This window comes from Dipodomys merriami, unplaced genomic scaffold (genome assembly GCF_024711535.1).
Source record: "Dipodomys merriami isolate MVZ:Mamm:240054 unplaced genomic scaffold, mDipMer1.0.p SCAF_8, whole genome shotgun sequence".
NCBI lineage: Eukaryota > Metazoa > Chordata > Mammalia > Rodentia > Heteromyidae > Dipodomys > Dipodomys merriami.
Genome location: NW_027206401.1, coordinates 27,580,538 through 27,643,750, shown reverse-complemented (window position 1 = coordinate 27,643,750; position 63,213 = coordinate 27,580,538). Strand labels below are relative to the sequence as shown.

Genomic DNA, 63,213 nt, shown 5'->3' with positions numbered 1-63,213 from the left:
ACTAACACAGATAAGAATATAGCATCAGGCAAAAGATATCAACAGACAGCCTGGTGCTGGTGGCTCACTCCTGTAATCCTAGCTGCTCAGGTGGCTGAGATGAGATTGGAGGATTGTTGTTCAAAGCTAGCCTAGGCAAGAACTTCTGTGAAATTCTTAAGTCCAATTAACTACCAAAAAAGCTGAAAGTAGAGCTGTAGCTCTAGTGGTAGAGTGCTAGCCTTGAGCAATTGAGTTCAAGCCCCAGAACTGACATGTGCACGTGAGAGTGTGTGTGCACACATGTGTATGTGCACACACACACATATACACACACACAGAAGATATCAACAGAAGAAGCACATATACCTCCCCTGAGGTAATAAAACACCTGTAACAAGAATATAGAGAGAAATGCACATACAGGAAAGAACAGGCATCTTTATGAAGACACACCACAGACAGTGAGTGGAGCTAGCCCCAGACAAAGGCCACGTGTGCTATGCTAGACAGTCATGGGGCAGAAGCCCCAGTTCCTTTGGCACTCACATCCTGCTATCATGAGACCCAGAGGCTAAACATGGAATTATGGGAGTTACTCTTTGCCCTGCTGCATTATGATGTTTTCTGTTGAACCAATCCCTCCTTTCTATTTCCCCATTCCTTCCCTTTTGGAATAGGAATGTGTACTTACTTGTGTGTCTGTACCACAGAAATATATAAGGTTTTCATTGCTTTGATTTTCTTTTCAAACAGAGGCTCAGAGGCAAGAGTTTGTCTTGAGTCTCAAAAGAGACTTTGTACTTGGACCTCAGAGTCAGGTTGGAACTATTAAGACTGAGGACTTTAAAAACTGAACTAAATGTAACTGTGTTCTATGAAAAGATCTAGTGTGATGGTTCAGATGTGGATTTTCTTCCAAAAGCATCATGTATTGATGCCTTGTTCCTTAGCTGTCATTGCTATTAAAATGTGATTGGATCATGGGAGTGACAATTTTATTAATGAATTAATCCATAAGGAGTTTATGTGAATGTGTTATGAAGGATACAGGGTTGAGTTAGAAGTAGTTCTTAGTGACAAGACTTAAGTATATATCTTGTCTTCAGACCCTTTGTGTTATCTCTCTGCTTCTTGTCCATCATGAAGTGAGCAGGTTTTCTCTATCATGGCCTTCTGCCATCATACACAACCTCACCCTAGGCCCAAAGGAAAAAAAAAACAAGTGACCATGGACTGAAATTATAGAATGCATGGGCAAAAACAAGTGCATAGTGCTCTACCACGAAGCTAAATCCCCAACTGCTTTTCTACTTTTGCATTTATTAAGTTTTTGTCACAGGGATGGGACACTGAGTAATATAGTATGTGTGTGTGTGTGTGTGTGTGTGTGTGTGTGTGTGTGTGTGTGTGTGTGTTTTCTAGTCTCTCTTTTTATAAAATCTCCAGTTTTCAATCACACAAGCCAGCTTAACTGTTTATCTAATTCTAATATTCTAATCACCATCCAAAAGTCTCCCCTCTAATCACTATAATCAGATTAAGTTTCTCCCTTAAAATGTCACAATGGAGAGTAAATTTCAATACATAAACTTCTGGAGGATGCACTCAAACCATATTCAAAAGATAGCAATGAGTATGTATTAAAGATTCTAAAGCCTGGAATATTTCAAGCCCTCCATATTTCTCAACTATCTTCAGTCTATAAATATATCTAAGTATAAACAATACACAACTATAGATCCAGTCAGGATAATAACCCCATAATCTCATTATAAATAAGTGATGTACACAAAAATAGAAGTGGATTCATGCCTAGAACAATAGAATGACTATTAAGTAATTAAAAATCTAGTAATTCCCCATCCTAGGCCAAAACAGAATAGTTCAAAGCAAAATATGTAGGGTGGGCAAAATAGGAGACTGCAGGGTTAGTATAAATCCACCATTCCATTTGTAGAGTTCATGGAGTATTTAAGCAATAATTAATAACTTCCATTTTTGTTTGGGTTGTTTAAGAAAATAAATATCATGTACATAGTACCTAAGGCATTCAACAAATCTTAGTTGTGAATGTCATACAACTACAATATTACTATACAGACAGAATACAAAAATGAAATAATAAAACCCATGGATGCATACAATAAATCTTAATATGTCCCCAAGCCATATGAAGTTCAAATTCTAAAACAAATAATGACTGCATGTAAGGAATATGATTATGTATTTTGCCATTAACTCTAAAAAATTATACAACAATATAGTTTTTAACAAATTTATTTTTGGAAATATTTATTCTGTATTATTTCAGTCCATTTTGCAACAACGTGTTAGAGGCTGGGTAACATAAAGAAACAAAGGTTGAAAGTTCATGTAACACAGTTCTGGCTTCTGTAAAGGCCTCATGGCCAATGGAATCACAAGAGGGTGCAATCACATGGTAAGCAAGGCTTGTTAGAGCAAGAAGGGGTATACTTTCTTTTATTAACAAACTTCTAGTTAAGAGCTAACCAAAGCCCAAAATAAATATGTGAATTTCCTTAGAGACCAGCTTCTCCATTAACCTAATAAAATTCCAATTCTTACAGGTCCATGCTGAGAGCCAATCTTCCCACAGAGGACATGCTTAACACAAATCCAAATCTTAGTAACTATGGATCTGATGACCAGTGTATGATCAGAATTGTTTCCTTGGGTATAGTTTTTACATAGAAATTTAGAATGCATTCTTGTTCCTAAAAATAGATGTAACTGTGCCTAGAGTTTCAAAGTTAACAGAGTACATTTAAATTGAAATTTAACGGTTATGACTGCCTTTCTGATGAGCATATTCTTTAACAATTATTGATTAACTATGTTTTGCTTGTTTGTTTGTTTGTTTTTTGCTGGTCCTGGGGCTTGAACTCAGGGCCTGGGTGCTGTCCTTGAGCTTGTTCGTGCTCAAGGCTAGTACTCCACCACTTCAGCACAGTGCTACTTCTGACTTTTTTTGAGTAGTTTATTGGAGATAAGAGTCTCATGGAGGCCTTTCTGCCTTGACTGGCTTTGAACATGGATCCTCAGATCTCAGCCTCCTGAGTAGCTAGGATTACAGGCGTGAGCCATCAGCACCTGGCATTTTTCAATGTTCTTAAAGGTAATATACCTAAACATTCTTATACTATCTCAAAAGAAAGTTCTCAATAGGTTAGTATTCTTCTGAAATTATATATATAATATAATATAATATATATATATATATTAAACTTAGATTTTTCTGCCGGACCCTGGGTGGTTCATGCCTGCAATCCTAGCTACTCAGGAGGCTGAGATCTGAGGATCATGGTTCAAAGCCAGCCCAGGCAGGAAAGTCCATGAAACTTTGATCTCCAATTATCCACCAGAAAACCAGAAGTGGCTCTGTGGCTCAAATGATAGAGTGCTCACACTGAGCTGAAGAGCTAAGGGACAGTGCCCAGGCCCAGGCCCACGACCAAAAAAACAAAAACAAATAAAATTAGATTTTCCATTGGACTCTGTGGTATTCACAGGGAGTATGTGATGTGATGTTCATGTACAAGTTTTGTGCTTTTAAGCTTGTCTCTTTCACTTGATATTAGCTCTGAAAGGTTAAAAAAGAAATAGGCCTGAGCCTATCATCCCAAAATATCCCAAAATACAAGCCATAGGCTTTATATTTTAAGGATTATGTTTATTAATCTGCACTACTAATCACACAATGCTTCCATAGCAAAGAAAACACAGTGGATAATACAAAGTAATACACTAGTTTTTCTGTGAAAATATTTCCACACACATTTTTATGTTAGACTATTTAAAACATTTAGCATTACTAAAGTATTCCTGTCCAGTTTTCACCCCCAAATACATCATGTAGTATCTTAAAACAGAACTGCAACTAGAAAATCACTTGATTTTAAAACAGATGGGTTTTAAGTGTAGTCTAAGGACAGCCACCCAAAGCAAGACATAGGAACTTGCTAGGAATGTGAACTATCTGGCTCCACATCAGGATGCACTAAATGAGAATCTCTAAGAGGTGGCAATCAAGAGTCTGTTTCACAGATGTTGGCAAGGATATGGCCAGAAGGGAACCCTGAAACACTGCTGATGAGAAAGTAAACTTGTTCAACCATACTGGAAAGCAGTACGGAGTTTCCTCAAAAACCTAAACACATAACCATCCTGTGATCCAGCAATCCCACTCCTTGGCATTCATCCATAAGATTACAAAGAAGGTTACAGTAAAGCCACCAGCACAACAATGCTCATTGCCAGCTAAGCTATGGAATCAGCTCAGATGTCCATCGATGGAGCAACAGATCAAGAAAATGTGGTGTATGTACACAATGGAATTTTACTCATTCATTAGAAAGAACAACATCGTACCATTTGTAAAGAAATAGGAAAACCTGGAAAAATATTTAAAGTGAAATAAGTCAGGCCCAGGGAGACACTAGCTTACAAACTAATAAGTAAATGAATTAGGTGGTATACACGTGTATGTAAATGTGTTAGCTGAAATATGGTAGATTCAAGGGCGATCTCAGTGTAATTGCTTAGAAAGGCAAAGTCAAAGTTCAACAAAATAAACACTAGGAAGTGGGTCTTTGAAGGGGGTGGGATTGGTTCAAGGGGGAAAGGGGAAGATGAACAAAGAGGAGACAAGGGGAATAGTGCAATCAAGATCCAATATATCTCCTCCAAAATGAAGAACAAGGAAGGAAGGCATGGATTAGAAGGAATGGGTGAGAATGTTGAAAGGGGTGACATTGACCAAGACCATTTGTATTCATAAACTGCTTTGTTAAATGGCCACTCCTTTGTACAACTGCTTAAAAATAAAATATTTTTAAAGACTCTGTTTAAATAAAAAAAAAAAAGACTCTGTTTTAACAAATTCTTCAGGTAATTCTGATCCAAAGTTTGAGATAGGAGTCGTGGTGTTTAGAAAGTCTCCAAATAAGAAGGGAATAGGTGGCTCATTGAATCTAGTCCTTTGGTCACTGAATGAGAAAGCAAGGCTATAAGAAAGAAAGGGCAGGTTTGATTACAGAAACTAATAAAGTATATTCTAAATAAAAAAAGAAAGGGCATGAGTACAAAATACCGAGAGAACCAAGATTACAACAAGAACTTTTGTATTCAGTATTATTCTTATGTTAATAGTCCTAAGGAGAATGTCTTCTTAAACTAAAAATGGCTTTGAATAAATACCAGGTGAAATTTGGAATCCAAAAGGGATCACTCTTTGCACCCTGTCAAGTTAATTAAAAGGCATAGATCATGAAAGGAAGCATGGGAAGGTTGCATCATTTGCTGTTGAGACAGAACATTGTGCTGTGTGACTTCTTATTGATCCCATCACTCAGCTGCATGCCTGTAAGTGTTCAAAGTATATACATCCTATATACAGGGGAAATTTAACTGAAGACTTTCAACTCTAGTGATAAAACCGCTCAATAGGAAATGTACTCATTACCTTTCTCATGTAACTGTAACCCCTCTGTACAGCATTTTTACAATAAAAAGTACAAAAAAAAAAAAACTTGTATGCCAACTGAGAACACATATCTATGCCTTGTTCCTGACCTTAGACAGAAGGGCTAGAGGCACAGCTCATGTTCATTTCAGCATCACTAATAGCATTAAAATATGTCATCACTTTTAAAACGAAATATATTTAGCCATAGGCTTTTACAGAGACTTTGTATCAAGAGTTATTATTCTTGCATTCTTTCTTTGCCAAAATTGTTTTTATCAGGACTGGATATAGATTGTGCCTTTTCCATGCTTACTGAGGTAAATTTGACAATGGTTTTCCTTTTTTTCTACCTGCTATCTAGACTTGTTTTCTGCTGACTCTGAATCTGTATTTCTGGGATAAAATCCACTTGTTTATAATACATTTCTTTTTTTATTTATATGGGTTCAGTTTTCTAAAATGTATTTAGAATTTTTACAGATAGTTATGAGGCTAATAGTGAGTAGTTTTACTTGTTTGAATTAGTTTTTATTCTTGTTATAACTTTGCTTTATTTGGGTAGCTGCTTAACAATGGTCTCATACATCAAGTTCAGAAGTATTTCTTAGTCATTAACTTTTGAAATAATTTATAAGAAATGGTTATTTTCTCTTAAATATTTGTTAGCATTTAATAGGTAAGTACTATGAACCTAGAATTAACTTTGTGGCAAATATTATGACTAATTGAAATTTCTTTGACAGCAGGATGCTCAGTTATCTATTCTTGAGTGAAGTTTGACAATTCATTCCTTTCAAGAAACCTCAGTTCTGTACTTTTGAGGAGGTTTGTGGGGCACATTTCTATATCTTTTCCTTTTTCTCATCATCATCATCATCCTTTTGAACTACCTTCTTGAATATGTGGGTCTTATTTGTAACAGCTCTGTTTATATTAGTGATAGATACATCATTACTCTGTCTGGATAAATGCCTATTAATATATTTTCTCCTAGTAATGAATCATATTCTTCTATACTTTCGCAGACATTTTTTCAGTTTTAATTAGTAATGAGCATCATGGGTTTTTATACTAGCAGTTGCTCAATTCTTTTATATTTTAAAATGGTGTTGAATTTTGTTCTGGAATATAACATAATATACAAGTTATAAAATGGGTACATTATTATTTTATCAACTGGATAATTTTGTGTTTCTTTGTAAGCTTCACTACAATGTATCTCTTATACAAAAACTAAAATTTTAAGTTCTGACTTATCTTTGAAACTCACAACTCCGAACACCTAGCAGTGTGTTCCAATATTCTTTCCTCCCACTGATAATGGCTTATCACTTTCTCTTTCAGCTGGACCAGCTTTACCACCTGGTCCTCAATGTAATGTGTATTTCATAACAGCCCATTAAAATTATTCAAATAAGCCTATGACAACCTACTATGGAAACTAATTTGTCAACATCTTATTATTGCAAAACCTGTCTCACACTATCTTCTTGCATTCATGTATTCAAATTGCAAACTTTATAGCCACTTCTGAGCTATGCATAGATGTAACCAGTGTCCAATAGCAAGCATTCTGTGTCCTATTCAGGATGAAGGATTCCTTCCTCACAAACTAAGTGACTAGAAGGATAGCAAAATAGTGTTCAAAGCAACCTTCAGTGTGAGTTCAGTGGACTCCTATGGAATATTTTATTGTGTCTAGGAATGTAAGTAACTCCCAATCCTGTATAATTTGTGGAAGTGGTTGTGCCAATTCTTTTGTGGTGGTTCTTTCTGTGATCCTTGGGTAGTATCCCTGTCACTCAAAATGTAGATTGATTTCTCAGCTAATGGCTCATCAAGAGATGAGCCTTCTAAAAATCTCTACAACTCACTGTTTGTGAAGTTCTTTCTTCTCAGTAATCTCATTATAAAATTCTTAGTCTCACTAAACTCTAATTGTTTCTGCTTTCAACACAACAAAACCATGGGGCTCCTTTAGCATTACCTGTACTCAGAAAAAAATTGACTCCAAGCAGTAAATGATAAAGCATAAGGCTCTACTCTAGTATTTCCCTTCTCTGCAGGATGAAAGACCTCTTGCCCTTCAATGCCAAATACATTGTTCTTTTCCATCAACACCACCATAATATTATCCTGATTAAAACTAAACCATATGCTTCTAATGCTTATTACATAATTAAATCAAATATTTTGGACTATCTAATAATCTACATGTTATTAATAAATAGCATTTTACTTTGCCTACATTTCAAAAACCTACAGAGTTTGCTTCTAACTTATTTTCCAGTAATAGCATAAGCCACAGATTCAATGTTATCAAACTATGTTTAGCTTATTCCTTTCTGCTTTAAAGGATAATTCTCTAACTTTTTAATCTGTCATTCAATTATTGACAACCACTATTTTACAAAATCTATATAAACATGTTACGAATGGTTAATGAGATTAAAATTTTCAAACATCTAATTGATAATCTAATTATTGAAAATACTTAATGCCATGTATTGGCCAAATTTTACAGCAATGATACTGATTTGTAATTTTTTTTAATTCTTGTAACATGAAAGTTCAGGCCCATGACCAATCAAAAAAAAAAAAAAGAAAAAAAAAGTTTTGAATGAATGGGTTTATCAACAGATTTTTTTTTAATCGGATAAAGAACAAAATGACAGATGGAATCTAAAAATATTATATTCAAAGTATAAAGTCCTCCTAAAAGATTCTTCATAGGAAAATCAAAGTTTTAAGTGCTTTTATAAAATTAAGTAAAAAATAACAAGAAAATAAGTTTTCCAACATACTAAGTTAGAAAAAGAGAATAGCAAATAAAAATCAGAAAGACACAGATAAAAGGAGTTAGCAATGTTAAAAGGTAGAATTTACATATTAGTGAAAAGACGTTAATGTTGGAACTGGAAATTTAAGAGGGGCATGAGCAGGAAGCGTGGAAGCTGAGCTGGCTTCTTTCACTCTCAATATACAGAAGACCCTAGATGAAATACTTCTAAAACAAGTAATACAATTCTTAGCTTGAAAATCAAAAAGAAAACTCCAGGATCTATAAACAAAGAAGTAAGGCAGTAATAAAGAAAGAAGGTAAAGCTGAAGTATTCAATTAATTACAGTCAGAGGTGGGATTTTTGTTTGTTTGTTTTTTGTTATTTTTTTTTGTCAGTTGTAGGGCTTGAACTCCGGGCTTGGGCGCTGTCCCTGTGTTTATCAGCTCAAGGCAAGCGCTCTACGGCTTAAGCCACAATGCCATTCCTGGTTTTCTAGTGGTTTAGTGAAGATAAGAGTCTCATGGACTTTCCTGCCCAGGTTGGCTTTGAACCGTGATCCTCAGATCTCAGCCTCCTGAGTAGCTAGGATTACAGGCGTGAGCGTCCTGCACTGGGCAGGGTTGGGTTTGATAGCAAATAAGAGGACCAAAGAATGACAAAGTATTTAAATAATACATTTTTAACACAGTTCTCTAGGAAAGAGTTAAAGCAAGAAATTTTTCAAGCAGGCAAATTTTGAGTAAAATATTAATAATTTAAAGAAAACAATTACAGAAGGCATATTGTTTTCAAGTTCATACAAGACATCTTTGAAAGTTAGTACATTTCTGGACCATAAATAATTTCCACAAATGCTGAAATAGACCACATATATACACTGCTATAAGAAAATTAACAATGAAGAGTTAACCTTATATTAAGTAAATCAATATATTAAGAATATCTAGATATTAAAATGGTAAACCAAATCATACAGAGAGTGTTTATTGTTGTGTATCAAGTCACAAATTACAACTGAATTATAATGAATGTTTTGAAATATAATTAAGGCAGATTTTAGTGGATGTATATTGCAAAAATGAAAGCAAGTAAGAATTAATGAAGTAAAAAAAATAGGGTAAGTCTAAGAAAGAGAGCAAAGAAAATAATAAAACTAAGACCAAATATAAATACAAAAAGCAAAAACACAACAAAATAGACCAAAATATTTTTTAAATAATAAGATAGAAAATATACAACAAATCTGATGGAGAGAAAGATAAAAAGAAAAGAAGAAGGAGGGGGGAGGAAGGAAACAGTAGGAGACATACATACAAAGAAAAAAAAGGAAGTTGTATCATACAGGTAAGCTGTCTGGGGGCACAAGATACATCCTTAATTTGTAGAGGATGCTAATTAATACTTTGTAGTTATTCCTTCCAATGATAATGCTAATCTATCAAAGGGTGATAGCACTGACTGCAAGTTGAGAAGTGTATAGACACTTGGCTCTGGGCAGCTAGAGAAGAGAACTCCAGATTTACTACTAAAGAAGTAAGAATATGAATATTAAAACTGAAAAATGGCACATGATATGTTAAAATTTTTAAATAAGAACACATTCTGAATAACTGTAAGTTTAAATGAAAAGTTAGACAAGAACCTAAGTCACTTATAAAGTCAGATAGGCCTGTGAGGAAGTTTTAAGGAATTTAACTTACCCAAATAGACTATGATCATTAAAAGAGTGAATAGTTAAAAATCTACCCATTATTTAACAAAACATAGCACATGGGCCTACCTGATTATAAATAAGCTTTACCAAATTTTAAGGTGGGTCTTGAAGACTAGTAATCAGAGCAAAGCATCAGAATCACCTTGAAACTTGTTAAAAATGCAAATTCTCAAGTTTCATTTCATACCTCCCAAATTAGAAACCCTGAGCTTGAGGCTTATGAATATTTATAAGGATTCATGCAGAAGTTTAAGAATTACTATTTCAAGGAAAGGATCAACCCAAAAGTATAGAAACTATTTTCAAAGATATAAAAGGAAGAAAATCCCATTTAGTAATGTCTTTTTGTGAGGCCAATCTACTTAGTCATCACTCCAAAACCTCACATAAATACTATAAAGAAAACAGAAGCTGATATCACCTAGGATATAAAATGCTAGCAAGCGGAACCCACCACTAAACCTGTGTGAGGTGGTGGGACGTGTAGGGGTGGTTGTGTGTCTGCATAAGTGTACCATAGCTAAATTGGGTATACAGTATACCATGGTTCATATATCATCATTAAATTAGGAACATTTACACCAAAAGACATTTTCTGTCAGGAAATCTGTTACTGCAATTTTCCACATTAACAAAAGATAAAACAAAAACTACAAGAAAAATTCTATGAATGTATAAAGTATTTTTGTTATCTTAATGGTCATTCATATCTTAGAAAAGAAAATCAAAGCCATCTACTAAAGCTAGGCACCGATGGCTCATGCCTGTCATCCTAGCTACTCAAAAGGCTGAGATCTGAGGGTCACAGTTCGAAGCCACCCTAGGCAAGAAAATCTGTGGGACTCTAATTTCCAATAAACTCAGAAAATGCTGGAAGTGACACTGTGGCTCAAGCTGGTAGAGCGCTGGTCTTGATCACAAAAAGGCTCAGGGAAGGCACCCAGACCCTGAGTTCAAGCCCCAGAACAGGCAAAAAAAAATCTATTTATAAAACTCCAATAAGTACAATATTTTAAACTAAAATTATAGATATATTCCTCTTAAGTTAGAGATAAGAATATCTGCCATTCATACTAGCATGTGCGGCAAAGTGATATTTGTAAACAAAATGACTATGGATTAGAGAAGAAGAAAACCAAGCTTGTTCTTATCTGATAAAACCGAGAATACAAAAATCTATTATTCTGCACCAATTAATAAAGTTTAATATGGTTAACTTGCTATAAGATCATTACACAAAAACAATAGCATTTAATAGCTCTCATTCAGAATAAATTTTTAAGTCACTTGGGAATAAATCTAACAGGTTAAATATTATTTACCTCTCCAATCATTTAGTGATACAAATCCTAAAAAGTTTATGATCCTATCACATTTGTGAAAATAATAGTTAATATTTCAAAGTTGTCATTTATACTAAATTATAGTTGTTTAATGTAGTAAATAAAAAACAGAATACCTAAATTTGAATTTCAAGTAAATAAAGAATAGCTTTTTGGAATACATGTGACCCAATTATTACATGAGACATACTTATTCTAAAAAATGCTTTACACATGGTTATTGCTATCAAGCTGCCTATCCATCAAAATATGTCTTACAGATTTTGGACAGAGATAGATAGATGTGTGCTTATATTAAATTTAAAGGGGTCTGCTTAAAATAAGTTGTTCCATAAAATATAAATTTATATATCTACATCCACATCTGTATATAATTAGCTACCTTCTATAGATAAAGGTGTCAGCCCTCCACATCCCCTGCTGCTGTACACAAAGCTTCAACCACCAACAAGTCAAAACTGTTACCAGCTTCATGTTTCCATCTCAACTGAACATGTCAGACTTTTTGTCTTGCTGTTATTTCCTACACAAAACAGTACAGCAACTATTTACATACCATTTTTCATTGTAATGGGTAATATAGGTACTCTACAGATGATATAAAGTACATAGGAAATGGGCACCGATCAGATGTAAATACTATGCCAGTTTATGGGATTTGAAAGTTCAGAGTTTGGGTCCATAAGAAGGTTGCCGTCTAAGATTCAATCTGTAACAGATACCAAGGGATAATTTTTCTCCTTGAACTTCTTATTTACTGAGAAACTCTATACAAGTTATTCTTTGGATCTAACATAAATCTAATAACATTCTTACAGAATTTCAAGGGAATTTTTTTAAAAACTAAGAGTAAAACGTGTCATTGTTGATCCTAAAATAGCTTTTTGAAAAATAATGAATATGCTTTTGCATTAGATAAGTATGATTCAAGAGATATTTCTAAGAAAGCTAACTTAAAAGAGTGCCATCCCAAATATAAATTCATTTTGTCATTCCCAAACTCAAAACCTCATCCCTGATTAGGTTGGTTTGCTGATCATTTTTTACATAGGGCCCCATAACTGTATCTTACATTTATGCACATTCCTTTCCATTTCTATTAGAAGTCAGGTGCTTTGAGATAGGCCCAGTATCTCATGAGAAAAGTAGACCAAATAGTGTTCATATGATAGCAGAGCCAAGTTCTATCCTGGCAGGCATGTGAAATCTAGTAACCGGAAGTTTGGTTAAAAAATAAAGTTATGTAAAAACTCAATCATGCACAGAAATTGCATTGGTCAAAATTCCTAAGCTATTAACGTCTAGCAAGCACAAGAAAATGCATAGGAGGTCTGAGTTGTACAATCATAGAGTTAGTCTTGGAAGTAAGGGGCCAAAGTAATTCAGGAAAGAATAGAAGTGAATATAGCCAGATGGGATTAATCAGCAGCAATTGTTTTTAATACCCTTTTCTGCATTTTACATGAGCTCCAAAATTCCAAGAAGAAAGAATCTTATGAGTAGAACTTGGGTCACATGTCCATTCCTTGGCTAGAGAAAATGAGGACATCTTGATTATCAATTTCATGGCTGTATACCATAGTAAAGGAGTCACTTTCCCAATGTAAGTTCAGGGCACCATTTCAAAAGAAAGGAAAATGGAATTTTGGCAGATAGAAACAACAGATGTCCACTGTGTGACTGAATAACACAGATTTTGGGAAATGGGCCAATGTAGAAATGTACAGCAAAATTGTGATTGCAAATTTAACCTTGGTACAAGACTTTTCTTCTTAAATGTAAGAATTTTCTCAAGATGAACCATTCTGGAAATGGTGAGTTGATCTCAATCTTAGCGAGATAGAGGAAAACCGTGTCCTACTAGAGCTGCCTTTGTCTGTGGTAACTGCTGAGAACCATTGTTTACTGTGCATGTGCAGCAGCACCTCCCGTGAAAAAACCCAAATTATGTTCTGAAGCTTACAGTATTTATGGCATAGAGGTTGTAGACTGCTCCCAATGCAGGAAAGCACTTTTGAGTTTGTTGTAGGTAGAGGGTATATGCCTAATTAACCCCTACAAGGAAGCGTCACCTCCATATCATGAAAGGAAAAAGGAAAAGAAACCAGTAAAACATGATTTAGACTGTAGGTGAAAGAGTTTCTTTGCCCCAGATGAAGACAGGGTTTCGCTAGCAATCATCAGAAAGGCCAACCAAGTAACTCTCAAAAAAATCAACAGCAACGACGGCATAGCATCTAAATAAGATGAGAATGCTGAGCACTCATTTCAGAAAAATGTGTGTACCCTAAACATTCAGAGAAAAACAAATTTATTCACTTTTGTTTATGGTACTAAGGTTTTCAATTCAGGGCTTCATGTTTGCTAGGAAGGCTCTTTGTCACCTGGGCCATACCTCTTCCTCTTTTTGCCTGGTTATTTTTGAGATGCATTCTCGTTTTAGTCTGGGCCATTCTAAATCATGATCCTCTTATTTTAGGTATTGCATAGCTGAGGTGGCAGACTTATGCTACTATCTCCAGATCTTCTGAGCTGATTTGGAACTATCATCCTCTCATCTTTGACTCTCAAGTTGCTTAGATTACAGATAACATTGCCATTCTTGAGCAATAAGTTAACATATTAAAAATAGCAGATGCTGGGTTCTAGTGGTTCATGCCTTTATTCCCAGCTACTCAGGAGGCTGAGATCTGAGGATCTTGGTTCAAAGGAAGCCCAGACACAAAGTTCATTAGATGCTTATTTAAAATTAACCAGCAAAAAGAAATATAAGTGGCTCAAATGGCAGCCTGAGTCTGAGACTCTTTTTTAAAAATACATTTATTTTTTATTATTTCTTTAAGTAGTTGCACAAAGCAATTTAATAAAGAAGTTTATAAATACAATGAATCTTGAACAATGTATCTTTCAACATTCTGACTCATCCTTCCTCTACTACCCCTTTCCTCACTATTCTTAATATAAGATATACACTGTTTTTATTTTTGTTTTTTACTGTATTCTCCACCTCTTCTCTTCATGCCTCTACCCTTTTTCCTTAACCCCATCACCCTTTTAAGTACCCACTCTCTGGTGTTTGTTTTGTTGAACTTTGGTTTTGATTTCTAAGGAATTACACTACTTGAGTTCCCCCTTGAATCTACCGTATTTTAGTTAAAACATTTGTATACACTTAGATACCACCCAATATATTTACTATTACGTTTGAATGCTAATTCTAGCTTCCGCTTATGTAGGAAAACCTGAAACCTCTGTCTCTCTGGAACTGACCTGCTTCACTTAACATAGTTTTTTTCCAGGTCTTTCCATGTCATTTCTTTATAAATGGTATAATATCATTCATTAAATGGATGAAAAAAATTCCATTGTGTGTATATACACACACACACACACACACACACACACACACACACACACACACACACACACACACACACACACACACACACACACACACACACACACACACACACACACACACACCCCACATTTTCTTGGTCCATTCATCCATGGAGGGGTATTTGGGCTAACTTCATACATTGGCTATGGTGAATAGTACTGCAATAGACATGGGTGTTCTGGTGGCTTTCCTGTATTCTTGTCTGTGTGACTCTTAGCTCCAATTAAGCACCAAAAAACTGGAAGCAGAGCTGTGGCTCAAATGGTAGAGTCTTAGCCTTGAGCACACCAATTCAGGAGCAGTGCTCAAGCCCTGAGTTCAAGTCACACAACTGACATACACATGCAAAAAAGTAACAGGCAATAGAAAAATATATTATTATTACTGTATATTATATAGTATATGCATGTATATATAATATATATGGCACAATGTACCTTTTACTCTGAAATATTTCCTACTAATATTCCCAAGTTTTCCATACCCTTTTTGTTTGTGTAATTTTGCTACGAATTATCTGCAATCTTTTTGCTCAAATCAGAAATTCACATATAAAGGGTAATCAGTTAGCCTTTAGCCAGAATACCATATTCCATAGACTTTAAGTACTGTAGCTAATCTATCTTTGATCAACACTAGAAAATAGAAAGAGTTTTGGTGGATCAAATGGACTTTTATTGGTGCACTTGAAAAAATATTTACATTGCATAAAACATTAGATAAAAAGATACTTCGACATTTGAATGAATAATATTCAAGGATTAAAAACTGTATATCTTACTCACTTGCAGATGGCACCAAGACTTGATCTTAATGAAATTTCTAATATGTGTGTGACTAGTAAAGAGATTGTGCAAAGTAGTCTTCACTCATCTCTAAACTTTAGGGATGTTACTATAAATTAATTAATATAAATACACTAAGCTGTAGAAAATCAAATCATCTTTAGCTGGTTCACAAGCATCAGTTCTATATCCACTTGCATATTCTTCTACTTTATTCATGGTTTTGTTTTCTAACTCTTGACCTGCCTGCAATTTTTAATTGCAAATGGCAACAGGGATTCAGACACTTATATAAATTTATGAGGCAGATTGGCATATAACAGGAGGTGGGGGAGAATTGTGCCAAATTGCCAAGTACCAGGGGTGCTGTCACTCCTGTGTTTGTGCCAAATACTGCCATCTGGGAATGTGGGTCTGGAATTGCTATATCTTCTGATTTACTTGTTCTTTCAGGATATTTTTTAAACATTGGTATTTTGTGTAAAATGTTCTGATTTTTCAAATACAAAGCAACCAAGAATATACATTTGTAATCCAGTATACTAGAACACTAACCAGTTTGTAACCTTTGGTTTGTAATTCAAGTAGTGAGTGTAATATATATTTTTCTCCTAGGTAGGAAAAGTGCTCCCTAAAATGCTGAAAACCAGTCTTTCCTGCTAAAGCCTTATTCCTGCCTTCATCAAACACTATACATGTATATACTAGCGGGTATCTCATTGATTAAAATGTTCTATCTCTATCATTTTCATAATAAATTTCATAGAACAGTATATCTATTAATTTGATTGTAGTTTAATAAGACAAAATATTCTCATAACAATTTCATAATTTTGACACCAGAAACCTACACTGATTTTTTTTGAAATATTGTCTTGCTTATTATTGTAGACTGCAGAATATTGAGACTTCTACGGGAAAGAGACAAAAAAGAATCACCAAAGACACAAGGAAACAGACTTGATAGAGAATATATAATTAATTCAAGTATATACAAATAAGATTGGCATCTACCAAGTTACTCATGGGACTGAGATTTTCAAATATATTTGGGTAGTATTTTCTTGTAATGTTAGCTTACTCCAGAGCTGTGGTTGTTTTTCTTCACATTCCTAACACACTTTACATCATTTTCTTAAACAATTTTGCACCAATTTCTTAATAAAATTTTTTAAATTTTTATTTCTTATTTTTGTCTTTTATTTTTAAATCAAAATTAGATGGTTAGAATATCAATTTTATATTTTATTGGGTGTTATCTTTCCTTATTGATGATTTTATTATGTTGGGCAAGATGAAAATCTACCTGTTATTTTAAGAAAATGCACAGTATTAAGTCTGCTGTAATTTGAAATAAAGCTTGGCCCACCCAAGTGTCTTAACACTTTAAAAGGTAATGTAAGACACTGAAGCTTCACAGTAGCCCTGTTAGTATCTAACTACAAACCATTCTTTCCCCTTCAATATATGGGAAGTTTGTCCTTTAGTTGCAACCAGGTTCTATTTTTGGAGTCACTCATTTCAAAAATAATGTAATTTCCCAGAGTTGGGAGTAGGAAAAGATTCCAGAATTGCTATAGTACAAATTCAACCTGAAAATCTTTAAAGAGAGTCAATATATTAAAGACAATTATTTTCTTAATTCTGTCACAATAGTTAATATTGTCTAAAGAATAATGATGCCCAAGTTTAAGGGTGCATATCCATGATAATTTATGAACACTCCATTTTATGCTATATTAAGTTCACTTTTAGTATTGGTTATTGGCTTTGGTGTTTTGTTTTGTTTACTGTAGAGAACATTTAACTGCTCCACAAAAAAATCTCTCCTAGCCCATTTATTAATTGGGTTATTGTTTCTTTGAGGAATTCTTTGGGGGAGAGGTTAATTTTTTTTTAACTCTAAGTGTATTTTCGATGTAAGTCCCTTGTCTGATGCATAGCTGGTAAGAACAAAAAAAAATCTTTCATTCTGTGGACTTTCTATTTATCTTATTAGCTATGTCCTTTGCCATATAGAAAATCTCCAGTGGTATGCAGTCCCATTTATCCAGACTTTCTTTGATTTGCTGTGATTATGGATCTTTCTTAGGAAGTTTCAACCCATACCTAGGAGCCCTAGTGTCTCCCCTTACCCTTCCTGTAATATATTCATGGTATCTGGTCTTATATTGAGGTCTTTGACCCATTTTGAATTGGTTCTGTGCAGGGTGATATATTGGTTCTAGCTTCAGTTTTCTGAATGCAACTAGACAATTTTGCAAGCACCATTTGTTGAAGAAGTTCTTTCTTCTAACCTGTGTTTTTGGCTCCTTTATCAAATATTAGGTGTCTAGGTCTGTGGGTTCATTTCTGGTATGAATAGCCAATAGATACAAGAGTAAATGTTCAACATCTCTGTCTATGAAAAAAATGTAAATCAAACCCCAAATGGCCAAAATCAAGAAAACTAACAATAACAAATGCTGGTGGGGATGTGGTCAAAAAGAAACTCTGTTGTTAGGAATGTACTCTGGAAAGCAGTATGGAGGTTCTTCAAAAGAATAAACATAGGGCTGGGAAGGTGGCTCAGTGGTAGAGTGCTTGCCTTGCATGCCTGAGGCCCTGGGTTTGATTCCTCAGCACCACAAAAGAAAAAAGAAAAAAGCCAGAAGTGGTGCTGTGGCTCAAGTGGTAGAGCACTAGCCTTGAGCTGAAGAGCTGAGGGACAGCGCCCAGGCCCAGAGTTCAGGCCCCACGACCAGACCCAAAAAAAAAAAAAAAAAAAAAAAAAGAACAAACACAGTGCTTCCCTGTGATGCATCAGTTTCACTCCTGGGCATTTATACAACTGACCACAAACAAGGCCTATAACTACCAGCACAACCATGTTTATGCAGCATTGTTTACCACAGTCAAGATATGGAATCAACCCAGATGACCCGCAAGTGGACAAATGGATCTAGAAAATGTGGTATATATACACAATGGGATTCTACTCATTCATCAGAAATAATTTCCTTCCATTTATAAAGAAATAAAAATACTTGGAAAAATTATATTAAGCGAAGAAAGCCAGACCCAAAGAAACACTTATATGGTTACTAGAATGCCTATACATCTACAAATATATACACTGGACAGCAAAAAAAATATACCTCACCATGATATATTATACAGGTCTCTAGGCATTCACATAGAGTGAGATCAAAAGATGATATTCTTAGGAGAGGAATACAAAGGCACAATAGATAAGTGCATCTGATCATATAAAATAATATTTATTGAAATGAACTCCCACTGAAAAGAAGAGGATATTTTTGTTGTTGCTGTTTTAGTTTTCTTTTCCTTTTGTCTTTTCTGTTCATTTATCTGTTTGGGGGAGGGTAAGGCATGGAGACCCAGAAAAGATGGACAAAAGGTGAACAAATACAGCAATGGTATTCACTAGACATTGTGTTAAAAATCAACTATACAACTTGGTGGGAACAAGAAGGACAAACAGGGGGAGACGAAGGGGAAGGGATGGCATTGTTTAAGAAATGTTCTATTTATGTGACTGTGTAATTGTAATCCCTTTGTACATCACCTTTACAATAATAATAAATACTTTTAAAATCTTTTCTAAAGTAGAATTAACAAAAAAAACAAGTTTCATATTAACTCTGAATCATAAGCAATGTTACATATTAATTAATGTTACATATTAATTAATTCTTATGAATAAATGCTGTACACCTACAATGTCAAAAATCATATTTGGATTTTTTTATTTGCATTCTTTGAGAAATTATTTCAGTTTAGACCTTTTTCTGAAGGCAGCAGAATCAAAAACATTACAAATTACAGGTACTTATTCATATACCTTTCTAGCAAACTAAATGAGAGGCTCTAGTAAAACATATGGAATTTCTGGTGGGCCAAATAATAGAATTGTCACAGGTAAAAATTTTCAACCCTGGATCAGTACTTTATCTGAAACATCATCTCAAGTATGTATAGGGGTCACAGCTTACCTCGCTTTCATGGCTACATGTTAGAACACTAGTTTGGAGGTCATTATAGAGCATTGCTGTATTGCTTTACTGACGTTCTGATTGGAGGACTCATCATTATTGTCTTTTTACTAACTCATGTCCATACTGCCCTTCAGCCAGACTCTCTGTTCAGTTCTACATTTAGATATCGGCAAACAGTGACAACCATTATGAGTTTCAGTTGCTTTGTAGAAAAGTTATTCCCACAGGTCAGCTGTAACTTCCGGGACTGGAGTGAGAAATAAAGAACTAGTCAGAGAAGGCAGGGATAATCACATTTTGTAAAAGAAAAACACAAACCCATTGAATAATATACTATTACTTATTGAAGACTTCTACTTCATGAAGTATATATTATTTGGTTACTGTGAGACAAATAACACCCAATGCTAGGTCACTGATCAAGGTTGTGGGAACAAATTTTTCAATTAAAGTGGAAAAGTTTTGGTTTCCAAAATTGCTTCTTGGTCTTATTTCCATTCATCTGCTAGCTATAATGACTAGTTCATTCTTAAATCTAGTTTGTTCCATTTCCAGACATAAGAAAGTATGTACACAGATACCAGCTTAGAGTAAGTTGGCACTGGAAAAAGCACAGACCAATGTTCTCAGTTTTTTTTTGGTCTGAAGAACCCTTTAAACACCTAAAAATTTATACATCCCAAGGATCTTTGATTTATCAATTAGTATTTACCAAACTCAATCTTAAAATGAGAATTGTATAACACATTCATTAATTAATTTTAAAATAGACTAATTTCTAACAAATATATACATAACATTATATTTATAACATTTAACTATCTTTTCTAAAATAAAGACAATTGAAAAAATGGTACTGTTTTACCTTTTGCAAATCTCTTTAATACCTGGCTTAATAAATAGTCAAATTCTCAGATCTACTATTTTCAATCTTTTGCTATAAGGCACATCATGTAGCATCTGGAAAATGCCACTATATATTTGAAAGGGTACAACTTTGCACAGCCAACAGGGCCTTAATATTATTGTGAAATTAATTTTCCCTTTGCAAACCCTCTTGAAACTTCAGATGTGACTCCTCAGGATTCTTTATGCAATGATTCAAAAGATGATGCACTTTGGCTAGCTGAATGAATGCCTTCCAAAATATATCCGACTGCAACATACATGATTTTCGCATGAACATTTTCTTGGATCTCTTCCAGCAACAAAAAATTAATGCTTTGATCCTTAAGTAAAACAAATAAGATTAGACAATTCTGGGGTTTTTTTGAGAGGAGAGAATGTGAAAGAGTGTGTGCCTGAAAGAAATAATTGATAATCACAAAAGTATTTCATGAGTTAGTGGGAAATTATAAATTATAAATAATGGGTGATTCTCAGCAGTTTGCTTCAACTCCTTTGTCGTTAATTTGGTAAAGCACAGTAGAATACTAATGACAGGAATATCATAAGAGACATACCTTGAATCTGTTAGGCTCTGGTTTATTTCTTTAACTAATTTGAATGAGTAGACATTTAACAATTACTGGAAAAATAATTGCTTTATTTCCTTTGCAGTACAAGGGTTTTAACTCAGAGCCTCATGTACACTGGAGAATAATTACTTTTAAAATAGTGTGTGTGGGGAGGGGGGCAGATGGGAAGGGATGGGAAGGGGAAACAAAGGAGGAGGCAACAATGCTTGATAAGAAATGTACTCATTATCTTGCCCATGTAATAGTAACCCTTCTGTACTGTATTTTCACAATAAAAAAAATAGTTCTGACAATGACAACAAATGTTGTCTTCTATTAATCATCCAAAGATAAAAACTTAGCACTATCTTTTTTAAGGGTGTGCGGTCAGTAAAATATATATACTGGAATGTATGTATGTATGTATATATATATATATATATATATATATATAGTATACACAGAAAGAAATATATAAGTGGAATATATAAATGAATACTATGAATAGTATGCCTTACATTTAATTATTCTCTATATACTATTGCTAACAAATAAGAAGTCCATTTTTATTCATTTTATCTTATTTGGTATATAAATGTATACTAAATTTCATTGTATTCAGTATAAAGAGATGTAGGTATGCATACATACATGCATTCTTGTGTGTGTGTGAATATCTACATCCATTAACTCAACAATTTTACTGAGAATTATGTATATATGGTAGGTACTCTTCCTGGCAATTAGAATATGAATAGAAGACAAGTCTAAAATATAAAATTGAAGAAAATTCTAAATCTTACTTCTAGCAAAGAGAGAAGCACAGCGAAGATGTGCAATTTAAAATATTCAATTAGCTAATGGGAAAGGGAGTAAGAAGTTTTAGGAAAGGGTAACTTACTGGTTTAGATAGGGTATCAGGTAAAATACTGACTGAAAAGATGACAGGAGCACAGATGGGACTAAGTCCTTCTCTAGAAGAATGTGAAGAGTAGAGAAAGCATCCATCAAAAATGAGGCTGGGACTTGTATAGTCTTACAAGAACAAAGCTGAGTGAGCAGTCCATGAGGGCAGAGAGGTAATAAGGAAAGGATGTAAATGCTATTGTAAGAATTATTGTTTTTTACTTTGTGTAGGGAAACCATGAGAAACCCTGAACAAAAGAATGGTATGATCTCATTTCCGCTTTAGTAGACTTTTGCTTCTTAAGAATAGACCAGTTCTTGGCTGCTCTAATAATAATCCCAATGAGAGATGATTGCAGTAAGTAGTTGGTTCTTGGATATGTTTTGGGAAAAAATGAGGCAAGAGATTATATTTGCAAAATGAATACAAGCCCAAACAGAAACAGCCAAGAAAGGTAGGCTTAGACAGGGAATGATGGGCCCACTTATGAAACTAACAATAATTAAGAGTTTAAAGCCTGGAAGGGTATTTTAGTGGGCTCTCTGTTAATTCATTCTTGTCTAATGGCTTTCAGTGCATAATTATAGAATATAATTCACCATATTAATTTCAAAAACTTGGGATACACACTCAGAGCAACAGAATACCTCCACAATAAAATAAAACAAGTAACTAAAGAAAACTTAGCTGTTTAAATTATGCACCAGAAAACATAGCTCTGTTTTGATCACAGCTCTATCTGAAACAAAATCTTTAAGTTATTTATTCTCATTGTATGTATTTCCTCATTGATAAAATGGTGAGGTATATTTCCTAATGAATTGATAAAATGGTGGGGTGGATTAGATAAACTTCTATAGTCTGTCTGGATCCCAAATCTCAGCACTCTGCCTGTTTCTATAAAATGGTCACAGCAATAGGAGCCACTTCATAGGTTTTGTGAGAATTAAATAAGTTCATGTGTGTAAAGCACTTAGAATAATACCTGGTGCAGTGGCAGGTAATGTTAGCATTATCTCTGGAATCTACTAGATATCAACTATTTGCTAATTCAGGAGTTGTGTTGATAAAGGGTAAAATTAGATGGCTAAGCAGAGAGTTCAATAGAGAGCTAAGCTTCAAGTTGGAAGACCTATGCCCCAATATTTTTTCCATGTTTATAGAAGTTGCCAGAAAAAAAAAAAAAGGATTACTAAGGAGAGAGCACATCATTGAGGCAGACAGTTTCCTTAGGACAATTTTACATATCGATATGCATGAATAAAGACGCTGGAATAAGTTGATTTCATAGAAATAAAAGGAAACACACACATTTCAGTGTATGTACAAACACTAAATTCTCAATCCTGAATGACTTAATGACTTCTCATAGTGCAACACTATGGCAAGTAGGAAGATACTGTTACAGAATTAAAGATGCCTACTTTTATCCTCTTCATTTAACCTCTTGGGGGGGTTGGGGGGGGGGAAAGCTCTATTCAGGGAAAGGCCGGGGTGCATACTACAGTGAAATGAAGAACCGCTACAGAACTCTGGCGGCGGAAGGAAAAGCAGGACTTTTGGATGCTTCTGGAGTTGTTCTGTCAACTTCCCATGCCCTTTGTGTTCTGTTAGGAAAAACTACACGCAGTGAGCCGCGTTTCTACCTTGACTGCTGGACCATTCCGAGACGGAGGTGAATACATTAGTCCCGCATGGCTTCCCCGCTCTGTTCTTTCTTTTCTCCCTTCTTTTCCTTTGCCTTTTTCGCTTTCAGGGCACACAGTGGTTTTGCTCGGGGTGTTCACACTGCAGATCAGCTAGGGACCCGAGCGATTTCCCGAGGTCGCAGGCCTGGGAGCTGACGGGTCGTTTCATTAGCTCCCGGAGCCCACTTCCCATCTCTGCGGGACTTATCCAAGAGGCAATGCAAAACAGAAAGCATTCTCGAGGGTCCACAACCGAGCCCTCCCACCCATTTAAAGGCAATCAGGACACATGCAGACAGAGGGAATTACAAAATTAAAAAGAGCAAAGAATGAGAGAGAAGGGTTCAGCCCGTAAAGTCACCCTACCTCACCGGGAGGGGACGGGGCGCGCGGGCGCGCGCGGGCACGCTCCCGGCCTGGAGAGCCGACCCGCGGGCTCGGCGGCGCGCGCCCGCTGGCCGAGGCGTGGCTTCCGCCGTGCGCGGCCCCGCCCTCGACAGCGCCGGGGGTCACGTGACCGCCGCGCGCGTCCCCGTCCGCTGCGGGGCTCCAAGGCCGAAGAGAAAAGACTGCGAGCTGCCCATGGCTGTGGCTTAGAGAGGTGGGAGTCGGGGCGAAGCTTTCGCCCGGAGGGCGAGGCGAATGCCAGCCCGTGTTGGGTCCTCGTTCGGGGAGAGGCGGCTCCGTCCGCGGTGACACTTCCAACCTCAAGGCGCCGCGGGGCGGCGGGGGGCTCGGGGCCCGAGAGGGGCGGCGGCGGGGTCAGGGGCCGGTACGTAGATGGACGCCCTTGGGCTGGCGCGGCCCCGGCCGTCCGCGCGGAGGCCGCGGGGCCCCGGCCGCGCCGCGCCGCCGCCCTCGCCCGGGCTTGCTGTCGCAGGCCGGGAAGAGACTGTGACGGCCTCCGCGTAGCCCCCGAGCGCGGCCGCCCCGGCGCTGGGCGACGGCCGGAGCCGGGCCGGGCCGGGCCGGGGTGCGAGCGGCGGAGCAGCGGCCATTACTGCGCACCCTCTTCCGCCGGGGTCCGCGCCGCTGCCTGCCTGCCTGCGGGCAGCCGCGTCCCTCGCTTCCCCAGCGGCGGGCTGGCCAAGGCCCCGACCCGGGGGACCTGCTGGCCTGAGGTGGAGGGCGGCGATGGTGAGGGGAGCGGGCCCTCCTACTCCCCGCTTGCGGTGCGGATCCCTACCCGTCTGGCGTCGGGTCAGAGGGGAGCGCGCAGTCCGTGCAGTTGTGTCTTTTCTGGTCCTGCCTGCTGCCTGCCCGCCCTGCTCCTCCAGCCTCCTCGCCTTCGGGTCTGGTCTGACTGGCAGAGCGCAGTCTCTCTGCCCTGCCCCGGTGAAAGGCAGCCTTGCCTAGATTCCGAGTTGTTTTGACGGTCCCGAAAAGCATCCCACCTCCGAGGTGTCCCCCCACCATACCCCGCGAGCCTCCTCCGCGGGGCCCCAGTGCATCCGAAAAGCCCAGACCTTGGCTTTGTTCTGGCGGTGGTGGGGGCGCCGCGTTCTACCCCCCTCCTCTCCGTCTCTGCTGAAAGAGTAAGGCTCTTTTTTCATTGTGATTGCTATCTTATTTACGGAACGCGGTGCAAGGAAGGCTGTAACATTGTTTTTGAAACTGTGGAGGTGGAGCCATCATCTTCACAGGGCTGTGAAGTTCACACACACACACACAAACACACAGCCTGGCAACTAGAATTGTTTTTTCTGGTTAATCCTTTGGATATTATAACTATATATAATATTTTTTTTTTTACCTCCAAGTGGTATTTTAACGGGCCTTTAATCTGTCAAGTTCTGGACATAGTTTTATTTTTGAAATCCCGAAATAGTATAGAAATGAGAGGGAGAAGAGACTCAGGAAAAGCTTTGTTCTTTTAATGATTGATTGATAGGTCAAGTGCCAGGGTGCACCCCCTTAACCGTGTCTGTGTGTCTATGGTATAGTATGTGTACTTGTCAAATGAGATTTGAATCTGTTACATGAGCATCCAAGGCAAGATATACTTGTAAAGGTGGAAAGCAATTCAGTAACTGAATTTATAAACTTTTTTAAAATGTGGCAGATTAGGACACATGAAGAAAATGACCCCCACGGATTTTTGATTTGGGTTTTGTAATTGTTGTTATTGTTTTTAACTAGCAAATGTTTGTTCAGGGACTGAGTGCTCTTAAAAAAAATAGGTCGTCATCTCAATTTAAAGAAAACTGAAGAATGAATGCCACTCTAAAAATAGATTTGGGATATGTTTGTTTTGGCCTCTGACTTTCTTAAAGTGGAACATTTGGGTTTAGAGTTTGTGTTTCAAATGGACCTCTGTAAATTTTGGGCAGAATAAAAATACGGATACTTACACATTGAAAGGTTACTGTTTGCTAAGAATTTGATAGAATTACAATCATCAAGAACACTTTCTTCAAATAACTAGTCGTTAGATAAAAGGAATTAAAAAGGAAATGACTTTTTTTTTCTTTTAGGAGACATGTCAACTGCTGGTAAAGTGTTTCAGTTTTCACCAACTTGAATTGTCAAAAGAAAGGAGCACACTTTTTTTTTGGAAAGGATCAAGATCATTTCTTGACTTAAGAAGAAAATGATAGGAATAAATCTTTTCACATTGACCTATTTAATAAAATATTGTTTTCTGAGTTAGCCATATATTAGTACAAAAGGTCCAACCAATTGCAATTGGAGATCTGAAAACTTCTTTTTCTTCCAGTGTTAACAATGGAAGATGACATGTCTTTACTATTCTCTGCTTCATTGCCTTCTGACTGAGTCTTGAATTTGTGATACAACAATCTGAATTATAACCAGTCTTACTGTGTGTATTTATACAACTCTTAGCTATAACCACTTGTGGCCTCTGTGTAGTATTCATTGCTTATTAATTAAACCACACCATTGAGTGCCTGTTAAAACATTTGGAAATATAGAATTGTACCGTAGTATGAAAAAATACAACATGAAAATGATGACTTGACCCAGGTCACACGATAATTAGCAAGACTTTCTTACAGAATACTTGCTGGCTATGAATATATACATGATACCTGTATCAGACAGTATTTGTTCACATTTACATATCATATTTTATTGAAATATGATGCAAGGCCCACTTTGGGAGGAAAATTTTAAAGGTTTTCTAACGGAAAGAAAATTAGGTATTGGAGCCCATTTACCTGAAAGGAGTTTTGACTGAAGACTGGTTTGGAGATATGACCTAGGCTTTTCTGTAAGCTGCTTTGTAACAAGGGTAATAGAGGCTAACAATGGATACATTATGGCACTTAGTTACATTTTTCAATTTGGAACTCTTAAGAACTGTTAAAATGTATCTGCTTCATTACACCTGATCTTTTCTCTTTTTCTAGTGTGTGTGTGTGTGTGTGTGTGTGTACACGTGTGTGTACACAGTGTGTATTTGAGTTATATGCCCAAAGTTGGAAGGTTTTGAAGTTATTTTTTTCTATCACAGAACTTCTGGACATTTGTGTATTTTGAGTAAGTACAGACTAAAAACTTACTTTATTACACAGTATCTCTTAATTGGGAAAAATGTGTCAAAAATTTTTAATTTGATATATACTATCTGGAAAAGTTTTTTGAGCTTACAGTGGCTTAAAGAGTGGAGTTGTAATTAATACTGTTTCTGTAGGAAACAAAATTTGTAGAAATTTTCTGAAGGCTTCGCATGAAGTTTTGAGAATTAAATGTATGCTTCCTTTTGTGCCTCATTAACATTATAACTTGCAAGGCTGTAGTTGATGAGTAAGTTTAGCTGAAGTGATTCTTCTTGTAATAACACATTTCATGTTAAAAAAATTGTTAATCTTTGTTTTAATGTGTAAGCCATTATAGATGTGCATTGCCAAGTAGAGTAGTTACTACATGGGGCTATAGCACTTGGAATGTGGCCAGTCTACATTGTACTTCATAAAGCTAACACACAAATGTAAAAATATTTCACCTTAATAATTTTTATATTGACTGCTTATGAAATAATATTGTAGCTATACTGAATTGAATAAAAATATATTATTAAATTGATCTTGTTTCTTTTTATGAGTTTTAATGTAACTAATTAAAAGTTTGAAATTAGATGTATGGCCTGCAACATATATGTTATATAATACTGTTCTAAACACTTTCATGGTGAGACACTGCATACTGTAGGAAGTTCTGATTTCTTTGAGATGAGATATTGCTGTGTAAACCAGGCTAGCCTCAAACTCTCCATCCTACCTCAGCCTCCTTAGTACTGGGATTGCATGTGTTGTACCATCATGCTCAGTTTTTGAAAATGATGTTTTAAGCCTGTATTATACTTAAGTCTAATTTTGTATTGATAGCTTTGTGACTATAGGTAAGTTTTTGAACCTGGGATTCCTCATGCACAGAATACATATAGTCTTAGTGCATAGGTTCCTGAAGATAACTTTATGTATTGGGTCCAGAAGTACCTCCCTAACTAACACACATAGAAACTATCTGGATATCTGATTCAGCAGGTCTGGGGTAGGGCTTCAGGAACTTCCAGAAAGTTGGTTGGGACCACAGTTTGCATGTGCATAGTTGGGTCCTAGATTACTATATTTTAGTTCATTTTCCTTCCTTCCACTTTGTCATTTACTTAGTGTCTGCTTTGAAAATTATCTATTTGGTATAGAAATTGAAAAGGTTACAGTATGCAAGAGTCTTTAAAAAAAAAGTATAGAGTTCTATTTGACATTGGCCTGCTTTTAGCTGGAGTCAAACTTGTTGGTGAAATAGTATTTGAAAATTTGCCTAGAAGAGTCAGATTATGTTGATTTACAAATATATTTTTGAAAGTCAATGTAGACTACAAGTGAAATAATGTAAGTAGAATAGAAGCACCTGATGACAGTGACAGTATTCTTTCAAGGAAAAGGATCAGATTGAAGGAATATGGTTTCATAGCCAAAATAATTTCATAGATGTTTTACTGTTGTTTATTGAATGAATAGGTCCCTGGTCCTGGGTGGGAGAGGGGAACATAAAGGATTTTATCAGAGAATACTTTATGTAGTTGATAAATTGTTTGAGTTCATTTGTTAGTCTTACATAAAGGAGAGTAATGGAACTATTGTCCTGGGTCAACAAGACTTTTTTTTTTTTTTAATGTTGGTTATATGTGTATTTTTTTCTTCTTTTTTGTAGGTAGTTGTACAATGGAGTTTCCATTTAACAAAGCAGTTTATGAATACAATGTATCTTGATCAGTGTGACCCATTCAACATTCTCACCCATATATACATATTTATGTATGTATGTATTATAGCTTTTACTTTAATACTTGTGGTTATAGGTTTACTTCAGTTAGGTAAAATTTATAAAAAGGATAACTTATTTAGGTGACCAGATACAGGATTTTTGGGAGATTTTTAAAGCATTGAAGCATTTCAAAGATAAGATATTTATGGGCAAGACTGGTATAAGTAAGTGTTTAGAGTGGAAATCATTGGAATTTTATTAAAGAGAAAAGTTGAAAATGAAAGCAAGAAAAAAAAATGAAGTTAGAACTAGCAATTTTTCCTGTGGTTTTTTTTTTTTGGTGTTGCCAGTTCTGGGGCTTGAACTCTAGGCATGGGTGTTATGCCTGAGCATCTTTGGCTCAAGGCTAGGACTCTACCACTTGAGCCACAGGACCACTTCTGGCTTTTTCTGAGTAGTTTATTGGAGATGAGAGTCTCACAGACTTTCCTGCCCAGGTTGGCTGTATACCAGAATACTCAGATTTCAGCTTCTTGAGTAGCTAGGATTACAGGCATGAGCCACCAGCACCCACTTCCTGTGTGTTTTATAGGAGGAGAAAGGTAAAAATCTTTATACCTGACTTGATCCAACAGGATTATTTTAAAGACATAGGTAGGAGCTAATGATAAGCAGTAATATTCTGCAGTTTTTGTAATTAATAAACCTTCATTTTGGAGCTGGGAAGGTGGTTCAGTGGTAGAGTGTTTGCCTTACATGCATGAGGTCCTGGGTTCAATTCCTCAGTACCACATAAGCAGAAAAAGCCAGAAGTGGTGCTGTGGCTCAAGTGGTAAAGCACTAGCTTTGAGCTGAAGATCTGAGGGACAGGGCCCAGGTTCAGGCCCCACAACTGACAAACACAAAACAAAACAACAACAAAAACCCTTCATTTTAGAATGTGTATAGAGTATATTTGACTTTTGAGTGATGATCTGAAAATCTTTGTGATGGAGAAAGAGGAGCTTGTCTATTACAATTTTTCCAAACAAGGATGCGTTTTTCCAGGAAGCAGGGACAAACTAGACAAATGTTGGGCTGTACCTTATCGTCACATTTATCTTTATTGGGAAAAGAGTTCTGAAAGTATCTAGAAACTATTGTTGGATTGTGTTTGCATTCTGGAGAATCCACTGCAAGTGGACAGTAGGTAGGTAATTTTGCTTTCTAAAAGATACAAAGATGATTGGAATCTTGTATTTGTAACTGTAGCTAATTCACTACACTTGAAGTTCTTCAAAGATTAGTTTTATGTCTTTTTAGTTTTTAGTTGGTTCTTTGTTTACAATTAAAATTCAAGTATTGTGTTTTATGAATAACCAAAGTTATTTAAAGAAGTTAATTTTTACTTAGTAATATTAATTCATCAGCCATGTATTAGCAGTTTAGTAACTACACAGGGATATAAAATGTGTCCCTATCTTGATGAGGTTTATGGTTTACAATGTTAAATGAATAGCATCAGAAAATGTAATGAGTTCAGTAATGGAAAAATGTACAAAATAGAGAAGAGGAATCAGTGAACCTTCTGGAGGTAGAATGGTAGAGACAACTATTTCTGGGTTGTATATTACAGGTGTTTGTAAGTTGTAAAAGGAAAAGGTTATAACAGGAAGAAATACAGAATTATTAAGGAAGGCTTGGCAGTCTATGAATAGTATAACTACAGTAATAATCTGATTTTCAGAGATAAATAAGACTGGAAAATTACTTAGGGTCAGATCACTAAAGCCTTTGGTTTTTGTCCTGAGCTTTTCTTTTATTGTATAGGATGGGGAATCAATACTGTTCCTTGAGTTAGAAAATGCATGGTCAATTTTGCATTTTAAAAATTCATTCACATACTAAGTGAATGAATTTCAGAGTGGTACTGAAGCAAGATAGTCTGTCCTAGTCAAGGTAAGACAGGGACCTAAATTTAGGGCACTAGTCATGAGTAAGGAGTACAGGATAGATTGTAAACAATGTTAGTGATAAAAGTTGATAGGTTTTGGTGTGGTTGGTCTGACAGAGGGAAGCAGAAAATTTTCTCCTTTACTCCTTAACACATTCTTAAACATGGAAGCTGAATTGTCTCATTGTAAAATTCACATAGAGGTAGTAGTTTGTGAAGTATACAGATGAGAAAGAAATGGTTTGAGCTCATGGTTCTATTAAGGAAGAAATTAGGTCAGACATACCTGTAATTCTAGCTGCTCTGGAGCCTGAGATTGGAGCATCTCAGTTCAAAGGTAGCCAGTGCAGGAAAGTCCATGAGGCTCTTACCAGAAGTGGACATGTGGCTCAAGGGATAGAGCACTAGCAAGTTAAAAAATGATTTAGTTCCAAAATGGGTAGGAAGGAATATGAGATCCAAAACAGTATAAAGAAACAGGAGGTGGTTAAGAGATTCAAGGTCTCCATAATTAAAGTGCAGGTGTGGGAATGAGTGAGCTGGATTGACCAGAGGGTGTGATGTGATTATGGTTTCAAAAGAGCAGCACTTTTGGGCTCTGATGATACTTAGTTGCTGAGTGTAATAGGAATTATTCAATAATGAAAATTACTTGATTTTTAGGATCTTAGAAATTGGAACTTAGAATAGGAATATGGCCTTGAGAAAGTGTATTTGTAGCTAGAAACTTATTTCTAACAGGTATTAGTTGGAGCAATTTGTAAAACCTCTGAGATAGATGTTGGATGGATCATTCTCAAGGATATTAAATAGACATAGTGATGTCAGGAAATAGGGTGTAGGAAATGATCTATGTAAAAATAATGAAGTCAGCGCCTTAAAGGTTGAGAGTGCAGTAGGGAACTGTGGCATATTTTATAGCCAGTGGTGAGACACCTATATGGAATAAGCAATGATGCAACTAGTGTCTTCTGACCTGGGTAGGTAGTCGATGAGGGTGTGTGTAAATGGTTAGTTTCTGCTTTTGGTACGCTGCAGGACCAAATGTTCTGTGATACCATTGAAGAGTTGAGAAGAAAATCAAAGTAGGAGTCAGTATCATCTAAAGCAAGGGCAAAATAAAAAGCCAGTTTCTTAGAAATCTTGTTTAGTCAATTAGTTTAGGAAATCTCTGGTTTTAAAACTGATTGTTGTGATAAACATTTGGTGGGATAAGCTGGTAGAATTCATACGTGATTATACTAATACCTTCAAACTCTAGAACCTTGTATTACCTTAGGGAGATAGATTGTCCACACAGAGAAGTACATGGAACTAAGAGACAGAGTTCAAGTCTCATTTCTTGTATTTACTGTGAGGTGTTTTATCTCTCAAGTTATGGTAAACGGGTTTAATTGAATTCTTTATAGTACAGTGTGTCTCTTGCGTTAGTCATGGTGTAGTACCAGAAAGATTAGTGACTAAGACAGTGTTCTTCTGGATGTTGCCTCCAGATTGCTTGGGCAAGGCAGCTTGAAAGAAGATTGGCTTAAAGCATACATGAACATATGAACAGCACAAAGTCCTAGTTAATGTTTTGTCTTTGTAGGAAGTCAACAGCTGCTAAATATGCTCAGTATTAGAGACGGGGTACTGACCTTTTATTGTTTTGACTGAGTTTGTTTCTTACTGTGGTAAAATGTAAGTAATAGAACCACCCTCACCTTTCATCCCCTCCCCATCCTCCTCCCACTAGCGCTTTCAGCAGTACTGGCCTTTGAACTCGGGACCATACCTCCAGCCCTGTTTTCCTTCAGTTATTTTTCAGATAGTTTGGGTTTTTGCCATAGCCAATCTTGGACCACAATTATCCTACCTATGCCTTATTTATGCTTCTTAAGTAGCTGGATTACAAGCAAGCATGTGACACCACGCCCAGACTGTTCTTTGAGAATGTTACAAACTTTTTTACTCTGGCTTGGAAGTACCTCCTATCTCTGCTTTCTAAGTTACTGGGCTGACAGGCATGAGCTACTGTGTTTGGCCCTTCCATTTATGTATTTCCACAGTTTTGCATCATTCAAACCAGAAAATGTACCTGTTAAGCAAGAACTCCTATTCTTACCTGTTCCTAGTCCCTGATAACCTTTAATCTACTTTTTCTCTACAAAGTCAAATGTAACTTTGTTACTGGCATATTTCACTTAGAATAATATCTTCAGGGTTCATCTATGTTGGATGATGCACATTCTGTTACTAAGTAATACATGTATGTGCTGTGTTTTGTATATTCATTCACCTGTTGAGACACACTTGGGTCTAACTTTTTTTTCTTCTGCTGATAATTCCTTGACAAGTACTGACATTATCTGAGTCCCAGTTTTCAATTACTTTGGCATGTAACTATAAGTGGGACTGCTGGGGTATATAGTAATTATGTTTTAACTTTTTGAACAGCCATCAAATTGAACAGCCATCTACAAGAACTACATTTTCACATTCCCACCAGTGGTGCTGAAGGGTTCAATTACACCATAATCTTAGCAACATTTATTTCCCAATTATGTAAGTAAGTCTACCAGCTCCTTGGTTGGTTCCTAGCAATTTATTTCTTTAGATACATGGAAATGCTTCCTCGGTGTGCATTTTAGTTTGTTGATTACTAGTAGTGTATAGAAACACCACTTTGGGGTATGTGTGTTTGTGTCTGTGTGTCAAGATTGTAACCAACTTCACTGAACTTATTTGATTTCTTCAGAATATCTGCAAAGTTAGAATAGTGATTTTTACTGTCTGTACAAATGAAAATGTACATTGTAATTTTTTTTTACCAACTTGTCTACCTTTTAGTTCTTTTTCCAGTGTAATTACTAGAACTTCCCAGTACTATAGTGTTAATAGTGGAGCAAACAGGCATTCTTAATTTTTTTTTTAACTTTCAATTAAAAACTTGCCCATTTTGTAAAGTGTAATAGGAAATATAATAAAAGTATAATGGGAAATTAGCTAACCCTGCTGATCTTAGTCTGAGAAGAAGTTTCTGTTGAACTTTTTTTTTCTTTTTCAGCACAAAGAATGAGCCAGAAGTGAAAGAGAAACCACTGCAAGTTGGCTGACTGCTGGTAAAGAAGATGCTTTATTTTTGTGGCAAACATATGTGGAATCTGTAATGGAAATGTAAGTATTTGTTTTTGCCAAAACTGAAATGGTGTGGTATAAAGTACAGTAGTCAAATTTATGTCATGAAGTTTTAATTATACAGAATGAGTATTTCATGTTGGCTGTAGGTGCTCTATTGAGTTAAAAATCTTATTCACTTTTTTTTTTTAAAAAGGAGATTTCCAAAGTCTTCTCATAAAGTATAAGAAGTGAACTGAAAATGAAGGAATTGCTCATAAGGCTAACAACAACGAAAAAGATAAGAACTCCCCCACTCCCAGGCCTCCAGGTGTTCTACCTTCTCTTTACTTAAATAAAGTCAGACAGTTTCAGCTGTCTGCCTAACTCAATTTTGCCTCATTAAATTTAAACAATTTTGTACCATAACTGAACATTACTGGTTTTTTTTATAGTGATTCACTGTGATTTGTAGACTTAGTAGTTGTGTTTTTCTTTTAATCTTTTTGTGATATGCTTTAACATGTCAGACTATTGAGTTTGCTTATATTGAACTTAATTATATTATCTATGAAATATTTCCCAACTGAACATCATAGTTGAATTGCATTAAAAAACATGTTTAAAATCTCAGTGACTATAGTATTTAAATACTTAGATCAAAGTGACCTTATAGAGTAGATGCTTTAGATTGGAGCAAATGGGTATTTAGTGATGTGTGTCTGTGTACATTAAAGGAAAAAAATGAACTCATAGGTGAAATCCTGGCTACTCAGGAGGCTGAGATCTGAGGATCAAGATTTGAAACCAGCCTGGACAGACAAAGCCAAGAGATTCTTATCTCCAGCTAACCTGCAAAAAGCTGGAAGTGAAGGTTGGCTCAAATGGTAGACTGCCAGCCTTGAGTGAAAAAAAAAAAAAATATATATATATATATATATATATGTATTTATTTATAATAAGCCTACAGCCTCATACTTAGTAAGCAAGAGCTCTACTCCAGAGACACATCCCCATTCCCAACCTGTTTTATTTTTTAAGCTTTTAAATCAAATAATCTAAGCCAGGCCCTGGTGGCTCACACTTGTAATCCTAGCTTAAGATCTGAGGATCATGGTTCAAAACCAGCCCAGGCAGGAAAGTCCATGAGTCTTTCATCTCCAAGTTACCACCAGAAAACTGGAAGTAGTGCTGGGGTTCAAGTGGAAGAGCGCTCACCTTAAGCTGAAGAGCTGAGGGACAGCACCAGGTCCAGAGTTCAAGCCCCACGGACGACATAAAAAAAAAAAAAAAATTCAAATATTCTAGATGTTGATTACCAAGGAACTCACTATGGCTTAGTATAGTAAGACAAATAGATAATGAACAAATGTTTTATTTTTGTGACAGGCAGTTGTGGAATTTGTAATAGAAATGTAAGCTTTAAAATGTGCTATTGGAACTGAGAGGAAGAAGAAATTAATTCCACGTGAAAGGTTGAGACTAAACTGAAGCACTTTTAGCTTGGCCTTAAAGAATGAGTAGAATTTAACAGTCAGAAAATATTAGGAAATAGTTTTCAACCCATCAGAATGAGAAGTTGGTACAACTGCCCAACATCAAGGCATTTGTAATAGTTGGAGAGCAATTAGAAGAGGGAGGAGACATCCAAGTAAGTAAAGGAAATGAATGTTCATTACTTACTATTTTACCAGGTATTTACTTGGTGTTTTATTTGGGTATTAAATTCAATCATAGTATATGATACTGTTTCCTAATTAATGTTAAGAAACAGACTTAGGTTAACACACTTGCCTAAGTCAGTGTTTTCTAAATTTCTCAGAGAATAATCCCATCATTTTATAAAAGACAGATTTTTGAATCCTAACCCCTGGATTAGGATTTCCAATACAGAACATGTTAGCTAATTCTCACCTTTAGTGAAGTTTCACAAGTGTTTATGAAGAATAAGGTACTAAAATGGTAAAGCCAAGATTTTAAAGTTTTTAGTATAAAAACTAGGTCAGTTGATCTGAAGAACAGTGCTTGTAAAGAGTAAAAGCACATAATTAGAAAAGGAGACTAGGACTTAGATGAGCTTTGGTTTTAAAATATAGCAACTGACTTAATTCATTGTCTTTTTTCATGGCTGTCCATAGCTTTGATAGGTTTTTAGTGTGCTTCTTCAGGGCTGATATGTAAGTACACTGACAGAATTTTTATACATTGGTACAGTGTATGTTTTTACAAGGTTTTATACCAATGTATTCATGTTATTGTTTGAAAAAACTTTTCTTAGCAGTTGTCAGATCCTGTATGGAATTATATAGATGGCCCCAAATGGCCTGTTCCCATTCTTATAATCATACCAACTTGTGAAGAAGACCAACATTAACATTCACACAAATAAATGTTACATTGCAATTCTGATACAGAATAAGGAGTATACAAAAGTTAGTAGGTTAATTTGATTTGCTCATGGAAGCTTTCTCAAGAGGAGTGAAATATGGATAAGTACTTTGTGCTAGAGAGGGAGGGAAGACAAGAGATGAAGAGCATGCCCCAAAGAAAATGTTCATTAGTGGCGAGTCAAGAGGAAGTTGAACATAAGAAGGGCCTAGCCAGGCACTGGTGGCTCAAGCCTATAATCCTAGCTACTCAAGAGGCTGAGGTCTTAGGATCTTGGTTCAAAGTCAGCCTGGGCAGGAAAGTCCGTAAGACTCTCATCTCCAATTAAACACCAGAAAACCGCAAGTGGCACTGTGGCTCAAGTGATAAGAGTGCTAGGCTTAAACTGAAGAGCTGAGAGACAGTGCCAAGGCCCAGGGTTCAAGCGCCATGACCACCAAAAAAAAGAGAGCCTATTGTAAAAGGCTGTGTAGTGAGGCAGACCATACAAGCTGTAACTCATCCTTTTAAAGATGTGTCTTAATCCAAAAGTGAACTTTTAAGAAAGGAGTGTGCTAGACCAATTAAAGGCATATGCATCAATCTTCCAGGATTTTCTTGGAAAGATTGGTGCATATGCCTTTCAATTTGTTGAAAGAAGGGGAGTTTCTGGGCTGGATTATGGGCTTGGATAAGCAGGTGCATAGTGCTGTTATCATGAGAACTATTCTAGCATGTAAAAGGTAAGTTGATCATGGGTTCAGTTTGTAGCTTCCAAATATCATAAATCTAAAATAAGCAACTAGAAATATAGGTCTATGGCTGGAGAAGTCTGGATTAATGACAGCAATTTTTGTTACATATTTCATACGTAACACATATTTCAAAGTAGATAACATCTCAAAGTCAAGCATAGAAGAGCATGTTGTCTAAAAATGTATATAATAAAAGACAAAAATTTGTTAGAGAAATGTTTCAGAATGGAATGGTAATATATGACAAATGACTGGTTGAGCCAGTTTGTTTCGATATACAGTAGGCATATGGAAATTCAGGCTTTCAGCATTAGTCTTAATCTCATATAATCTATTTGTCAAGTACCCAAAATGTTAACAAAAAAATTTTAATGGCTGGTTACTGCCTATATTATCTGAATTACTTTGAAGTTTTATTTTTCAAACCAATTGTAAAGTCAGTCCTGATCATTCACATTTTATTAATATTTGCATTTAATTTTATCTTACAAATGCTGTGTCTGAGTAGAAATGGTATATATGTGTATATATGTATATATAAAGTCTAGACTTTGGCTTTTTTTTCAGTCTAACATTGTATTCTTCCTTGCTCCCTACAAATAAAACTTTACAGTGCACTTATGCAAGTCAAAGAGATTTCCTATTCAAATTGGCTATAATCAATTTTCATTTTTATATCCCTAGTGTGTAATATGTGCCATGCATAGTATAATTAATCATTCTGAATTGTTAAAAGTATTAGAAAAGTTGAAATATGATTTCAATATTGCATTTTTTCTTGTTTTCTTAGGATGGCTGGCTGTGGTGAAATTGATCATTCAATGAACATGCTTCCTACAAACAGGAAAGCAAATGAGTCCTGTTCTAATAGCGCACCTTCTCTACCTGTTCCTGAATGTGCCATTTGTCTGCAAACGTGTGTTCACCCCGTCAGTTTGCCCTGTAAGCATGTTTTCTGCTATCTGTGTGTAAAAGGAGCTTCATGGCTTGGTAAGAGATGTGCCCTTTGTCGACAAGAAATTCCAGAAGATTTCCTTGACAAGCCAACTTTGTTATCACCAGAAGAACTCAAGGCAGCAAGTAGAGGAAATGGTGAATATGCATGGTATTATGAAGGAAGAAATGGGTGGTGGCAGTATGATGAGCGTACTAGTAGAGAGCTGGAAGATGCTTTCTCCAAGGGTAAAAAGAACACTGAGATGTTAATTGCTGGGTTTCTATATGTTGCTGATCTTGAAAATATGGTTCAATATAGGAGAAATGAACATGGACGTCGCAGGAAGATTAAGAGAGATATAATAGATATACCAAAGAAGGGTGTAGCTGGACTTAGACTGGATTGTGACACTAATACTGTAAACCTAGCAAGAGAGAGTTCTGCAGATGGAGCGGACAGCCTTTCAGCACAGAGTGGAGCTTCTGCTCAGCCTCCCGTGTCATCTTCTGTAAGGCCCTTAACATCAATAGATGGTCAGTTAACCAGTCCTGCAACACCCTCCCCTGATGCAGGCACTACTCTGGAAGACTCTTTTGCTCATTTACAACTCAGTGGAGACAGCATAGCTGAAAGGAGTCACAGAGGGGAAGGAGAAGAAGATCATGAATCACCATCTTCAGGCAGGGTACCAGACACTTCCAATGAAGAAACTGAATCTGATGCCAGTAGTGAGAGTGAAGATGTTTCTGCAGTTGTTGCACAGCACTCTTTGACCCAACAGAGACTTTTGGTTTCTAATACAAACCAGACAGTAGCTGATCGGTCAGATCGATCTGGAGCTGATCGGTCAGTAGCAGGGGGAGGAACGGTGAGTGTGAGTGTCAGATCTAGAAGGCCTGACGGACAGTGCACAGTAACTGAAGTTTAAATAAACATCTTCAGTTTCACACTCAAGGCTGAAATGGTCATCTGTAAATTTCTGCCCACATAACATTATACTCATCCCTAATAGTGCATTTTGGGAGTTGGGGTGGGAAGGGATATGGGAAGGATAGACCGGAAATTAAAATGTCTTAACATGTCTCTGTTGAGAAATTTATTTAATGTAAGAAATTTGGGTATTAATAGTTGAGAGCTGTTTAGTAGTAACCCAGTTTTCTTGACATGTTTACTTTAAATTTTTTAAAAGATTTCCTTAGTTCTTTTGGACAGTGTGTTTTATCTGTGCATTAATGGTCCATATCTGACTCTTGCACTGTTTTATTTTTTTGCATGGGTTAACATAAAATCATTACTAAAATTCTGCACCCGTAAGATGTTTGATGTCATTATACACAGGAAGCTTAATTTAATGTGGAAGTGGATGTGAATTTGGAACTTCAAAATAGATAAATAACAACTATTTTATAGTAAAGTATTGAAATGGAAATGTAAACAGCTAGTAACTTATGTTTCAGCATCTTTGTAACACACTTCATGATGTTCCTTCCCATAGGCTTTGCTGTCTAGTCCTTGTACTTTGAGGTTTCTCTTGGTCTGAATTTTTCTTTTTGATTAAAAAGTTTATAATTTAATAAATACTAGAGTTTATCAAAAATAATTTGTCTCTGGTTTGAGTCTGGAAAAGGGATGGAAATACTTCAGTGATTGTGGCCAAAGGTCACTATAAAGGTAATGGCTGGAATTGATTATATTCTACTTAATCACCGATTCAAAAGTTTAATTTCTTCATAGAAAACAGTTAAATAGAATTATGTGTGGAGTAAACAGTTATGGAAGTAAACTCATTTCTAAAACAGCTAACACCATATTTTATATTCCTTCTCAATCTTCATTAGAGGTATTATGGTCTAGATGGGCAGATTTACTTATAAACATCATTCATAGATAGGAATTTCACATGTAGATCAGAAAATCCACTTTTATTGGGTATGTTTGTCTTGGCAAAGGATAAAATACTGGGTAAACATGGTAATCTAAAATTTGTCCCTGGAAAAAAAAGTCTGTCTTAACTTGAAGCAGTAAGATAATCTGATAAAAAGCTGTCACTACTGTTAGTACTCTGAAACTGTCACTACTTTGAAATCTTTTACCTCTTGTTTTGATAGTTTAGACTCATGTCTGACCTATATTTTTTTCTGTTTTTTTTTTTTTTTTTTTTTTTGGTCAGTTGTGGGGCTTGAACTCAGGGCCTGGGTGCTGTCCTTGAGCCTCTTTGTGCTCAAGGCTACTGCTCTACCACTTGAACCACAGCTCCACTTTAGTTTTTGAGTGGTTAATTGGGGACTTTTCTGCCCAGGCTGCCTTTGAACTGTAATCCTCAGATCTCAGCCTCCTGAGTAGCTAGGATTACACTTAAACCATAGCTCCACTTTTGGTTTTTGAGTGGTTAATTGGAGTTAACAGTCTTACGGGGACTTTTCTGCCCAGGCCAGCTTTGAACCATGATCCTCACATCTCAGCCTCATGAGTAGCTAGGTTTAAGCATGCCATCAGCACCAGCTTTACCTACACATTAAGTGAGTTACTTAGATGATCAATTAGTTTGAGTTGTATCAGGTTTTTTGTTGTAGTTGTTTTTTGCTGGTCCTGGAGCTTGAACTCAGGGCCTGAGCACTGCCCCTGAGCCTCTCTGTGCTTAAGGCTAGAGCTCTACCACTTGAGCCACAGCACCACTTCCAGCTTTTTCCATTTATTTGGTGCTGAGGAATCGAACCCAGGGCCTCATGCATGTGAAGCAAGCACTCCATCATTGAGCCACATTCCCAGTGCTGAGTTGTATCAGTTTTGATAAATTTACTACCCAAGGATAGCTTGTTACAAAAGTTAGGTAGTCTTCAAATATTGATGAAAAATGAAGATTTTGTTGTAGGATGCCTCAAGAATCTGGAGAGCTTCAATTTTAAAACTTTATCAAAAGTACTATATGTTATCAGATTGGAAATTCTAGTTAACATGAATGACCAGTTTGTACAGGAGCCTGTGTTCCATGACATGGCTACCATTCTTTAGCAGATTACTTAATAGAAAACAGGAAAGATCAAATAACAAGACTAATTTTGTAAAAGGGAGTGAAGGACCAAGTTTACTCAAGCTGCTTGAAGCAGAAGAAAATTATTAATCATAACATTTCTTATTTTCCTGTTCTATTCACTCTCCATTTTTATTTTTTGACCAAAAGTTTCATTGTTACTTTTGTAAATAATTTCCAGGTAAGAAACAAACATTTCATGAAAAACAACCCCCAAATAAGTATAGGAAAAACATCTTTTCACAGTGATCTAAGAGCTATTATAGGAATATAGAAATTAACAGAAATAATTTTAAGCAAAAAGTGTTGTATGTCTTAGTCAAAAACTGGTAAGAATCTAAGACCAATAAATTCAGATAATCAAAAAATTATGAACAACGGAGAGCACTAGACTTGAAAATAATTCTGCTGTTCATATTAAGTAATTTTAACCTTCATGCATATTAACCGTTGGAGCTTTACTTGTAGTACATCCATGTTTTTAAGAGCTATTTATTAAATTTTCCTTTCCTAGCAATAGCCTCTAAATTTGCAGGTCCACCCCACACTGTTCCTAAGAGATCCCTCTCATTCTGTAATGCCTCTTCTAAATATAGTTCTTTGCCTGAACAAACAGACTTTTTCATAGCTCTAATGACTTCTGGTGGCCCATTGATAAACTGCATTAGCCACTCTTGTGCCTCTTCTAGAGATTTAGTTTCATCTGAAGATTGCAAGATCTCTTCAACCAGTCCAATATTTAAAGCTTTTTTGGAATCCAGTTTGAGAGCTCCACTTAACACTTTGAGAGCTTGTCTACTACCAATGATTTCGACCAGCCGGGAGGCACCACCCCAACTTGGAATTATACCCATCTCCTTGTGGACAAATCTGATCTCACTCTCTGCAGTCATTAACCTGAAAAAGCAAAATGGAAAATGTTACTGTCACTATGTGATATATTTAATATCAAATTAAATAGTGATATATTTCATATCATGATCTGGTATGAATCTCCATTGATCTCAGAGACAAAGTATGAAAGACAATGTTAGAAAAATGTCCATCTAGGGACTGGGAATGTGGCCTAGTGGTAGAGAGTGCTTGCCTAGCATGCAGGAAGCCCTGGGTTCGATTCCTCAGTACCACATAAACAGAAAAGGCTGGAAGTGGCTCTGTGGTTCAAGTAGTGGAGTGTTAGCCTTGAGCAAAAAAAGCTCGAGCAGTGACCAGACCGAGTTCAAGCCACAGGGCTGACAGAAAAGAAAAAAAAAAGTCCATCTAGAATTTAATTAGTACTTAAAATTTGACTTTGTAAAAAACATTAGCAGCCAGGTGCTGGTGGCTCATGCCTGTAATCATAACTACTCAGGAGGCTGAGATTAAGGATTGCGCAAGAAAGTCTGTGAGACTCTTACCTCCAATAAACTACCAGAAAACCAGAAGTGGCACTGTGGCTCAAGTGGTAGAGCACTCACCTTGAGCTAAAGAGCTCAGGGACAGTGCCCAGGCCCAGGGGTCAAGCCCCACGACCGACAGCAAAAATCAAAAAAATTGTATTGTGCTTATTTATTTTCTGCAAACATGTTTCCTTCTAAAAGCCTAAATGTTATTTTTGTAAAAGGAATAGTTAACTACATGTAGAAACCTGGATCAGTATCGGGCATAGCAATGCTGTATACTGTTCAAGAAAACTGCACAGTAAGTTTCCCTCTTACTCCTCAAGATATGCAGGAGAGAAAACTTGTAAGCCCAATATCCATTTAGCAAATATTAAGCACTGCCGATATGTTCTTGGTGCTGACTCTAAAGGGATGAGCAAAGTAAAAATTCTTGGGCTTTGGAAAGAAGGGACACTGAGCCGTGTAAGGTGATACCTATCATTAAAAAATTGATGCAGAAAAGAATTCAGGAAATTATGTGTGCTGAGGATGTGCTATTTTAATTAGAGAAGACTTCTGAATACTTGAGCAGCTACCTAGCAACCAAAGCAAAACCCTGAAAAGCAGTCCAAGAAGAAGGAATTCCAAGTGCAAAAGCCTTGAAGCAGAACTACTTACTACCTGGAGACCAAGCCAAAACAGTAGAAACAAGCAAAAAGTAATAGGGAGGCAGAGAAAATCAGAGACACAGACTTAGAGACCTTACTATGGAAAATTCAGATTTTATTCTTTAAAGTATGAAGTTATTTAGACAAAATCCACAAAAGGATTTATTAACTAAACCATGTAATATTACCATAATTCTAAATTTTACACGTGAGAAAACAGGTAACAAATACCTCAATCAAAACCATATGGCTGTGGCAGAGCCAGGACAAACTCGGGCACTTTTGGCTTCAATGTGTGTACTTTTTTGTGTGTGTATGTGCCAGTCCTGGGGTTTGAACTCAGGGCTAATACACTGCCCCTGAGTTCATTTTGCTCAAGGGTAGTGATCTTGAGCCCATAGCTCCACTTCTGGCTTTTGTGTGTGTGTGGGTTGGGGGGGGGGGGGGGTGGTTAATTGGAGGTAAGAGTCTCATGGGCTTTTCTGCCCAGGCTGTCTTTGAATCATGATTCTCAGATCTCATCCTGGCTCTTGTAGAGGAGTTTTAATGCCCACTTGCATATACTTTAGAGCTCTTTAAACATATATTTAAATATTTGTATTACTAAAAACTTAAACTATATAATCCATAAATGCCTGATTTTGTGGTAAAATGAAAAAAAAAAATCTTTCCACAGAGAATTTCCTATGTAGGGCCACCTCATCCAAAAGCCATTCACGGCTTCCTCAGAACAAAAGGTAGTATCATCCTAATGCAATCTGCAGTAATGACAGCAGAGGGCACTATAGACTCTGTTCAATTAGGAATTACTAGTTTTCAGAGGATAGGATCTCTAAATTGTCTCATATAGCAAATCTAAATTAATATCTCTAAATGAGTACAAAGTGACAAGTCATAAATTATACAAATATTCCAAATGTTGCTATTTTACATAAATTATGTCCACTGAACCCCTCATGCTATTTTTATTGTACTATGATGCTTTTTATATAAAGATATTTTTCCAAATATATATTTGTTACAGGTATCTATCTACTTCATAAAAGTGAAGAAAAACAAAAAAGAATGATAAAATTTACAGCACTGTTAATCCTAGTAGAAAGGAGGAGCTATGACTGAAAGGGGAAAGTTAGGGATTCCAAAAGTTATTATTACATAGACTTTTAATTTTTTTGTAACTCATGAAACTATGTTTTATATATACAGAACAAAAATATCAGAAAGCCTTCTCAGAATAATATTAGTAGGCAGGAGTTTAAGAGAGAAGATAGTAACCAAACACTGTATTATGTAAAATACTTTAAAAACAGGCTCTAAACAAAGGCTCTATAGAAGACACTATGTGAAGTTTCCTAATGTTTAATTCTTAGTTTTCATTATAGTTTCATAAAAACTAGAAGGCCAATATAGAAGTATGAAGTAGATACATTATAAATCCAACTATTTTAGAACTTCTATAACTATTCAAACAAGAATAAAATGTACCAAATACTAGAAAATATTGGTTAAGTATGTATATTCATGAGTTAACAGTAAAATAGTAATCATTCACCTTGGGGAAGGGAGGGAGGGAGGGGATGGTAGGGGGAAAACAATGGAGGGGGTAACAATGTTCAAGAGGAAGTGTACTCATTACCTCACTCATGTAACTGTAATCCTCTGTATAGTATCTTTACAATAAAAAAATTTAAAAAAAATAGTAATCATTCTAAACTTAGTGTCTACTTTAATGACTAACAAAATATTCATTAACTGATTATCCTGTTTAAGAATATATAAAATATTGACATTAAGGCAACAAAATGATCTCAGCATAGACTACTAATATTTATGTGAGAAAGAATACAATTTTTACCTTACCTGAAATCACAAGCTGTAGTAAATTCTGCTCCTCCACCCAATGCCCGACCTTGGACTAGTGCAACACTTATTAAAGGTAGTCTATATATTAAAAGAAAAGTGGATGTGAATATTTCTAATTTCAATATTAATTTACAGATGTTTTTTTCTGAATCTTGAAATTCACTGGAAACAAAATTGTTGCCATGTGTTTATATCAAATTCACCTTTAAAGGATAGTAGAACTTTAAGTTTGTGCACAAAGAAAAAACAAGTATGATACTGAAAATACAATATTCATATTAAATGTCATGTAAGTTTATCAAAATATTTCCCTGAATTATAGGTTTTTTAAAACTAAACCACATATTAATTTCTTTCCAAATGTTGATTCTACTGTATAATTTATAACTTCTTGAACTTTTCAAGATGACAACTAGGAATCATTCAATTATGTTTTCTTGGTCCACTTTTTATTTATATCAGGTGAAGGGTGAGAATATTAAGGTTGTTTCCAAAGAGAGAAAATGTGGTCCAGAACATAGAATTCCAAAACTGTATTGAAGATTCCTAAGCTAGACGCCAATTGTTCATGCTTACAATCCTAGCTATTCAGGAGGCTGAGATCTGAAGATGATAGTTCAAACCCAGCCCTGGCAGGAAAGTCCATGAGACTCTTATCTCCAATTAATCACCAGAAAACTGGAAGTGGAGCTGTGGCTCAAGAGGAAGAGTACTTGCCTTGAGCTGAAGAGCTCAGGGACAGTGCCCAGTTCAAGCCCCATGACCAACAACCAAAAAAAGATTACTATCAAAATCTTCTAATGACTGTCTGAAATGATCCATAGGCTAACCCCATATATAGCATTATTTTGTGCTAAAATGTCCAAGTATAGAAGTTTTTGTGGGTTCTAACCAAGATGAAAAGCTACAAATCAGAGTAACTGTGTATTTCTTAATGTAAACTATGCCCAAGTAAAAAGAATTATTTTAAAAGAGTAACTTTTTATATAGGGGGAAGAAAAGCAAATGTAATAGGAGAGAAATGTGAACAGGAGCTAAGACAATAGGAAAATATTTTATTTTTTATTTTTATTTTTTGGCCAGTTCTGGAGCTAGAACTCAGGATCTGGGCACTGTCCTTGAGCCTCTCTGTGTTCAAGGCTAGCACTCTACCATGAGCCACAGCACCACTTCTGGCTTTTTCTGTTTATGTGGTACTGTGGAATCAAACCCAGGGCTTCATGCATGCTAGGCAAGCACTCTGCCACCTAAGTCACATTCTGAGCCGCAGGAAAAGTATTTTAAAGTGGTAATTTTGCGATTCTATTGATCTTTCTAGACTCAGATATGATGAGTACCAAAAATACAATAATGACTATATTAAGCATGCTTTAATGTTAATTTCTTCGATGGTATATTTTTAAATTGCCTATATTCAGAATATGCCACCAGAAAGTTACTCAGTTAAAAACCATATCAGATTTTCTGTTGTTTTGGGTGGTGGTACTAATATTTGAACTCAGGGCCTCATGCTTGCTAGACAGGTATCTACTATCACTTGGGTCATATCCCTAGCCCAAAGCATGTTGGTTTGTCACCCCAAATTCAGAAAATTTTCTCCACTTTCATGAAAATGAAAAGTAAATTCACCTTTCTTAGGAACTGTTAAACCTTTCTCCAGTCTTTATCTCTCTCCTTTGATACAATTCACTTTACTCAATGAGGTAACCTAGATCTCTGCTGGCTCCTGTCCAATGCCTCTAGTCTGCTCTAATTTCCACCCTTGATTTTCCCCATGTCCATTCCTTATATACTAGTTATATTAGCTCTTCAGAAAAAGAAAAGAAGTCTCCTCCCTAGCTTCCATTTATAAAATAATGTGTGTAGACTTCACTACTATTTAATTAAAAAATGGCTCTCCATGCTCAAAGAAATAGTTTATTTTAATTTGAACAACAACTATTTTTTAAACAGGTACAAATAATGGAATAATAAAGAGCTGAATTTAGTGTTTCAGAAATCATTTCTTGAAAGAAAGATACATTACCTAGTAAATCTTGTTAAGGTGTTTTGCATGAACATAGACAAGGCCACTCCATCCTTTAGAAAAATAAGAATAGACTCATTACATTAAGCAATATTTAATACATTTTAAAATGCAGGTTTAATAAAGTAATGAACCAAAAATATATCAAACTTTTTAAAAAATAAAGTTTCCACTTAACATGTTTTGATGCTGTCTAAAATTTCAACAACATTAAATTGTTGATCTCCTAGAGCTCCTTGGGCTCAGCTGTGTGAGGCCATATAATTAGAACAGTGTAGAATTCAACTCAGGACAATGTGGAGCTAAGATATTCTCACCCATATTTAAAAAGCTAAATAAACATATACAGGCATAATCTTTTCTAAGAAAAAAAAACTATTTTCTTAAAAGTAGCCAAAATTCATTGCCTCTTCTTTTTCCCCTCATACGTTTCAGTCTTTTTTTTTTTTTTTTTGGGTCAGTCAAGGGGCTTGAACTCTGTGCCTGGGCGCTGTCCCTGAGCTCTTCAGCTCAAAGCTAACGCTCTACCACTTGAGTCACAGCGTCACTTCCAGTTTCTAGTGGTTTATTGGAGATAAGAGTCTCAAGGACTTTCCTACCCAGGCTGGCTTTGAACTGCGATCCTCTGATCTCAGCCTCCCAAGTAGCTAGGATTACAAACATGAGCCACCAGCGCCCAGCTACTTCAGTCTTACTCTAAGAGTTTCTTCAGAATTTCTGAGTTGTTTATGGCAAGTTGGGTGGTTAGTGTTTGTAGAAGATGGTGAGGTCTAGTTGGTTTTAATATATCACATAAAAACAATAGTTGAAGCAGTCAGAATAAATGAGCTTTCTCCTTATACCTTATTCTCTCCCCTAATGTTAATACATAGTACCTTCCTTTGATCTGTTTCTTCATTGATCCTCTTAGTTTCTAGCAACATTTTACAGTTCTGATTCTCTTCCTATTTCTTTGATAGTTCCCCCCTCCCTCCAACCTCCATGACCCCTCACACACCCAGGTTTCTTCCTTGGTTCTTACTTAGCTATTCCCCTGGAAGTATGTATTCTAAAACATCCAATTGGTGATTATTTTCCTTATTCACAGTTTCTTCCTGAGAAGGCACATCTATTCTGACTGCTTCAACTATTGTTTTTATGTGATATACTAAAACCAACTAGACCTCACCACCTTCTACAAACACTAACCACTCAACTTGCCAAAAACAACTGGGAGTAAAAGAGCTGAGTATGCTGCCTGGTGCTACTACTTATTAATAACATGAATAAAGAAATTCAGTTTTCTCACCTATAAGGAATGAAAACTAAAAATGACCTGATCTATTTCATTTAAAGGACAACTGGAAGATAAAAAGATACCTATACACTCTAAAAGATTATGTAAGTGTAATCTTCTTACAAGAACTTCCAGGGTCACTATAGAAATTTAAGCAACAGAGAACAAAATACCAATTTATTTACAGAAGATAAAAAAAAGCAAGATCAGCAGACAAAGGAGGGTATTATTCAAGCTGCACTAAGAGTATGAAGGTTTTTTAAAATACCAGACTTTTCCATAAGGCTTTATACCCATTCTCTGTAAAGTTAGCAGGTTTTATATCCAGATGCTTAAAATTGGTTTTGATAACTTGTTCCATCTAAAAAGAGACCTTTTAAAGTCTAAAGAATACCTATCATATCAAATTGCAGTATAATATTTATATTTACATTATTTTCTTCTATTTTGTTCCTTTTTTCTATAACTTTTCAGGAACAATTCTTACGTTATTCTAGTGTATCTCCTAGCCTCTAATTGTCAATAAAGAATTAACAATTCTGGAAGTTCTTTTCCTGCTCATAAAACAAGATCTACCAGAATGAAACCAAGTTTAAAGGGATCAATTACAGTTAAGGGGGGGGCAAAAAAAAGCTAAGGAAATATAAAGTGAAAGAAACAGAATATTGATAGCTGGTGATGCTGTTAAACTTGAGATTACAGTGGCAAAAACATTGACACCAAAATTGTTTTTTTCAAGTCATTAATAATCATTTTCAAAAATTATATTGTAGAAGACAATATAATCCAATTATATCATATATTCTAGTTAGCTCATCATTCTCAGAAAAAGCAAATTCATCCAATAAGTACTTGCCAGTGACACATCGAAACAACAAAGAGACAGTATGCTAAACAAAGAGCCTCACTGACGGGAAACTGTTACAAGGGGAAGTCATGTTGAGTCTCAGAACAGCTCAGCTGTAAGGAGCAGTACATTTCTATATACGAGCTGCAACTCATATAAAGCAATTTCCTAAGTCCTAAGGCCATTTTAACTAGAAATTTCAGGCTTGCATATATTTATAGGTTTCTCCTCAAAAGCAAAGAATATAGTTTATATGAAAAATTACTGTCAGGAACTTTAGACACACAATTCCTACTTTTATTCATTTTAAAATTAACATATGATAAATATAGGCTATGCCTTATACAAATCCATATCATCCACAAACAGAAGTTAATTCAACTTGTTTATTTTTTAAATTTATATCATGATTAGGGTGAGTTCAAAAATATAATAAAGGATTAATCTATCCTGAAAAATGCTTTACAAAATATTTAAACTTTTGTACTCAAGGGTAGAGGTTGGGAAGATCATGGTTAGGGGCCAGCTCAAAAAAAAGTGGTTAGATCCACATGTATTTCATCTAAGGTAACAGTTGTAGTGGGTTATAATTATAATTTCAAAGTTAGAATCATGGTCTGACGCTAACTCAGAGCAAAATGTAAATAAAATATATATCAGCCACAGAAGTCAAAAATCCAGTGCATAATCCACACAACACTTGCCTCAGAAGTTCCTAGGGCTTTCACAGCATTCAAGTCAGATCCTGAAGAGAAAGTATTTTTCGCCCCATGAACAATGAGGCCTTTGCCTTCTGTCCAATTTTCCAATTCAATCACTTTTTCCAGAAGTTGTAACATCATAACACCTACAAGAGGGGTAAAAGGGGGAAAAATTCACAAATACAGGACACTGAAAATAATTTTTTAAAAAGTTAGAAATAGGAGGTAACAATGCTGGATAAGAAATGTACTCATTACCTTGCTCATGTAACTGTAACCGTTCTGTACAGTATTTTTACAATTAAAAAAAACATTTTAAAAAGTTAGAAATAATGTGTCATCCTGTATCTTACAAATAATATCTATGAAATACCTATTGTACTGATACAATAGAGTATACAAACTAGGTGTCTAGGACAGTCCTTGCTTTAAGAGATTAAATTCAGATCTCGGCCTCCTGCGTAGTTAGGATTACAGGAAGGTGCCACTGGCATCCTGCTTCCTGCCATTCTTTATCTAGAAAAAGAAAGATTTCTGGTACCTGAGAAGGCATTCATTTTACTGGGGTTGTTCAGAGTCAGTATACCAATGCCATTGTCTCCTTTCTGAAGGTCAACAGATCCACCAGGAAACTGCTGAAGTTTCTTTTTCACCTCTTCCTCATGGAAACCATGAGAAGTATTATAAAGTGACACTCCTGTTAGCTGCAATAGTTTTGTCCTTGAAGACAGAGATGATGTCATCAAAAGACTTTTTGCCATTTCTGGAAAAGAGGTAAATACATGGTTATCCAGATTAGTAACCACTAATTTGCTATTATGGACGAATAGTCTATTGTAATGGAGCTTTCTGCTGATTGGGAGGCTATCCTTACTTTCAGAAGTACTGAAAGTACTGGGCTCAATAGCACATGCCTACAGTCCCATCTACAGAAGATACTAAGGGAAAAGAATCATTTGAGCCCAGAAGTTTAAATGCAGTCTGAGCAATGCAGCAACACCCATCTCTTACACAAGGAAAGGAAAAAAATCTTTCAGGAGATAATGTTTGGAATTCCATTTTCATTTCTTTCATAGACCAAACAATTCAGAAAACATATCATTTCAGGATAGCATCAAGAGAAGATGGTACCTTGAAATGCATTTATTGAGATTCAACTCATTAGAATGATTAAGGGAAAATATTTTCTGTGCTTTGTGCCATCTTATGCCTTTCTCTTCAGTCTATTTTTTCATCCTTCAACCTTTAAAACCTTTAAAAAAAAGAGTAATTCAGTCTGTATAGAATGCTACAAGAATCATTTTATTCTAAGCATTATACTTATCTTCCTCAATGCTTTCAAATAAAAAAAAAACTGGAAAGGTGCTGGTGGCTCATGCTTGTGATCCTAGCTACTTAGGAGACTGAAATCAAAGCCAGCCTGGCCAAGAAAGTCTATGAGATTTATCTCCCTTCAACAAACCACAAAAAAAGTGGAAGTGGAGCTGTGGCTCAAAGTGGTAGATTGCTACCCTTGAACAGAAGAGCTCAGAGATAGCTCCCTGTCCCTGAGCTCAAGCTCCTCAACCGATCAAAACAAAACAAAACAAAACAAAAAAACCTGGAAAGGGTCTTTAGGAAAAAGGGACATGAGCTAGAAGTGCTTGTGGGTCATTTTGTTTTTGTTGATTCTGCCATTCTTCTTATTTTATATACACAAACTCATTGGTTGCAAACTCATTGGTCACCTGTGTGTGGCCAGACTTGACCTCATGGATTTTGCCTTTTAAAACCCTGGCTTGTGGACCATTCGGGTTCACAGTTTCAGCTCCCAAGTCTGTGCTGTGTCTCTGGTCAGCTATCTACTTCCCCAATAAATTCATCTTTTTTCATGAGGCTGTCTTCCACATAATACTGGGTAGCTAACGTCCCTCAGATTTCTGGGTGCTGACAGCCTATGTGGTCCAGCTTTTTCTAAGGTAGGTGTGTGTGTGTGTGTGTAACGTCCCTCAGATTTCTGGGTGCTGACAGCCTATGTGGTCCAGCTTTTTCTAAGGTAGGGGTGTGTGTGTGTGTGTGTGTGTGTGTGTGTGTGTGTGTGTGTGTGTGTGTGTGTGTGTGTGTGTGTGTGTGTGTGTGTGTGTGTGTGTGTGTGTGTGTGTGTGTGTGTGTGTGTGTGTGTGTGTGTGTGTGTGTGTGTGTGTTCCTCAATTTCCTGTGTGTGTGTGTGTGTGTGTGTGTGTTCCTCAATTTCCTCTCAATCTCCTACTGTCTTCCCTCAGAGACAGCTTGAAATGAATGGTCCATGGCATAAAACATACAGCTCAATGATTTTTCACAAAATAGTAAGAAAGATAATATAATCCATATCTCAAGAAGCCCCTGTGTTACCTTTCAGACTTAGCCCCTCAAGTAAGGATGATTATCAGACAACCTCAATTACTTTACTGGCTATTATATGTTACAAAAGTTGGATTATATTTTTTTGTGTTTAGTTTCAACATAGTTTTTTACATTCATTTGCTATTATAATTAAGTCTATAAAGAGTCAATTCTTCTCATTCCAGGCCTTAAAGAATATGCCGAAATTTATGTATTCTAATGTTAATAGATATGTGGTTGTTAGTAATTTTTTTGTATTATTGTTGGAAGCACTTGAGTATGTTTCTTTTTCCAATACTTATTTGTGATGGTATATATTTAGGAATGGAAAGCTTGGGTTGGTGTGCTGCACCTCCACTTATATTGGATGTTAAATATGTAACCCTTTTCCTAGTTAGTTTTTTAAGCTATTAGTACCTCAAAATTGACCATAGTGGTGTTATCAATCGCTCGTCTTATGAAGTTACACTTTCACACATATACACACAGAGAAAGCTGGATGGCCAGAATACTAAAAATTGTGACATATATAATTGTTCATTTGCTCATAGAACATGCTGCTAGTGAACTTTCCAAAATGGCCATACCAATGATTTGGTACAAAGTATATTGTTACAAAGGAATAAACGTTCTAGTTATTCCACAACCATATATATCACTTGTATTCTAATGGGCTGTAGCTCATTTTAGTTTCATTTTGTATTTCTATAGTTGTAAAATGAAGAAAAAAATATTTTTTGAGACAGGGTCTCATTATTTTGTGCAGGTGATGCAGAACTAAGCGCAAGGTAGCCTTGTGAAACTCCCCATCTAAATTCATGAAGTTCCGGCCTCACCCTCTTAAGTAATGAAATACAGGTAAGCAGTGCCCTATCTTGGTTCTTAACTCCATTTTTATGTTTACTATTCCTTTGCATAATAAACTTCTGTAAAATGCTTATTTAATCTTTTGCCTATTTTTTTGTCTTTTACTGAACTACTGAACTGAGATCTTTCATCTTCTGCCAGAAGCTTTCCTAAAGCCTGTAAGACAATATATTTCACACACTGATCTCCAAGTCAGATAACAGCGGCAGTATAGCCAACACTAATATCCTAATATTCGAAATGTAAGATTTCCCAATACCTGTTTAATACAAAAAGTTCCAAAGTTCCTCTGCTACACACATCCACAATAAACAAAGTTCAAATCCTTCGGGCTTTTTGTTCTTATGAAAATTTTAGTAGATATGATTGACATCTTTTTCCTAAATTTTTCTAATACTCTACGCACACAACAGGTACACTCAGAACATCTAAATCCCTTATCAAAATCCTATCTGACACAACTACGTCAATTGGACTGTCGTAAATGTAGTTGCTGAAAGGGCAGCTGCAGTTGCCTAGACCAGTGCCTGAAAAGTTAATTTTCTTTCTTTTTCCTTTTTTTTTTTTTTTGGGGGGGGGGTCGGGTCGTGGCGCCTGAACTCTGGGCCTGGGCGCTGTCCCTCAGCTCTTCAGCTCAAGGCTAGCGCTCTACCACTTGAGCCACAGCGCCACTTCCGGCTTTTTTCTTTTTTGCTTATGTGGTGCTGAGGAATCGAACCCAGGGCCTTGAGCATGCAAGGCAAGCGCTCTACCACTGAGCCACCTTCCCAGCCCGAAAAGTTAATTTTCTTACAACCCCAAACTCCACCCAGAAGTAGAAGAATCTAGCCACAGCCAACTTTCCATCCGCCCGATTTATCATTCTCATAACTCACCCTGTTTCAACTTCAGTACCTCTTCACAAGCCGGTTCCCCTTAGTGAAATGCTCACCACTGCCTGTGACCCAGCTAATTACCATCCACTCATCTTTCAGGTGAGAACCCAATAGGGCGTCAACTAAAGATCACCTGACTTGTTACCCTGCCCCACCCAGTGGATTTTGTAATTCTACTTCACCCCAGTGCTAGGTCCTCAAAAGACGCAGTCCTCCGCGACTCCTGTCCAGGGCCTGCATATCTGTATACCTGTAGCATCTAGAATACCCACTTTCAAGTCAGTGTTTTACTGGTGGCGCCGCAGCCCAAGTTAGTATCGGGGGTTCCTAAGTATTCAGAAACTGTTCTGGTGCGTAAACTCACAGCCTTCCTGTACTAAAGGCCACGTTCAAGTCCGTGACGTTTCACTCATCTTTCCCCACTGCCCTCCAAGCCCAGCAGAGTCGGGCTACGGCGGCGCTCGGCAGTGCGCGCAACGCCCAGCAGAGGGCAGTGCGCAGGCGCCGCGGCTCGCTGGGGAAGCGGCCGCCCGGACGCCGGGTTCAGCCCCGTGGGGATTCACCTGGAAGGAAGCCAGCACCCATCCTTCCAAAAACACTCAAGACTCGTCCGGAGGGGACGGAGCAGCCAAACCACAGAATACAAAGTCCCGGAGGCCGCCGTGGCGACCGCCCCTTCGACCGCCGCTGCGCTCTCCCTCGACCCTCTTCCGGTCTCCGAACCCATTTCCGGTCTGCGACCCTCTTCCGGTCTCGAGACCCTCTTCCGGCCCCCTTCCCCCGCCCCCGGCTTCCGCTTTCGTGTCTTAGCCCCTCTTCCCAGCGAACTCCCCGCCCCCCTTCTTCCCCTCCCCCCCCACACACGGGAGCCCTCACCTCCAGCTTTCCCTGTCTCCTTACTTCTCCCCAGAGATGCCCTTCCGCTCCCTTGCGTGGATTTGCCACTTTAAATTCTTCCCCAGCCAGCCCTTCGCTCATCTCTCCTCAGGCCACGTCCCCTGCTGGGCCAATCTCTAGGAGGATCTCGCATGACGCAGGAAGTCCCGCCCTCCCGTCCGGGCCCCGCACTCAAATGTTAGGATCACCAGGAGGACCCGGGCTCTGGCGGCACTTGATTCCTATGCCTAGTGACCCAGCTGTTCTGCATTGACCTGGCCAGAAGTAGTGGGAAAGAAGAGAGTTTTCCTTCAGGAGGTTGTTTCTGCTGGGGTTTTGGTCACAGGGATTACAGTGCAGTATGTAATTGGTGCCTTAAGCTGTTACACTCTGTGGAACTGTAAAGTTACTTGAGTGAATAGTGATCTTGGAAAACGAATCCGTGTCACAGTGAAGGTAGTAAGCAGATGTGTAACTTTTACTGTAAGCATCTGTCCCAGGTTGGCAGCTGTGGTTAGTTTGATCTGTTACTTGTTGGATGACTCCCTGATCCTATCTTTATATATAAGTAAATAGAAACCAAATGGTATCATTTGAGGGTATACCCTCAACTTTTTTTTTGCAGTAGCAGATGAATTAGGCAGTTAGTTGGAAAACCTGATGACTGAGAACAATAGCTTAGAGATTAATAGCCACTTGCTGTTCTACTGATATTACATGAATAATTTGTTTTATACCGAAGGATCTGATGACCGAGGAGCTCTACTGCCCACAAAATGACTAGCCGGGACCTGTCAATCCAAGGTCAAAAGCACCCCAACTTGACATATGGAAAGAATTAGTGACACACAACTCAGTTTATAGGATCCAATGACACATAATACATTTTGTAAGAATGACTACAAACCTCAGTAAACACTTGAGGTTTTGGAAGCATCAGTTCAACTGTTGCTTCTTGAGCCTGTCCACTCCACCATTAATAAGACTGCTTCCTGATCTTCATTTCTCTCCTGGTATTATTTTTTCTCTTCAGGAACCATTTCACCCTTACTAGTGACCCAGGCTCAAGTCATATGAGTATTTCATCAGTCAAGGAATTTGCCAAGAAGTTGAGGAGATGAAATGTGCCTTCAAAAACTGAAAGGAAAAAAAAAACCCCAAAAAAACTATCAAGTTCAAAGAACATTAGAAGTTTGGAGGAGGGAAAATGACAACCAGTGAATGGACAAAGACAACATAAAAAAATACTTACTGACAGGCTGCTGAATGTCAGAGGCAGCCAAGAAAAGCCACTTCCTTATACACCACCTGTCTCAAATATATACCAACTGTCCCAATGCCTGAACCTGCTCAAACTTGCAAAACAATGTACGTGCTAATAGTTCCTGCCCACCCCAACCATATAAACCCTGTTACAACCAGACTCGGTGCCACCTCTCTCATCCCGACCAGAGAGTTCGCCTGGGAACATACCCCAATAAACTTTTATTTTATTCATCTTTACCTCTTCCTGCGTGTTCTTTCCTTGCCTAAAACCTTACATCTGGTGCTGAACCAAGGAAGGTGGTAGTGCTTTGCTTCCCTCTAGGGTGACCAATGGGCATTGCCCTTTCTCAGCCTCTCTCCTCCCTTCCTCCTTTCCAGAGGCCTCCCCCATTGGGAGCACAGAACTTACTTTTGGCTAAACAGCCACCTGAAAAAACCTGGTGGCCTTTGCCTCTGTAAGTGGTGCATATCCAGTGGACGGCCACCTAGTGGCTTGGGATATTATTGGCTATCTGTGTAAACCCAGCGAAGGCCTCTACCCTTACTTACCTCCCTCTGTCTCTGTCTCTGTTTCTCTCTCTCTCTGTCTCTCTGTCTCTGTCTCTCCCTGTCTGTCTCTCTCTGTCTCTGTCTCTCCCTGTCTCTGTCTCTCTGTCTCTCTCTCTCTCTCTGTCTCTCTCCCACTGTCTCTTTTCGTTGGACCAGGACCTCAGTCTTCTGTGCATCCACCACATTCGGATTTTGTGAGTCCCCACCGCCCCTCCCATGGTATCCTGGCTTGCTCTCAGGGAACTCAGCTCCTTCCGTTCTGTTTCCATAACATCACGAGCTCCAGTCCTTGTCTCCCTCCAGCCTTTGGTCTAGGTGCTGAGAACAATCGAGGGACGCCTGGTCTTCTGTCACCTCCATTTTTTTTTTTTTTTTTTAGTAACTCTTTGGCTAAGACAGGGATGCCTTCTTCAGCCTTAGTTTTAACCCGGGCACTCTTGGGCACGATGAGAAACCAAAATTCCAAACTAGACCGACATACTCTTCTGGGTTGCTTATTGGCTAATCTCGAACCTCTAAGCCTAAGACTTGACCTTATTCTTCCTTGGTAACCGAGAATGGCCTATATACCAGCTTGATAACCACTCATGCCAGCCTGAAAAATGGGACTTTCAATTTCAATATACTAACCTATCTCCGCAATTTCTATGAGTGGATGGTAAAGTGGGCTGAAATTCCTATTGTCCAGGGATTCTTCTACTTATGCTCCCCTCCCTCCCTCTGTCTCTCCTGGCCCTATCTCAAATCTTGCTTATGTGGCAAGATCCTTCCAAAAGCCCTCCCTCCGTCTCTTCCACTCCTGACCCTCTCAACTCTCAGTTATCCTTCCCACCTGTTGCATGTCTACTGCCCTAGGCTCCACCTGATCCCACTGAGCTGAGCGTTTAATATCTCACCTGGCATGACCTCCATTTTCTACTCCCCTCCATTCTTATCATGGAGGAGCATGAGCCCAGGCTCATGAGGACGAGATCCACCTTACTATCATGCCCGTGGGAACTGAGGCAGTCCACAGACAGGACCTCACTGAAAATATCAGAGGGTGGCAATGGCTGCTTGTGTAGAGATAAGATGATTCAGTGCCTTTTGGCTCTCTAACAGGTATCTCCCATAAGGTGATTAACTTTGACAGACTATGGGAAATTACTCAACTTCAGAATGAAGCCTACTGCCTTTCTAGCTAGACTTACTGAGGCCCTCCCTAATTACACCTGCTTGGACCCCACCTCTCCAGCTGTGGCAAGCTTTTTGGCCCCTCATTTTACTTCTCAGTCAGCCCCAAACATAAACATAAAGAGAAAACTTTAAAAACTTTAAAAAGACTGAGGATGGCCCTCAAACCCCTATCCGAGACCTGCTGAACATGGCCTTTAAAGTTTCCATGCCCCTGAGGAACAGGAAAAGGCTGATGGGGAAGCCTGCTCTGGACAAAAGGCGGCCTACCAAGCCCAAGCTCTGGTCTCTGCCGTAAGGCCTTCTACAACACGCTGCTCTGGAGAAAAGCGACAACCATCTGGACGCTGCTGCAAGTGTGGCCAGGAGGGGCACTGGGCAAGGCGATGCCCTAACCCCCCTCCTCCCCAGATAACTATGTCCCCTGTGCATTCAGAACGGACACTGGAAGACTGACTGTCCCTCTGCACCTAGTTGTGGGGGTACAGCCCTTCCCTCCCCTAACTAGCTGGCTTCAGTCCTGGGCCTGGCCGCTGAAGACTGAGGTTGCCCTGCTTTGCTGACCCCAATCACCCTTGTTGAACCTAGGTAACAATCCAGGTAGCAGGTAAAGCCATTTCCTTTTTGGACAAAATGGAGGCTGCCTATTTGGTCCTCCCTTCCTACTCAGGCCACGTAATTCCTTCCCAGGTCTCTGTTATGGGAGTTGATTGGACTTCCCTCCCAGCCCCGAGCGATGGGCCCTCTTATGTGCCTGATATATGCACTGGAGGTAGTAAGAGGAGTGAGACCCAGCCCTGTTCTTAGCCTTAAAATCTAACAAACCTTTCCACCCAAGCATTGCCTTGAGGCAGTTCTGAGATAACCCAGTTCCACAAGCCAAAGGGAAAAAAATGTGCATTTTTAAACTCTAGCCACAAAGAAGCTTAAGGGATTGTAAAGGGTAAACAGGTAGTAAAGAAAGTCTTGGGCTGGGCACCAGTGGCTCACACCTGTAATCCTAGCTATAGAGGAGGCTGAGATCTGAGGATCACAGTTCAAAGCCAGCCCCAGCAGGAAAGTCAGTGAGACTCTTATCTCCAATAAAAACCACTAGAAAACCAGAAGTGGCACTGTGGCTCAAGTGGTAGAACTCTTGCCTTGAGCTGAAGAGCTGAGGGATAGTGCTAAAGCAGTAGAGCTCAGCTGAAGAGTGGAGGGATAGCACCCAAGCCCAGAGTTCAAGCCCCACAACCAACAACAACAACAACAAAAGTGTTGGGAAAGGAATTAGGGGGAAAATGGTCTCCTCTGGAGAGAAGGGCAGGGTGAGTTGGCTCCTACCCCATGATCTCTAGCCTCACTCCAGCGTCAACTTACCTCCCTGGCACAGATTGCTCTTCAAAATTGCCGAGCCTTGGCCCTTCTAACAGCTAAAAACGGTGGGACCTGCCTATTCTTGTGGGGACAATGTTGTTATATTAATGAATCACGTTTAGTAGAACAAAACATTGAGATCCTAAACAACCTAAAAGAGGAGCTCAAACATCAGCAGTCCAGGGGCCCATTCTGGATTGGTTCCATAGCCCCCTTGCTGGATGGTTACTACCCTTGGTAGGCCCATTAATTTTAATTTGTCTTTTCTTTGTATTTGTCCCATGCCTCTTGAGGTCCATCCAGAGCTGCATCCAAGAAATGACCAGAGGGAGTTAATCAGCTTCTTCTTCTCCACCTGTACACTCACCTGCCAACTACCCCTCCAGCGTCCTAGACAACTGGGTTACAGCCCCATGATGTCCCTGTCCAGCAGGAAGTAGCCAGATAACAATTGATGCCCTATTACCAAAGATGCGGGAATGACAGGCCACTGGAGGGCAGAGGCAGCCAAGAAAAGCCACTTCCTTATACACCACCTGTTCCAATTATACACCACCTATCCCAATCGTTCTTTGGGGCCACTAGCCTGAAACTGCTCAAACTTGAAAAACAAGTTACATGCTGAAAGTTCCTGCTGACTTTGGCCATATAAACCTTTCTACAACTAGACTCTGAGCAACCTCTCTGATCTGGACCAGAGAGGCCACCAGGGAGCGTTCTCCAATAAACTTTTTCTTGCTCTACCTTCACCTCCTCCTTCCTGCATGTTCTTTCCTTGCCTAAAACCTTGCAAGTACATTTTCTGTAGTGACTATGGTTGTTTCTTTTTTCTATTCCTGCTTAAGTAATTCCTATTCACCAACTGTTTTAGTTTAACTGGATACAAATGGGGATCTACAATGAAATGTGTCCTGTGGTCCAGTGAGAAATTACTAGTAGACTGTAATAATGAAGTATATTAGTAATTTTGTTTATAGTTCATGTTGTGTAACCCTTTCTCCTATCTATATATGTTTTAGAAATTACTCCTGATAAATTGTACTAGACCTAGACACTTGTTTATGTGAGTGTCCTGAAACAGGAAGCTGTGAGAGAGATGAAGCCTGAATTAAAATAACTGGTTCTCACTGCCTTACTCTGTAGAAAGCCACTAAGTTTTCTATGTCTAAACCTAGTTTTCCTCGGGTTTTCTTCCCCCTCCCCTGCCCCCAGGGGTATGGTGTTCTAATTGCTTATCCATGTGTACCTGAACCCATACTTTATAATGAAGACCCTTTCAGTGAAATAATTATTGTGGTCAACCAAAAATTAAGGCGAATGAACATCAGTATGTTATTATATCCTGGTTTCACTGACAAATATGGCCACTTTCAAAGTTATTTCCATTCTCATAAAATACAGGCCTAATTATAATTTTCTAACCTACCTTCATTTACCTCACTATTAAAGTATTTTCTTTCCCTTCTCACTTGTATAATGTTCAGACTTTTATAGATTTATTTTCTTTTGCAGCCCTAGTTATCCAACCCATCCTAGTCAATGTGTCCCAGCCCTGTAGTCAGATTTTTTTTGGTATCCATTCTTCTTGAGAAATTGATGTTAAGTAGTGTTGAGATACATAAAATTTTCTGTTATACACAACTGCATTTTAAACTTTATAATAATCTCAAAGGACTTTGTGATGAATTTTGACCAAACTTTACATCTGAACCATTCATCATTCCATACCTTTGTATTTCTAGTTAATGGAGAAAAGTGGGTATTTTGATGAAATATTAAATGCATCAAAAATTAAGAAAATGTGATTTTCTACTGTCTTATAGCTCTCTCATGCTGACTTCCAGAGTCTTTCTCTCCCCCCTCTCTCTCCCTCCCTCTTTCCCTCTCTCTTTTTCCTTTTGTGCCAGTACTGAGTCTTGAATTCAGTCTTGTACTCTCACTGGGCCTTGGTGATCACAATTGGTTCTCTTGGTTAATTGGACATAGAGTCATAGGCTAATCTGTAACAGTAGATTGTCATTCAAATGCCACAGTGAACACTTCTTGCCTCACTTTAGTACCTTAATTTTAATAAATATTGTTTTACTCTATGCTCATATGTCAGTTTTCATGCACAGTAAATTATCATTTTCACTTTTTCCTTAAACCAATTATGCTTGTTTGTTGAGTAGGCCTCATGCTTTCATTTTAGAACTCTTGAAAATCATTACTTTTTAGAAAATAGCTTCAATTTAGATGGAAAAAGGACACAAATAATTAAGAACTCAAAAATGAGATGAGGTTACTCTTTCAAGTATTCATGTCCAAGAATTTTATTATAAAATCATTGAGAGGTACAACAATAGCATGATTTTAATTGACATATAGTAATTATACCTACTTAGGGAATACAGTGTGATATTTCAGTACATGTATAAAATTTTCTTATGGTCAGATCACTTAATGTATATGTTTGTATACATATATATGTATATAATGTGTGTATGTAATCTTACACATTCACCAATAAATGTGTTTTCTTAACGTATATTCTTAGAGACATTCAAAATAATCTCTACTAGCTATTCTTATAGCCAATTAATTATTGTGAACAACAGTGTACTATGTAACATTAGAAATTATTTTTCTATGTCCTGTATTTACTAACCAACCATGTTCTCTTAACCCCAAGAGATTATTTTAAATAAATGCCATGTCTTAAATATATTAGTCTATTGAAAGTGGAAAAAAATGAAAGACTATTTGGGTTTTGCTAAACAATGAAGTATGAGAAAGTTAACTGAAGAAGTCACTGAAATTTTTGAAGTAGGGCAAAGTATGACAATATAACTTTGAGCTGAAAATAAGATCAAATAAAAGAGATGGTATCAGGTTTTGTTTTGCTACAACATTGCTTCCCTACATTGAATATTAACAAGTTATAAGTTGGGATGAGTAAGCTACCTCAGTAAACAATATATCCAAATTCTATGGGGCAGATAGAGAAAACAATTGTGAAATGTGTAAAAGTATTTCAGCCCAAGAATGAAGAGAGTTGGAGTGTACACATCCATCCACACACTAATGAGCTGTTAATAAAGTTCAGTTACTGCAAATCATCGACATGCACAGGTGTGTCATGTCTGGTCTACTGTACTCTTCTGTAGCCTGAGTGTGGCTCTATGCAAAGATAGAGCAACTACCTGTCAGGGAATTTTGTTATATGCAGAAATTGTGGTCCTTTAGGCATTGCTAGTACTTGCTCACTGAGGAGACTTGCAAACAATAGTACAAGCCTGTATGTTGAGCTTTCTCCCACTAAACACTCCAAATTCTGGTTAACTTTGTATATCAGAGTGTAGAAAAGCAGGGCAGATTGACGTGTGTTTTCAGAAAGACGTTTATTGGTAAATACCATAGAAGTTAATTTTTTAAAGTTTTTACCAAGTCTAAAAGTAGGACTGAGAATATAGAGAAGAGAGAAAATTAAATTTTTAAACATCACTTCAAGGAAAATATAATTGTGGGTCAAGAAAAAATAACAAAAGATTGTAGAGATTAGCCAGGCACAGATGGCTCATGCCTGTAATCCTGACTACTCAGGAGGCTAAGATCTGAGGATCACGGTTCAAAGCCAGCACAGGCAGGAAAGGCACAGGGTTCAAGACCCATGACTGATGAAAAAAAGAAAAAGAATTGTAGCAATTGAAGTAGAAACATGAATTCTACTGTACACTACTAGGAAAAGATCCAGCAGATGAAAGGAGAGAAAGAAAGCAGATACCTCAACAGGTCTGAACAGGCTTTAATTATTGCTGCAGAGAGACTTTGTGTAACACCCAGCAGGGTTGGAGAAGCAAGGAGCAGGGGGTATGGAGGATTTTATGCATTTATACATTCAAGGGTGAGATCTTCTCTGGAATGTCTTTGTCTTGTCCTGTTTGTGATTTATGAGAGAAGTATTCTTCTGATACCAACAGTCCTGAACTTTCAGATAAGGTCAGGGGTGAAGTTTTTCTGAGAACCAGGCGAGATCCCTGGAGAAGGGTAATCAATGGGCCATGGAGACAGCATTGAGTTATGAAACAAAGCAGATTTCCATCACTGGGGACACAGTGTAGCTACCCCTGGACATTCTGAGGAAAATAAGTAAAGTTGTTAATGTGAGAATTTAAAGTATATGGACTGAGCTGGTGTCAGGGCCTTACATCTGTACTTCTGGCTACTTAGGTTGAGCTCTGAAGATAGCTGTTCAAAGACAGGCTGGGCAGACAAG

General features: G+C 37.4%; 2 protein-coding genes across 10 annotated transcripts; one reads left to right on the top strand and one right to left on the bottom strand.

The window, feature by feature from the left end:
* The first annotated feature begins 24,058 nt into the window (after positions 1-24,058).
* On the top strand, positions 24,059-38,816 carry Rnf146 (ring finger protein 146). 6 transcript variants are annotated; one of them, XM_070010219.1, is made up of 5 exons: positions 24,059-24,143; positions 33,144-33,251; positions 33,754-33,863; positions 34,021-34,134; positions 37,716-38,816. In XM_070010219.1, exon 5 carries the CDS (start codon positions 37,717-37,719, stop codon positions 38,788-38,790), a length of 1,074 nt encoding a protein of 357 aa, XP_069866320.1. In that variant the 5' UTR covers positions 24,059-24,143; positions 33,144-33,251; positions 33,754-33,863; positions 34,021-34,134; position 37,716; the 3' UTR covers positions 38,791-38,816. The 6 variants fall into 6 exon arrangements, with proteins under 6 accessions (XP_069866320.1, XP_069866315.1, XP_069866317.1 ...); XM_070010214.1 differs by lacking the exon at positions 34,021-34,134; XM_070010217.1 differs by lacking the exons at positions 24,059-24,143; positions 34,021-34,134 and adding an exon at positions 24,716-25,077.
* A 949-nt stretch (positions 38,817-39,765) lies between these two features.
* On the bottom strand, positions 39,766-54,722 carry Echdc1 (ethylmalonyl-CoA decarboxylase 1). 4 transcript variants are annotated; one of them, XM_070010224.1, is made up of 6 exons: positions 54,639-54,722; positions 50,177-50,398; positions 49,639-49,781; positions 46,812-46,864; positions 44,783-44,863; positions 39,766-41,790 (listed from the first exon to the last, which is right to left on the bottom strand). In XM_070010224.1, exons 2-6 carry the CDS (start codon positions 50,394-50,396, stop codon positions 41,382-41,384), a joined length of 906 nt encoding a protein of 301 aa, XP_069866325.1. In that variant the 5' UTR covers positions 50,397-50,398; positions 54,639-54,722; the 3' UTR covers positions 39,766-41,381. The 4 variants fall into 4 exon arrangements, with proteins under 4 accessions (XP_069866325.1, XP_069866323.1, XP_069866321.1 ...); XM_070010222.1 differs by having other exon boundaries at positions 54,615-54,700; XM_070010220.1 differs by lacking the exon at positions 54,639-54,722 and adding an exon at positions 54,302-54,463.
* Positions 54,723-63,213: the final 8,491 nt, after the last annotated feature.

Excerpts from the sequence above, each read along its gene's own strand:
- Echdc1 (XM_070010220.1), bottom strand. The coding sequence starts at position 54,323 with ATGGGTGCTGGCTTCCTTCCAG. Across the intron at positions 50,399-54,301 it reads GGGTGCTGGCTTCCTTCCAG|AAATGGCAAAAAGTCTTTTG; the intron begins GTGAATCCCCAC and ends CCTCTTTTCCAG. Across the intron at positions 44,864-46,811 it reads ACCTTAACAAGATTTACTAG|ACTACCTTTAATAAGTGTTG; the intron begins GTAATGTATCTT and ends TTTAATATATAG.